This window comes from Nicotiana tabacum, chromosome 13 (genome assembly GCF_000715075.1).
Source record: "Nicotiana tabacum cultivar K326 chromosome 13, ASM71507v2, whole genome shotgun sequence".
In the NCBI taxonomy this organism is placed as follows: domain Eukaryota; kingdom Viridiplantae; phylum Streptophyta; class Magnoliopsida; order Solanales; family Solanaceae; genus Nicotiana; species Nicotiana tabacum.
The window spans coordinates 100,992,275-101,064,363 of NC_134092.1; the positions used below are offsets into that span (position 1 = coordinate 100,992,275).

A 72,089-nucleotide genomic window follows, 5' to 3' on the forward strand; every position below is an offset into this window, starting at 1 on the left:
TTGCCCTTTTATTCTTTTTCCCGGCCGTGGAGGAGCGCCTTCTCTTTGTTTGTTTGTCCTCCAGCCGGGGACTCCGTAAAGAAATAGTTTCACCCAAAATAGGCCCGGAGATACCTGTTCGAGTAAGTGCTTCCTGAAGCAGCCTCGCTTCATCAACAGGATCAACTAGAACTTTCTCCTCGGGGATAGCAACAGAGCCCGTAGGTAGACCTAATTCCATGAACAAAGTCAGAAGGGTTCAACCAAGTTCTTCATATACAAAAATGGAAGTAAGGTAAATTAGAGTTACCATGATTTTTGGCCTTCCACCCGTATTTAAGGGCTAGTTCTTTCCACGAACGAGTTTCGGACATGATGATGTCCAAAATCTTTTGAACTCACCGGTTCAAATCTTCCACCACCGGTGGGAGACATCGAGTTGCTGAAATATGCGAAGGGTGAAGAGATGATATGACTATAGAAGAATATCTAGTAAGAGAAATATTATACAAAGAACTTACGAGTGCAGTTCCAAGCAACCAGAAATGATGAAGCCGTTGTCGGAAAGATGTCGTTGGTGGCAACTGCAACAAACCGCTCCATCCACCCACGGTCATTTTCATCATCCATGCTAGACAACAAAGCATGGTGGCCGCGCTTGCAAAGGTTTATCATTCCCCCACGAAAGAATTTGGGGGAATAGAGATTCATCACATGAGCTAAGGTTAGCTCCTCCCCAGTTTCTTGGCACAAGCATCGGAGGCAGGCGATCATTCTCCATACTAAAAGGACTTACCTGTGCCAAATATACCTGATAGCGAATGCAAAACTCCACAATCACGGAATCAAGCTCTCCGCTCAAAGAAAACGCACCCAAAGTAAAGGAAAAAGTATGTAAAACCTTCCTTGGGAAGGGTCACTCGCTCCGATAGATCGGGAGAGATAATTTCCAACTCATTGCAGTGGCAGTCCTCCTTCAAAACAGGAATACTGGAAGGACGAATGGAAGAGGGGTACCTACTAACAGGCCATGTACGAGGGTTAGCAGTCGGAAATTTCTCTTCAAAATCCTTCGAAGTACTAAGCCTTCTTGGGATGATGGAATCCACTGTTGGAGGAACGAAATCCTCGATTTTGTTCTTATTCTTTATAGAACCACCACGTTTGGAGGAAGAAGCCATTGGAAAGGAAGAAGGTAAAGAGTTTGTGTTTGAAGAAAATTAGAAAAGGGATGAAAAACAAGGATGCAAATTAGAAGCTCAAGCAATTGTGAAACGCAAAGGAAAAGAAAGTTGAACATAAGTAAAATTTTGGCGGCTAAATTCATGGCTATGATTACCTCGATAACCGGCTAAAGTTGTGCCGAATCATGGGATGACGCGTGTTCGGGACATTAAATATGGAGAGACGCACGTCTAATCAACTGTCAGAGACCTTCAAAGAGAATTATACTCATTTTCGCCAAAAAAGGTGTTTTTACCAACTTCCCGATAACACAAAGTTATGTCACCGGAAAGCAGGGGGGCTATCTGTATAGGGTAAAATATGATATGACGCGTGGCTGACTAAAAGGAGGGTACGTGGAATCCAAGATGGAGGGGCTAAGGACCGAACACAACCATTGCGCCTGTCACCGGAATGGATAACGTTCATAAAAGTGTATTAAATGCTCTGCGCCCGGTAGCATTTACTAAGGAATATTCTACAGCATTAAGAGCGGCGGTTCGTTACAAAGAATTTGGTATTTACGCTCAACGTTACATCTTCATCAATGACCCTCATAATTGACATTATAAGAGGGCACGATCCTATGACCTTCTTCCCTAGACATAACTATAAATAGTGAGCTCAGTTATCATTATAAGGGATACGAAATTTCTGGCAAGAATATATATTATATTCTATACAAGCTTTATACAATTTCACTCTCTTGCTTTTTTATCCCATCATTGTTGTGTTCGGAAATCGTACTCACGGAGTTGTTATCTTTGCTATTTCATCTACATTCCAAGGCTAAGTACTGCAAATTTCTTCAATTTTTATATTATTTCAGGATCAAATTAGTTCACTTGTCTAGAAATCACGTATAAATTCAACTGTACCGTTTTACGGGTAAACAATTATGTTTTGCATTATGTGAATGATCAAATCTTAAAGCTTGAATTATTTACGTGACACGAATTTTGTATTTATTTTATGTGTAACAATTTCTTTTACTTTTGAGTCTGATTATTGTATTTGTTGAATTAAACAATATGTACGACGTAATTAACAGTCAGGGAGATCACACCAGAAACACACAATTGCAAGATTCTGTCGAGAAATACACCGTGCTTTCATTTTGATTTGCATCGATAACATTAAAGTGCAAATTGACATCAATATTTTAAATAAATTTTCTAAAGTATTTTGTTTGGAATACTGTTGTCGTGCCATGTTCATTTTAGCAGTATTAGTTGTTAACATCGTCATTAAATCATTATTTGGGGATAAAAAGCAATGGTGTTGGACAAAAATTGAGAACGACTTCGGACAGATTAAGACCTTAATAATCTTATATGATTTATAAATAAAAAAAAAACCTTGTGTTCTAAATTAGTACGTATCTTTTTGTTTATCAAGTGTTCTGAGTTATCGTTCCTTAGCATTGTAAGCCGGTGCAAAAAAATATATTTATTCCTGTTAGTCTTCTTGAATTTGCCGTATGCGTTCTAACTGAGTGACTGACTGTCAGTTGATATATATATATATATATATATATATATATATATATATATATATATATATATATATATATATATATATATACATATATATATATATATATACATATATATATATATATGTGTGTGGATAATGCTCTATGCTTAAACTTTATACATGATACATCAGCTCGTTATAGTTTATGTGCATTGTTTATAAACAAATAATTTAATTTGTACAGTTTTAACATGATTACGTACGTATTTAATTTGGAGTAAATTTATATCTGTATTTTACTTTGATAATATACGTACGTAATGGATAACTTTTGTCTAATTTTTCAAAAGTGTCAATTTAATGAATTCACTCAATTATCAGTTGGATCAAAAGGTACGGAAGAGTCGAAGACGAAGAGATGAAGGAGGTGGAAATGAAAATTCACTGTTCCATTGAATAAAATGAAATTCAACTGTGCACAACTAACCGAACAACTACTATTTATACTAACTAACTTCTAAGTCAACCATAGTTACTATTATGTACCCTAGTTAACTAACTATGATTTAAATAACAAACTAACTACCACTAACTACTTTGCCCTGTATCACTACATTCCTCAATCCCCCCCCCCCCCAAGCTAGGTCTAAGGAAAATATTCTTTAGGCCTAACTTGGATAACAAATGATTATGTTAAAAACAACTCAGTAACTTGGTCAAGAGATCAGCAGGTTGATCCACAGAAGGCAAATACACAGTCTCTACCAGCCCATGTTGCACCTTCTCACGAATAAAATGACAATCGATAGCAATATGTTTAGTTCTTTCGTGAAAAACTGGGTTAGCAACAATTTGCGTAGCTGATTTACTGTCGCAATAAAGTGGGACTGACAGAGTGAGAGAGACCCCCAACTCACTGAACAGACTAACTAACCACACAATCTCTGCCACTGTTGATGCCAAACTTCTGTACTCAGCCTCAACTGAACTGCGAGAAATAGTGTTTTGCTTCATGGATTTCCAAGAAATGAGAGAATCACCAAGTGTAACCAGATAACCAGTTACAGACCTCCTGGTGTTTGGGCAAGAGGCCCAATCAGCATCACATTAGGCTTGCAACTTGGTAGAGCCTGTAGATGACATAAGGACCCCTAGACCAGGATTCTTCTTCAAGTACCTGATCACACTTAATACAGCTTCTAAGTGTGAGGTCTTGGGAGCATGCATGAACTGGCTCAAGCATTGCACTGCAAAAGAGATATCCGGCCTAGTAATAGTCAAGTAAAGCAACCTATCAATCAATCTTTGGTAGGCTGCAGGATCTGTGAGCAAAGAATCATTGTCAATACCAAATTGATGATCAAATTCAGTTGTGGTCAGCTTCTAATTCACCTAAGCAGGAGCCCCTGCCAAACCAACATCAGAGATAAGTTCAAGGGAATATTTCCTCTGATGCAACAAAATTTCTTCCTTACTCCTCGCAAACTCAATTCCCAAAAAATATTTTAGCTCCCCCAATTTTTTTATTTTGAAACTTTGATGAAATATGTCTTTAGTGTCTGATATAAGTACAGCATCATCTCCAGTAATGAGTAAGTCATCCACGTATACTAGAATGATGACTATTCTCCCATTAAGATGTTTGGTGAATAAAGAATAATCGAGGTAACTTTGTTTGAACCCTGACTGAAGAAGAGCAGTGGTTAACTTGATGTTCCATTGGCGTGAGGCCTATTTAAGCCCATAAAGGGACTTGTGCAGTCGACAAACTTATGCTTTACCTGCTGAAGGTGAGAATCCCTGAGGCAGATGCATATATACTTCTTCTTCCAAATCACCTTGCAAGAAAGCATTGTACACGCCCATTTTGTGCAAGATCCAACCTTTTGTAGCTGCAATAGCAATCACAGACCTAAATGTGACCATTTTTACTATAGGTGAAAATGTTTCCTGATAATCCAAGCCTTCCTTCTGGATATACTTTTTAGCCACCAATCGAGCCTTGAATCTTTCTATATCTCTAGAAGTTGTATACTTGATCTTATAGACCCATTTGCAACTAATTGCCTTTTTGTCATGAGGCAATGTCACAACTTCCCAAGTGTGATTGTCTTCTAAAGTTTGAATCTCTGCCTTCATGGCCTCAACCCATCTTACATCCTTAGCTGTTTCACAATAAAATGTAGGTTCAGTTTCTAAAGAAACCTTGGCAACATAAGCTTGATATTTGGCTGAAAGACCACCATAATGCATGACATCACTGATTAGGTATAGGCAATGATGTGCTGAACTGGACCCCTTTGAGGTCTAATGTAATCCTTGAGCCAAATGGGAGGTCTGATGGTCCTGCCAGACTTCCTCAAATCACAAGCAAGAGGTATCTCATTTTGTATCAAAGCATGATTGTCAACAAGTGGTGTTTGTGTCTCTGGAGAAGGAAGGGAAACATCCTCTACACTGCTAAGAATAGAAAATGTAGGATCAGATGATTTGTTATGCATCTCATATATATGTGTACTGTCTTCTTTATTAACAGGATCAATCCCAAGAGAACTATCACCCTTGCTACTAACAGGCGACAACATGCAATCAGTGTTGGCTATAGAAGTTGTCTGAGGGAATGCTCTGAAATCTTTAGTAACCTATTGAAAAGGATATACATCTTCATAGAAAATTTGTATCCCTTCTCACAAAGATGGACCTTTGCTTAATGTTGTATAATTTGTATCCTTTTTGTGTAGGAGCATATCTCAGAAATACTGATCTTATTGCTTGAGGACCAAATTTATCTCCCTTCACTAGATTAGTGATAAAAAACAAACATCCTAGAACTCTCATGTGAGATATAGAAGCTTGTCTGCCAAACAATACTTCAAATGGTGACTTGTTGTTTAGAACAGTGGAGGGTATCCTGTTGATGATGTATACTACTGCGTCCACACATTCCCCCCATAATCGAATAGGCAAGTGACCCTGAAACCTTATGGCCCTTTCTGTCTCCAAGATATACTTATGCCTTCTTTCCACCACCCAATTCTGTTATGGAGTATATGGACAAGAACTTTGATGCATAATTCCATGTGCTGAAAATAGTTCATTGTAATTCTGATTAAAAAATTCCGTGCCATTATCAGACCTGAAGCATTTTATCATTTTGCCAAACTGTGTTCTTACCATAGTGATGAAGTGCTTGAGCACTATAATTATATCAGATTTAAGATGCAATAGAAAAACCCAAGTCCATCTAAAACAATCATCTACAATTGTGAAAAAAAATTTCTTTCCATTATGAGTTAAAACTTTGTAAGGCCCCCATACATCCATATGTAATAAATCAAAACAGTCTAGTGCTCTACAAGTACTTATAGGAAATGGGATTCTAGCTTGCCTTTCCAATGGACAAAAATCACAATGGCTTGTTCCAATATTATTACTACAATTAAAACTAGGCAATATTTTAATGACTGAGACTGGAACATGCCCCAACCTCCTATGCCACAACTCAGTTTCATCTCTTACTACTATAAATGACTTAACTTGATCCGTTAGTCTTCCCTGTGTACGAAGCGCATAAAGTCCCTATTCCTTCTTACCAATCTCCTTTACCTTCCCAGTGAAGAGATCCTATAAAATGCAGAAATCAAGATAAAAGGTAGCACAATATTTAAGAGCCTTTGTCAGTTGAGACACAGACAATAGGTTAAACTTGAATGATGGCACACATAAAACACCTGTAATAGTTTCTCCTCCATTCAGTTGACAACTTCCAACATGAGATACCTTAGCTGAATTACTTGTAGGAAGATGTACACTGCCTGCATTTCCTGTTGTCACTTTATCATATAAAGTATTTTGGTTACCAACCATGTGATTAGTGGCCCAAGTATCTACAATTAATTTTTTATTAGATTGTTAAACATATGAAACATTACCTGCCATATGTGCACTACCAGGAGCTTCTGAGACATGTATTTTGTTCAGCATAGTAAGGATCTGGTGATACTGCTCAAGTGTAAACACAGGTGTAGGGGCATATTGTTGTTGCCCTAACTGTTGTTGTCCTTGTCCAAGGCCTTGTTGACTATAATTCTATGGTTTATATGAATTTCCATCGGATGAAATGTGATCATTCTCGCTTGAAAAACTACTAGTCATGTTTACTTTTCTCTTTGACTTAAAATCTGCAGGGTAGCCATTCAACTTGTAACAATTCGCCTTTAGGTGCCCTTTCATATTGTAATATTCATACCTCATCAACTTGTAGCAACCATCCTTTGTGTGCCCTTTCATGTTACAATAATCACACTCCAAATTGTAATTTTCTTCATCTTTTGTCTCATCTTTGATGTATACAAGGCTGTGGGATCTGAAGAATCAGAGACATATGAACTATTACCAGCTATAATTTTCTGACTCTCATCTTGTAGAATCATTGTGTAAGCTTGATTAACAATGAAAATTTTAGACTTCATGAGAATTTGAATGCGTGCTTGGCTGTAGCCTCATTAGACATTGCCACAATCGCTGATACTGTTGATGATCAACAAATTTTTTAGACTTATCATAACAAGTAGGAGGTGACATTATTGAATCGTACTCATCCCAAAGATCCTTCAGTTTAGAGTAATACGCAGACACAGTAGACGTTCCTTGAGTCAATGTAAAAATTTCTCTGTGAAGATAATACATGCGTGAGGCATTTACCTTGTCAAAGCGCTCACGCAGGTCAACCCAGATTGCACATGCATTTGAGCAAAACAGAACACCGCTTAATAGATCGCGGCTAACATTATGCATAATCCAGGATTTTACTATAACATTACAGCGATCCCATAGGTTAGCATACTTATCTCCATAGGTGTCACGTGTAATAGCTCTATCAATAAATCCCAGCTTATTGCGAGTCAACAACGAAACCTCCATAGCTTGACTCCACAATGTGTAATTTTCCATTCCAATCAACTGGGAACCCAATGACAATGCTCCAGTGTGTGTCAAATGGATGCAAATATAGAGGATAATTGTGATCAATCACAATCGAGCTTTGATCAGTGACTTCATCAACCGCCATTGGAGAAAATTAGGATTTTGAGAAAAAAATACAGGTTCGATGAATTTCTCGTTCTTCAACAAATTCACAGTGAAGAACCCTAGATTCAATCGATTATTTGCTATGATACCATATCAATTTGATGAATTCAATCAATTATCAATTGAGTCAAAAGGTACTGAAGAGTCGAAGACGAAAAGAAGGAGCTGGAAATGAAAATTCCCGAATAAAATGAAATCCAGCTGTGCACAACTAACCGACCAATTACTATTTATACTAACTGACTTCTAACTCAACCATAGTTACTACTAACTACCACTAACTACTTTGCCCTGTATCAGTACATGCCTCAACAAAAAGAAACCAAATAAGAAGTACTAAACATATTATCGGAGAAGGAAAAGCTCTACATCATAAAACGTAACATTCATAACTGTAGAAGTAGTTCTCGCTATGTAAAAAATAAAAGAAATTAACGGAAAAAAGAACCCAAGATTGTTTCTACAGACTATTGTGTTGTTACATTCTTGCATTCACACCGATAAACAAATAATTGAGGAGCCATTATTGGAATAAAAGAACATGCATGGTTTTAAAATTGCACAAGAATTTCTTCAGCCAATAGACATTAAACTCGGAGAAATAATTATTAGGAGTAAAAAAGCTATTTTCCTACAAATAATCGTAGGTTATATTCCTTTAGTAATTAGTAGTCCCCTTAATTTTGGCAAACTCGTACTTGAAAATTTTCTATCAACAAATAATAATATTTTAGAACTAGTTTATAGTGGTTTCTGAAATGTAATATAGTTGCCGTAATAGTTAAGGAACAGTCCAACTGGCAACTACTAAACAACTCATCTATATATACGACTTTCAGAGTCTAAATTTGGTTTTCTTTTTAGCTAAGCATGTCAGGAGATAAAAGATCACGAGATTTACATTAGTAAGTAAAACTATACTATGGAACAAAAAATACTTCATTTAAAATAAATTCTCTAAAATTACAAAAAGTAAAGCAGAAACTGCAAAAAACAGAAGGTGTAGTAGCAGAATGAATTGCAGAGGTTTCACTTCAGCACAAAAAAGAGAATGTTTTATGTGCAAACAAACGCGAGGCTACACCATTGCGTCATACTCTGATTTCTCTTTTTCAGAACCCCATCACCTCTGCTCAGAATTTTCGTTAAGGTATATCAAAATACGTTAAGGTATATCAAAATATATAAAAATAAACTTACCAAAAAATTAAGAGAAATTAATATATAGTATATATATATATATATATATATATATATATATAATTTATTTTTATCCATATGTTACTATGTATATTAAATAATAAAAATTCCTTCCACACTTACACTTTCACTTCAAGTACTGGACCAGTAATAAGTATAATATATATTGCTCTATCTTATGGTTTATTTCCAAGAAAATTCTCAAGAAACTATGCATACAGCATACACATATTATATTAGAGTGTATATACTCTTTATACCCTTTAGAAAATTTTCAAGAAAATTCTAACACAAATACTAAAACCCAAAATTTTCCTCCCGTTTACTAAATTTGAACATTTGTTCTCTCTCTCTCTCTCTCTCTCTCTCTCTCTCTCTCCTCTCTCTCTTTCTCAATCTTCCTGTTTTCTTCCATTTGGGTTTTTCACAACCGACTCTTTTTCTGTGTATTGTACACTTTGTATTGTATCCATTAATATAAAGGAAAATAATTCCTTTCTTTCCCCTTTCACCTCAAGATCCATACATATACATACATCACATCTGTGTGTATACATATTACATATACATAATACAAATATCTTTTTTGTTGTTGGTATATATAGAAGGATAAAGATTGGATTTTGGAAAGTGGGTGTGTTGTATTTTAATGTTTTGGCAATTCTTGAAAATGGATCTGAGGAGAAAAGGGTGTTTGATATTGCTTTTGGTTTTGGTTTTGGTGGTGAATATAGTAAAGGGAGATAATAATGTAGTGTTTAATGTGAAGCATAAATATGGTGGGCGTGGAGGTTCAGTCTTGAATGAACTCAAAGCACATGATAGTCGCCGTCATGGCAGAATGCTTGCCGCCGTTGACTTCCAATTGGGTGGCAATGGCCAACCCACTGATGCTGCGTTAGTTCCCTCTCTTTCTTGTTGTTTAATTCTACTTGTTTGTAATGATGTTTTTTCTTACATTATGGGAAAAAAATTGTTACCTGTGCATTGTAACTGGGATATTGTTATTTTTTGTTTCATAATTATTGCTACAAAGATTGATTAAAGTGCATGTATAAGTGAATGAAATGGGTTGACTTGTGTGTTTAGATCAAATTTATCTGCTTTATATGCTAAGTTGAATGAGGAGCAGGGGTTAATTTTCCTTTTAGGAATGAGATTTTGTCTTAGTGGTTAATTTTGTGTCTGGTTATTTCCTTGAAGAGGGAAAATGAATGGAGTTGTTAGCTTTTTACTTGTTAATGTTTCTGCTCTGGGGATATATTTCGGCGAGATGGAGGAATGTTATGGTCTTATGGAACAACATATCGGATTATTCTTTCTGATTCTAAATTGTATTTTGATATAGATGAATTAGTTCCTTTGGATATCTTCTGTTATATAGCTATTGAGATACAGCTAGTTATTGCTTCAGCATTTGTTTCCCTAAGAAGAAATATCTAATGTTTAGCTACAGGAAAGGTTTAATTGCTCCAGTTGATACTAGCATGTTTCTTGTATCTGTTATTCTTCTTTAAAGACGGGCATCAAGTGTTAGTATTTTAAGAAAGCACGAAGCGTTGTGGTTTGATCTTTATTGCTGTTATGGCTTCTTTGTTTTGCTGAGCGAGTTCTATTATAACAAATTAGTAGTTCTTATTATACAAAATTGTGCCCCTCATCCAACCAATAGAAAACAAATAGTGCTCCTCATATGCAGGAAATGAGTTAAGGCAATTGTGGTGGAGGGTGGGAAGCATTGGATAATTCATGTATGCACATTCTTTCTGGTGCAATTGTGGTCATGTTTTCTTCATAAATATATTATGCAGGCTCTATTACACTAAACTTACAATCGGGACTCCTCCAAAAGACTATCATGTCCAAGTAGATACTGGAAGTGACATCTTATGGGTGAATTGTGCTGGCTGTAGGAGATGTCCTTCAAAAAGCAGTCTTGGGGTATGATCATTCTTCTATTTTACATGTTCTCGTGCTTTCCCTGCTCAAAGAGAATAGATATTCAATTTGTTGACTTTCTCTTCTTGATCCATCCAAGTAGTTTCTCATCTATGTTGTTATACCACAGATAGACTTGACGCTGTATGACTTGAAAGCCTCAGCATCTGGGAAAACCGTTAGTTGCGACCAAGACTTTTGCACTGATATGTTTAATGCTCCCTACTCAGATTGCAGAGTGGGGGCACCTTGTGAATATCAGGTTACTTACGGAGACGGCAGCTCAACTTCTGGATACTTTGTAAAGGATTTCATTCATTTTGATCAAGTGTCTGGAAATCTTAAAACCACAGCAATGAATGGGTCAATAGCATTTGGGTAGTTTTCTCTTTATGATTTACATCTATTTATGCTAATTGTTGCCAAATGAATTCATGATTGACTTGGATGACTACTATAGGGGAATCTGTTGTCCAATAGATTTTCTTTGGTAGCCACTGTTTTACTTCATCTAGTTCTACTACCCTATCTCATTTTCTTTGTTGTCCAAACAATATTCGAAATCTGCTTGTGTTTACGTAGATTCTGTTGCAGTTACTTGGTAAGAGAAACAAATAACAAATTTGTTTCTTACACCTGAAAAAAGATATATTTGTTGTAGTAGCATCTGGCACCGCTGCTTCAAGTATAAATGAAACATATGCAAGTATTGCATATCTGTAATGTTGATATTTAAATTGATAGATGAATTGCAATGGTTAATTAAAAACTTTTCTCTTGAGCTGGAGAATTTGGGAAGGAGATTTTTAAAATAATTGATAGGAATTATTTAATGTCTCAGTCTCAGCTATATCATCGTAAATAACTTCCCTACTGAGGAAACATGAAAAGTAGTTAGATGTACACATTTGATTATATAAGTCTTAAAGCTCTCTGAAACAGAGATATCACTGGAGTGGTAAAGCACTATAAAGCACTATATGTAGCGCTGTATCATGGATAATTTTGTCAGTGTACAGTGTAAAAAAGCAAGGTCTAGAAAAAAAGGGAAAACTCTTCCTAACTCAACTTTCATGTATATTGTTTCCCAATCCTATTTTCGTTAAGTGAATGGAATATTGTATGGGTTTGTGGAACAATTTCAGTAGTACAGTCTCTTAGGCTATATCACCTGTTTCACCCATCACTGGTAAATTCAATACATTGAAGGTTATGATGGCATGTAATATGTGTTTCTGCAATTCTGTATCCTGAGCACAATAAAGTTGTACTTCCAGATTAGATTGTTATACTGTCATGTTTAGCTGCTTTGCTACCTCCTTCCTTCATTTTCTCAACGGGAAAGCAGTACCGACAGCAGAAAATGGGTTGCACTTTTCATTAATATATCCAATGAAGTAACTTCTTCCTAGCTGATATGTTTCAATGGTTTTGATCTTTAATTCCTCCTCCTATAAATTTTAGTTCTGTTTTTTCACCATAACTTGTGTGTGGTTTCTTGGATGTAAATAATGCTACTCAAGGGTGTGATATTGTATACTCTTTTCAGTAAGTAATTTATTTCTTGATGACATATATGTAGCTTACATGTTTTTTATCGAAGATAGGTGCTCATCTAGTCAATCAGGAGAGCTAGGTTCATCTACTCAAGCAGTTGATGGAATAATTGGTTTTGGACAAGCAAACTCATCCCTTATTTCGCAGCTAGCTGTATCCGGAAAGGTGAAAAAAGTATTTGCACATTGCCTGGACGGCAGTAATGGTGGTGGCATATTTGCCATTGGACAAGTAGTTCAGCCGAAAGTAAAGTCAACACCACTAGTCCCAAATGAGTAAGTATATGTATTGTCTTCTCTTCTTCCCTGCTCCCACCCCAAATAAAGAAAAGAAGAAAAGGAAAAAGGAGAGATCGAAATATAATATTTGGCATCGTTTTATTTGAAGTTGTATAAAATTTCTTCTTATTCTTCTAGCTTGTAAGTTTTGTATTCCATTTTTTCCAGGTTTGCATAACATTCGATTGGTAGGTCTATCCATTCATATCCGCTTGAGCTCAATCCATATGCATGCATGCAAGATTTGGTGATAGAAGATCCATACCTAGTTTTAAGAGATATTTTAGAAATCAAATAGTCCCTCCGTTTCAATTTAGATGATGTAGTTTGACTTGGCACAAAGTTTAAGAAAAAAAAAAGAAAACGTTTGAAACATGTGGTGTCAAAAGGTTTTGGGGCAAAAACTTAGTGGGTCCATGATATTTGTGTGGCTATAAAAGCTTCTCATTAAGGGTAAAATGGGTATAATGAAAAGTTTAAAGTTAAATTGTTTCTAAATATAGAAATATGTCATTCTTTTTGGAACGGACTAATAAGGAAAGTATGTCATCTAAATTGAAACAAAGGGAGTAATTCTTTTGGAAATATGAACTATAGGGAAAAGAAATTTTTATTGTCTTCTAAGAGTTTAGTAACAGTCAACCTAGCTTTCACGTGTCAGTTCTTCAGGATAACCGCCTATCAATTTGAATTTTCCTCCTCAACCATAAGTGAGCCTACCTCAGATCAAGGAAAGAGTAGACCCACAACCTATACCTTTCTTTTAAGAGTAGCTGCTTTGGTGTTATTGCTTCAATCAGGTGTAGCTAGGGCTGGGAGTTTATTAGCCCGAGTTATGATAGAAATAGTGGTAGTTGAATTTGAAGTAGCCGTTGATTTGACCCAGTGTTGGATGCTGAATTATTGGTTTAGGACTCAGTTGACCATCTTTAATTTAAAGCTGAGGATTTATTTTTATGTCAAATCTTGATCCTGATCTTCAAACTATGAAATGAAAAACACGACCATAAACTCAAAGGAGACTGGATAAGCAGACGACTAATATACAGCAGCCTCGTGAGCTAAAGTGACATCGATTTAGTGCTGAATAGGGTAGAGCTATTGCTTTAGATGGATTTCATGATGCATATGCGGTATGCCTGACAGTTGATTTAAAGAAAAAAGACATGGAGAAAAATTGAAAACACAGAATATTTTCAGGATATGTGCTTAGGTTTTAAAAAAAAGAAGGAATATCCCTAATTATCGGGATTGTGATTTTTTGCATTGTTATTCTTGTCATTCACTTCTCTTACTTTTTCTTTTTATTTCATTATACCATCATCGTTTTGACTGTTAAACATCCGTCTTAACATCACATTGGCTCCTTCCTCCTTTATTTCTTGACTTTTACTATATATGTTTTCCGATTCAGGCCACATTACAATGTTGTCATGAAGGGAATTGAGGTTAATGGTAAAGCTCTTGACATCCCTACGACTATCTTTGACGCGGGATCCAATAGAGGAACAATAATTGACAGTGGTACAACCTTAGCATATCTTCCTAACAAGGTCTATAGTGCTCTTATGTCCAAGGTAGGTTTAGACATTTCAAACCTGCATGTATGCATTGGATATGTCTTTTCCTCCTGCCTGATTCTTCACTTTGCCTGTTACTATAGTTGATGGTTAAGCAACCAGATTTGCCGACTCATCTTGTTGAGGGGAGCTTCCACTGCTTTTACTACAGTGGAAAGTAAGGTTCTTTTTGCCCTCTCCACATGAATATCGTAATTCTTTCTGTTAAGATTTAGTTTGTGAGATCTTTTCATTTCCTCTGAGTATGTACACTATAACATAGTAGGGCAGGTAAGATAAAGTATTTTTGTGTCCTACATTTCAGCATCTGCTGTGACCTTTGGAAAATGTGTATGACTACGAAGCGAGTTATTGTCTGTGATGAAAATGGAACTGTTCATTTGCAGAAGTCAGGAGTGTTTGTGATGCTTTGTTATACGGCTAACTGCAAGATAAAATTGTCAAATTTGTTGCTTGAAATTTTACATATATTTCGGAAGGTGGGGTTGAGGGTGGAGGGTAAAGTACGCTATTGAAAACTGATTTTTCCTATAATTCAGAATGGCAAATACTAGTTGAGTGGGTTTGGAGGTGCTTATTATTTCTTTAAGGATCTCTGGTACCTAACGGCTCTATACTGCGGATGCATATAACAGTGTGCTTTAAAGTATGATGACTCATTAAGCATGTTTCATCCTTCTCCGGCTTTGAATCTTAATTCTGTGTAAAGTGTGTAGACTGACGCACTTTGCGCCCAAAATAAAAGGCGAGTAGACCGACGCATAAGTCATTCTGCAGGTTATTCGAATAGATGTCGTGCATCTCATTTGACCTTATAATTCTGACTTCTTGTGATTAGCCACTTCTCTATTAGCTTTCTTGTATTCCAAGCTCCATTTATGATGGATGCGTGGATGCATTAATATATGTAATTCAGTGGTGGTTAGATTATTAATAGTAATAATGCTCCATAACCCAGTCTTCATTTCAGAATGACATAATCTGGATTTCCAGAGATTAATCGGTGTAATTCAGATAATTGCTGTTAATAACTTGCTCTTTTAACTTTTCTTTTCCTCTGGTGGTGCAGGGTTGATGATGGTTTCCCAGTTGTAACCTTTCAGTTTGCTGATTCTCTGTCTTTGACAGTTTATCCGCACGATTATCTTTTCCAAGTTAATGTAAGTAATCTAGCTTTGCTGTTCTCCAACTCTTTCTTTACTTAATCAGATCAAATTTGCTAGCTGGCCCAAAAAAGCTTTGTTTGCCCTGTTAGTATTTGAATATTCGATCCTTTGATCGTTTATGCCAGTTACTTAGTTTTTCAAGCCCAGTGTTATTAAAAGACATCCCTTTGTCGCTTAAAACGATGATGCAAGGTGAAGCGAGTGGTTATTGCTTCATGGATGAAGTCATGCGCTTCAAACAATGACGCGCAAAGTGATCCAAATGAGAAGTGGTCGTTTTTTTGAATCTTAACTTTAAGGAATTGGATTAACATCGGCAATCATTGTATATTGGGTGTTGAACTTAGTCAGTCTAATTGCAATTTGGTTATCATATTATTAAATTGATGTGTGTGGTGTTTTTATTTTTCTATAAACTGTGCGCAACTGCGCATCACTTCAAAAAAGCCTGAGCATCACTTTTTGATTTTCAAGCCTCATGGACCATGTCACTTCTTTGCGCTTTTCCCTTTCTAAACCACTGCTCAAGCCATTATCTGGATGGAATTCACTAATCAGTATAGGCCTAGGCCTGTTGATTTGTCATCAACGAATTTCCAGTCAGCACAGTGATAAGCGGCTGGTCTTATATGTTTTCATATCTTAGAGCCTAGCATTCGTGGGAAGTTGTTTCGCCGTCTTTTCCATTGGGTCTCACTTGCATAGGTAATTATTTGTACAATATTGTCGGTGTTGTAAATGTCGGTATAGAAGAGTCCAATGCAAACAATAGGGTACTAAAATAAAGGGTCCTGGAGATACAATATATGCATGGAAGGGAAAGCAACTGGATACATTTTGTAGTTTGGATAACATGACTTACAAACACTACAATATATGCATGGAAGGGAAAGCAACTGGATACATTTTGTAGTTTGGATAACATGACTTACAAACACCTTTCGTTATGAATATCTTCACTATGTTTAATTTTGCAGGACAACGAATGGTGTATTGGTTGGCAGGACAGTGGAATGCAGACAAAGGATGGAAAGGAAATCACTCTGTTAGGAGGTATCATTTAACCACTTATAGCGCATAAAAGTAAATCAGTTTGATGGTGAACTGCATTTAGAATTTTAACTAATTTCATGAAACTAATCTTGCCCAAATAGAGTCAATAGTTTGTTCAATGATATTTTTGCAAGTATGATTATAAGACAGTTGAACAACATGGGATAAATAGCTATTGTTGGTCAAGCTAGCTGCCACCCGGAGATACTAGAGATAACGTAAATAAGTTGTGTCCCAAACACGTTTAACTTCACGTCATAATTGATGAGTACAATAGAATAATTGAAATTGTGGTCAACCTGTTATGGTAGAGTTTGAAAAAAAAGTTTTAGAGAAGTTGGTAGAAGAGCATGATCTGGTCCTCATGCAAGTAGTCATAGATCATACACAGATGTCCGGGAAAATGCATGTAAAGAAGCCGGCATATAAATAAAGAATATTTACTATATGTCATTAGTTGTTGATTCCAATTCTCTGTTGATGGTGTCCAATGTCTTTCCGAGGATAGACAAGTTAGCCTCCAACTTCTTTTCTGTGTTTCTGAAGGTTCTATCTAAACCTGTATTGTCCTCCACATACCCACATGAAGGGAAAAGATAAAAAACAAAAAACAAAGAAGTGTTTGAGATGTAAAGACTGACATAGAAGAGTTTTGCAGATTCTTTGTCAATCCATTCTTAAGCTAGGGAAAATTTCTTTCATTGATGAAACCCTTTAAGGGTAATATTAGATAATTGTTGTCGACCTGGAAATTGGAATCAAACAATAAGTTGACATGCTGATGGCTCATTTAATTAATATTCTTGCGAGCAAAATTACTCCTTACGTCCAGCTTTTTAAACACACTTTCCAATTTATGTAATCTTAAGATATTTGTCATAACTTCATAACAATTTCAATCAATGAATGAACTATATCTCAATACCGAACAAGTTCGGTTGGTGACAGAAATCCTCTATGTACTCAGCTCCATTCGTTGAGTCTGCTAGAGGAAGATGCTCGGGGATAAAGATAAGACTAACGAAAAGTTGGGACCAATTTCATTACGAGCATGACCTAACACATGCATTGCTAAGAGGACTTGATTTGACTTATCGCAATCGCCATCAACTTATCGCAATCACCCTCCTTTATCCGAACTTGAGACCAACCATTTTTTACTAAATGTATGAAAAAAACTCAAATTAATCTTTACAATTCAAGACTTTCCAACTATTACTTAAGTTTTTGTTTCGTCTTTTACCAGTAATATGTACATGTCAAATTCGTATTATGAAACTCGTCCATTCATGCTACTTTATATCCGGGGAGTGTTATTTATTCGTAATTTCAATAATAAAAGTTAACCACCATATTGGCATCAACAAAAAGATCTAACCATTTATAGGCTTTCATAATTAAGGTTTTTACTGAAGGTCATATTTCTATGTTAATTTCGTCTAAGCAAAGAAAATATTAGTTCAAAAGGAGGAGGGATAGTAAGATTTTGAATAATTAGTTCGCCACAATAAATTTCTTGGCGTTTTCGCTTAAATCAAGTTTAATATCTGCTTTATCTTTTTAGCTGGTCAGAAGCTTACATCTTAAACTACACCTTGAGCACTTCAAAATTTGATTATGTTATAAGTAATATGCACATCACTTTTATTTCTCTATAATAATTAATACTCCAAAGTGATATTCTTCAAAGCTTACATTTTCTTAGTTATTGTAACACTAATTTTATAGTTGAAACGGAGCTGTTTCCCTAGTATTTATTATGTATTAATAAAATACTAGTCACTGGAGAGTCGACTTGTCATTCTGCATCATCACTTGCATCTCATTTCCATTTCTTCAGTCTTTTCAAATGCTTGATATAATAACAGCTCACAGAAAAAATTACATGATGAACGTGCACCTTCCCAGAATTGAGCCTAAGCTGATACAATCATTGATAGATTTGGAGAATCTAGTTTTAATATGGCTTAAAAGACAAATTATATAGTATTGGGATGAAATGACTTGTATATAGCAAAATGGATGCAGAGGGTTCATGTAGTTGACTCCACTAGTTCATGATTGAGATATAATTGATTGATTGATTTATTGATAATCTGATGCAGATCTTGTGCTATCCAACAAGCTTGTTCTGTATGATCTTGAAAACCAGAGTATTGGCTGGACTGAATATAACTGTGAGTATTATATAGCTTTACCATTTAATTCAAGGATTTAATACTTGATTAACTTATTTCTACTTCATTGTGTATAATTTATTTTCCGAAATAGTACCAATTGTTTCCTTCTTCAGATCTTTTTTTCAGCACAATGTCGTCAATAGTTTTATTGGAAGAGTTCCCTTTGAGGACTTTTTCTTAAAAGTATCTGTTGGTTTATTTCAGGCTCTTCGAGCATCAAAGTCAGAGATGAAACTTCTGGAAAAGATTATACCATAGGTGCTCACAATATTTCATCAGCTTCGACTGTCAATTCAAGAATGCTTTCTATGTTCATATTGATGATCTCCATCCTATGCAATTTGTTGAAGTGAGATATACCAGAAACAACTGTACAGGGAGTCATTGTTGTGCCATAACATTCAGCGATTTGATGATTCATTGGAATTACAAGTCCTCTTCTTATACCTTCAACATGATTCTTTGACATTATACGAATACGGACAACACTGGTTTGATGAAACTGACATTCTGCAGTTCCACTTCTGTTCTAACACATAGGGATCATCCTCTTAGATGGTGGCCTAAATAGTTTTTTTCTCATTCTGTTTCATTTTATTTTATTTCACTGCCTTTTCTCTTGGGACATGTGATGGAAAATACAAACAGTGAATAGATGCAAGCAAATGCTTGGATAGGATAGATAGTCTCCTTTTTCTTTCTTTCTTTTGATGTTATTCATTAGTTTGTTTCAATGTTAAGGTAAAATAATTCCAGCTTTTGTGAGAATGTCATGTTAGTGTTTGCTTCTTTTTGATTTTTGGTGTTTTTCCTAATTAACGAGTGTCAGATAAGAATTGTTGTACTTGTAGCTTTTCTGACAATGTTCATGTTAATGTTATTTATATAATGGTTTTTGTTGCCTTCAAAGATAGAGTTTCACTTCATTTATAGCATATAATATTTTGCTGCCTCGGGAGATGAATTATTCAATATAATGTTCAGATCAAGGATATAATTGTGCAAGGGAACTCTTGTGGAAAGTATACTTGCACCAAGAATTTTAAACAACTTTTCTTATCATTATTGTGAAGCTTTTATAGTTAGACAAATGTTATGAATATGTTTAGACCACAAGTTTTAAAGTCTTATAGCCACACAAATGATATGACAATGTGTAAGACTATCATTTTCAAAAAAAATCATTTCTTTCTTAAACTTTGTGTGTATTTAAACTTTTGTCACATAAAGAAAACGAGGGAGTAATGAAAAATATGAAAGCCACAACCTTTATCTTGCTAGTTGTATGATACTATGATAATTGTCTTAGAGAAGACGTAGTAGAAGAAAGAGAGTTTAACCTGTTAAAGCTAAGAAACAGAAATGTAAAAAAAAAATGGCGTGCATATCTTTTCCTTGAAATTAATCAGCGGATAAATATAGAATGAAATATATAATTCTTTTGATTCAGCTGCATTAACTAAAAAGTAAATATCCTAAAACCCGCCTAAACTATCACCTTTTTGTCGGTTCCCTACTTAAACTATAGCCTGTCCCCAAAAACCCCCTGAACTATATCTTCCTTCGTATTAAAACCCCTTCGCTGCTTATATGGCGTATTGTGTGTAACAACTCGTGAAAGAGCACGTGAAGGCTAGAGAAATCCATCAAAATGGCTCACATGACAGTGTCTAACGGTTAATTAGCCCTTGATTTTTTCTAAAATTTTGTATTTTTTGTTTTTTCCGCATTTTCTTTGTATTTCACTTTTCTTCTTCATTCTTTCACCTTTCTTCTCCATTTTTTCATCTTTCTCCTCCATTTTTCCATTTGGTTTAATCTGAAATTCTCCCTCTCTTGTTATTGAATTTCTCTTCAAGCTTCTAAAAAATATTTGCAGAAGAATAAGATATGTGAGAACAATGGAGTTTTCAGAATGCAAGGGAGATAACCTGTTGAAATTGTCAAAAGTCCCACATCGGTGGATGACAATTCTGAATGGGAATTTCACCCTATAAAAGGAGGCCTAATGTTTAGGATTAAACAACACTTCTCATTTGTAAGGTTCGGCCAATTTTGCCTACTTCCTCGGACACAATCAATATTTTATACACAAAGAAAACTTCTGCAAGTAAATTATGGAAAGCACTGGAGGATAAATTTTTGAAGAAAAACAGTCAAAATTAATTATACATGAAGAAGATTGGAAATTATCAATCGTGTTGCTTGCGGTACCATTCGATCCTACCTTGCTAGAGAGCAGAAATATCCATACAGAAAAGGAGAAAAGTTGAAGGGCGGAGAAGGAGAAATTTTTGACGGGTCAGGACATTTTGGGATGTGGCAAGGCGAGGTTCTAGATGTTCTTTTTCAACAAGGGCTAGATCTTGCCATTGAAGAAAAGAAGCCAGATGTTATTGGAGAAGAAGATGTGAAATTTTGCCAAGGTGGGGATTTGTTGAAATTGTCAAAAGTCCCACATCGGTGGATGACAATTTTGAATGGAAATTTTACCCTATAAAAAAGGCAAATCCTAAACATTAGGCCTCCTTTAATAGGGTAAAATTCTCATTCAAAATTGTCATCCACCGATGTGGGACTTTTGACAATTTCAACAAATCTCCACCTTGGCAAAATTTCACATCTTCAATTTTCTCTAAATAATAAATTTTGGTTGTGTCTTCATCTTCAATCTTTAGTGTTCAACAATGTTGATCAAATCCAAACAATGTTGAAACTTGACCGCAATCACCACTTTTGTCAGCATATCAGCAGGGTTCTCCGTAATATAAATTTTCTTCACCGTGACTCCACCTTCTTCTATGATTTCTCGTACGAAATGATACCGAACATCAATGTGCTTCGTCCTTGCATGATAAACTTGGTTCTTCGCTAATTGAATAGCACTTTGACTATCACAAAAAATTGTAATATTTTTTTTGTTCAATACCAAGCTCCTTTAGCAACCCCAGAAGCCAAATTGCCTCCTTCACAGCCTCTGTAATAGCCATGTACTCTGCCTCTGTTGTAGACAAAGCAACTGTTGACTGCAAAGTAGACTTCCAACTAACTGGTGCCTTTGCAAAAGTAAACACATAACCAGTAGTTGACCTTCTTTTGTCCAGATCACCCGCAAAATCTGAGTCACAATATCCAACTACAGACCGATTGCCTTCCTGCTCAAAAACTAACCCAACATCTATAGTACTATGAATATACCGTAGAATCCATTTCACAGCTTTCCACTGCTCCTTTCCTGGATTATGCATATATCTGCTAATAACTCCAACGGCTTGTGAAATGTCAGGTCTCATGCAAACCATTGCATACATCAAGCTACCAACAACATTTGCGTATGGTACCCTTGACATATACTCCTGTTCAGTTTCATCCTTTGGCGACATAGTAGTACTTAGCTTAAAATGGGGAGCAAGTGGCATACTAATTGGCTTAGTCTTCTTATCTATGCCAAAACGCTGTAGTACTCTCTTCAAATATTCTTTCTGAGATAAATAGAGTTTCTTTGAACGTCTATCTCTTATTATCTCTATGCCAAGAATTTGTTTTGCCTCACCCAGATCCTTCATCTCGAACTCCTCCTTTAGTTGAATCTTCAACTTATCAATTTCTTCCGAATTCTTGGAAGTTATCAATATATCATCAATATATAGGAGAAGATATACAAAGGAACCATCATTAAGTTTGCGCAAATACACACAATGATCGTATTTGCTTCTCTTGTACCCTTGCCGCAACATAAACTTGTCAAATCGCTTGTACCATTGTCTAGAAGATTGTTTCAATCCATACAACGATTTTTTAAGTTTGCATACCATATTTTATTTTCTAGCAACTTTGAATCCTTCTGGCTGAGTCATGTAGATTTCCTCCTCCAAGTTTCCATATAAAAATGCAGTTTTTACATCCATCTGAACTAGTTCCAAATCCAACTGTGCTACCAAAGCCAACATAATTCTAATGGAGGAATGTTTTACAACTGGAGAAAATACTTCATTGTAATCAATTCCCTCCTTTTGAGCATATCCTTTGGCCACAATCTTGCTTTGTAGCGTACATCTTCTTGGTTAGGAAATCCTTCTTTCTTTGCAAATACCCATTTGTACCCAATTGCTTTCTTTCCTTCGGGAGATTGGCCAATTTCCATGTATGATTCTGATGAAGGGACTGCATTTCTTCATTCATGGCAATCCTCCACTTATCTTCTTCTGAACTTTGGATTGCGTCTTTATAAGTGGTAGGAACACCATCAGCTACAATTGAGGTTGCACAAGCAACCGTCTCTATGAGACGAACAGGTTTCGTTATTGTCCTTTTTGGCCTGTTGGTTGCTATTGATTCAAGTTGTTGTCGAGGTTCCTGAGTTGGAATCTCCCTCTCTACTGGCTCTTCTTCCAGAGGGTAATCTTCATTTGTTTCCTCCTCTGCTTCTTGCGTAGGAAAAATAAATTTTTCCTCAAACTCCACCTGCTTTGATGAACCACCAGTTTGTTTGACATCTTCAACTGTCGCCTTATCTGTTATGGTAGATTCATCAAAGGTAATATCTCTGCTGAATATAATATTCCTTGTCTCTAGACACCATAAGCGGTATCCTTTGACTCCAGAAGTAATCCCCATAAATATAGCCTTTTTTGCTCTCGGATCCAATTTTGACTCTTTCACATGATAGTATGCAATTGAGCCAAACACGTGCAAAGAGTCATAATCTACAGCAGGTTTTCCATACCATTTTTCAAATGGTGTCTTGCCATCAATGGCAGCAGATGGTAGACGATTAATGAGGTGGCATGCATATGTAATTGCTTCAGCCCAAAATTCTTTGCCCAAGCCAGATTGGACAACATACACCGTACCTTCTCCAGTAAAGTCCGGTTCATACGTTCTGCCACTCCATTCTGTTGTGGTGTATGTCTGACAGTAAAGTGTCGGACGATGCCATCATTTTCACAGACCTTATTGAAATGATCATTTTTGTATTTACCTCCATTGTCTGTGCGAATACACTTGATCCTCCTGCCTGTTTGATTCTCCACCATCGTCTTCCTTTTGAGAAAAATTCCCAACACTTCATCTTTCCTCTTCATTGTATACACCCACACTCTTCGGGAAAAATCATCAACAAAGGTTACAAAATAGTGCTTCCCACCCAATGAAGGTGTTTTGGAAGAACCCCAAACATAAGAGTGTACATTATCCAAAATGCCTTTAGTATTATGGATCGCTGTACCAAATTTAACCCTTGTCTGTTTCCCTTTGACACAATGCTTGCAAAACTCCAAGTTGCAAGTCTTTACGCCTTTTAACAATCCTTGATTAGATAGAGCTTTCAAGGATTTCCCTCCAGCATGTCCCAAGCGCATGTGCCATAGCCTGGTTGCTTCTGCCTCTTTGTCATCACTGGATGTCACTGTCGCTGTCCCAATAACGGTACTACCATGATAGCGGTACATGTTATTGTTCTTCCGATTGGCCTTCATTACCACTAGTGCACCGGAGCATATTCTTATCACTCCATTTTCAGCAATGATTTTGAACCCTTTTGATTCTAGGACTCCCACAGAGATGAGATTCTTCTTCAAACCCGGTACATATCGAACATCTGTTAATGTTCTGATCATTCCATCATGGCTCCTTAATCTTATTGAACCAATGCCATATGAGGTAAGAGGGCTGTTATCCGCTGTGTGGATGACTCCATATTCTCCTTCTTGAAAATTCACGAACCAGTCCTTGTTGGGACACATATGATAGCTACAAGCCGAGTCCATCAACCATATGTCTGATGATGTTGATAACTCTGTTGTAACTAATGAGAAGTCTGAATCATCACAATCAGCTACATTTGAATCCATAATGGCCTTTCCATTGTTATGTCTGGCCTTATTCTTTAACTTCGGACAGTCTTTCTTCCAGTGTCCCTTTTCTCGACAAAAGGCACATTCATCTTTGTTGGGTCTAGATCTCGACTTAGATCTTCCCTTCTTATTCCTCGTTTGATTTTGAGGACGACCCCTCACAATTAGTGCTTCTCCTTCTCCGCCCTTCTGCTTTTCTCCCTTTCTTTATTCATAGCTGTACAAAGCCGAACAAACTTCTCTGAGAGAAATTTCGTCATTTCCATGGAGTAGAGTAGTTTCAAGGTGCTCGTACTCATTAGGAAGTGACCCCAACAACATCAAGGCCAAGTCACCGTCATCAAAAGTTGCATCCATATTTTGCAAATCTGTGACCAACTTATTGAAACTGGTGATATGTTCATTCATTGTGGTACCAGGAACATAGGTGAAGCGAAACAGTCTCTTCTTCATGTACAATTTATTTTGACTGTTTTTCTTCAAAAATTTATCCTCCAGTGCTTTCCATAATTTACTTGCAGAAGTTTCCTTTGTGTATGGATATTTCTGCTCTCTAGCAAGGTAGGATCGAATGGTACCGCAAGCAACACGATTGATAATTTTCCAATCTTCTTCTCCAATAACATCTGGCTTCTTTTCTTCAATGGCAAGATCTAGCCCTTGTTGAAAAAGAACATCTAGAACCTCGCCTTGCCACATCCCAAAATGTCCTGACCCGTCAAAAATTTCTACCGCAAATTTCGCATTTGACACAATTCTTGTCATAAGCGAAGATGCCAACGATGACGTATAATTGACACTTGATGTAGATTCTTCTTGTTTATCGTCTCCCATTTTGACACAAATATTATTTAGTGGCTGACGACACAAATCAAGATTATTTCCTTTCTGGTGTGGAAGATCAGACAAAGCTGCAACCACAGAGCATACTCAGACAGAACCTTGACTCAGTTACCAAGATAGATCTTTTCTGATGTGGAAGATCAGACTATGCTGCAACCACAGAGCATACTTAGACAGTACCTTGGCTCTGATACCAATAGTTGCGGAAGCCAAATGTATATAGTGTGAATGAGTCATAACTACTATACCAAAAATTGTGATAACCACTAAATAATAAACAAGACAATAAGACAACAATAAAAGAACACCAGAATTTACGAGGTTCGGCCAATTTTGCCTCCTTCCTCGGACACAATCAATATTTTATTGTTCGGAAATGCGGCAATGCTATGACTTTGGGAATGTAGTACTCACCAAAGGTCGTCCCAAGTGCTGGCCGAATGCCAAGTGGGACGACAGAGCTAAGATGTATCCTCCACATTAAGTGTGGGAGGATCCCGCCTATGCAAGAGGCATAAGGGCAAAGTCGTGGGTCTGGAAGCGAACACATCTTCAAGGTAGTGAAGGCAAAGAAAGCTACGAGAGCGGAATGCTACGTGAGCTATGCCAAGAGGGCATCTTAATGCTACGGGAGCGAAAGGCTATGGGAGACGTGCCAAAGAGGGCATCTTAAGGCTACGGGAGCGACGTCAAAAGAGCACATTGACGTGCTAACCTGTGAAGGAAAGCTTCAGACGGACATGAAGGCTGTGAGGGTCATGGTGTGATTTGACTAGTGTGGGTCAATCACAAAGTTAGACACCATAGGGTGCAAGTGCGGAGGCACTTTCCAAGTGAACACCGAATGGAGGTAAAGTGCCGAGGAACGCTTGGAAGATACTTGGGGGAGAAGTGCATGGGGCACGACTCCTTTTGAGAAAGGACTTCGAGGAAGTCCAACCCACAGGACAAAGGGAGCTTGAATGGGCATACCTGAGGGGGCAGACTCCGGGATGTCTTAAGCCATGATGTGTCATCGGGGACGATGACATTATGAGTGTGGGAGGATGTCACAACTCGCATTTTGGAGTTGTGATTTCGGCCAAGAACTGGTGAGAAAAGGTCCTTCTGATGGTCTGACGTAGAGCAGTCTACTCGGGCAACTTGGGCTTTTTAATTTTAAGCATATATAAGGGGGTATAGGTGATGAAAGCTCCGACCTGCCTCCCCCATACGTGCTGCCACCGAGCCGTATAGAACGAGCTGCCTTGGGGGCGAACCCCAAGGGCCTGCCTAGATGTCTCAAAGGAGTGTCAAAGGTATCCACACGAGTTTGGGAACTCGTATGGGCGGCGCAACGCCTTCGGGCCTGCGTTGGGCATCAAAGTGGCGCTGGAGGCTCGAAGTGGGGAACGGCCAACCCCACGGGCTGTCGAATGTTGGAACGAGACATCCGTGCCGATTGGATACTTGACGCACCTGTCATAGGGGCATCATGTGTCAACTTGTGAGCATGGCTTTGGTTCAACCATGCAAGCAAGGGTCCGTTGGCCTAAAGGCGTAGGTGTGGGCGACACTGCACTACTTCGGAATGGAAGCATGCTGCAAGAGGGCTATGTATGGGCATGGCACGAAAGAGGCGCATGACACTGGCCAAGGGCTAAAGGTTGCCTTACTCGGGCGAGGCACGAGCTAGTCGCGGATGCACTAGGCGAGTGTCAAGCTTGAGGATTGGGATGTGCATGCGGGAGCGATGCTCAGTCTTGGGCTAAGGACAAGGCATGTCCTAAGCCAACCCCCCAGGGCGCGCATGGATTGTGATCCTAAGATGGAGCACCACGACATGCCTAGGGCCAAGGGCCTAGGCATCTTATGGGCGACACAAGTTTGGGCGAGCCTACGGGCGAGTCCCACCGATAGGCACAAAATCGTGCTTGAGAAATCCTGGGACAGGAAGAAGGCTGGCCCGCGGCGAAGGGGAGTTGCGGGCGCCGCACGGGCGAGCAGGTGCCGCTACCCAATGTAAGGATTTGAAAAGGCACAAGTTAGTTGGAAGTCTACTTTGCATTCAACAGTTGCTTTGTCTACAACAGAGGCAGAGTACATGGCTATTACGAACCAGTCCTTGCTTTGTCTACTTTGCATTCACGAACTAGTCCTTGTTGGGACACATATGATAACTACAAGCCGAGTCCATCAACCATATGTCTGATGATGTTGATAACTCTGTTGTAACTAATGAGAAGTCTGAATCATCACAATCAGCTACATTTGAATCCATAATGGCCTTTCCATTGTTATGTCTGGCCTTATTCTTTAACTTCGGACAGTCTTTCTTCCAGTGTCCCTTTTCTCGACAAAAGGCACATTCATCTTTGCTGGGTCTAGATCTCGACTTGGATCTTCCCTTCTTAGTCCTCGTTTGATTTTGAGGACGACCCCTCACAATTAGTGCTTCTCCTTCTTCGCCCTTCTGCTTTTCTCCCTTTATTTGTTCATAGCTGTACAAAGCCGAACAAACTTCTCTGAGAGAAATTTCGTCATTTCCATGGAGTAGAGTAGTTTCAAGGTGCTCGTACTCATTAGGAAGTGACCCCATCAACATCAAGGCCAAGTCACCATCATCAAAAGTTGCATCCATATTTTGCAAATCTGTGACCAACTTATAGAAACTGGTGATATGTTCATTCATTGTGGTACCAGGAACATAGGTGAAGCAAAACAGTCTCTCTTCATGTACAATTTATTTTGATTGTTTTTCTTCAAAAATTTATCCTCCAGTGCTTTCCATAATTTACTTGCAGAAGTTTCCTTTGTGTATGGATATTTCTGCTCTCTAGCAAGATAGGATCGAATGGTACCGCAAGCAACACGATTGATAATTTTCCAATCTTCTTCTCCAATAACATCTGGCTTCTTTTCTTCAATGGCAAGATCTAGCCCTTGTTGAAAAAGAACATTTAGAACCTCGCCTTGTCTCATCACAAAATGTCCTGACCCGTCAAAAATTTCTACCGCAAATTTCGCATTTGACACAATTCTTGTCATAAGCGAAGATGCCAAAGATGACGTATTATTGACACTTGATGTAGATTCTTCTTGTTTATCGTCTCCCATTTTGACACAAATATTATTTAGTAGCTGACGACACAAATCAAGATTATTTCCTTTCTGGTGTGGAAGATCAGACTAAGCTGCAACCACAGAGCATACTCAGACAGAACCTTGACTCAGTTACCAAGATAGATCTTTTCTGATGTGGAAGATCAGACTATGCTGCAACCACAGAGCATACTTAGACAGTACCTTGGCTCTGATACCAATTGTTGCGGAAGCCAAATGCATATAGTGTGAATGAGTCACAACTACTATACCAAAAATTATGACAACCACTAAATAATAAACAAGACAATAAGACAACAATAAAAGAATACCAGAATTTACGAGGTTCGGCCAATTTTGCCTACTTCCTCGGACACAATCAATATTTTATTCCACTCCAAAATTACAAGTGAAATAATACTAAAGAGAGAAGATACAAATGCCTTAAGAAGATAAAAAAAGCAAATGAGAGGTGTAGTTTAATCCTAAACATTAGGCCTCCTTTTATAGGGTGAAATTTCCATTCAAAATTATCATCCACCGATGTGGGACTTTTGACAATTTCAACAAATCTCCACCTCTCAAAAACTAACCCAACATCTACTGTACTATGAATATACCGTAGAATCCATTTCACAGCTTGCCAATGCTCCTTTCCTGGATTATGCATATATCTGCTAATAACCAACGGCTTGTGAAATGTCAGGTCTCGTACAAACCATTGCATACATCAAGCTACCAACAACATTTGCGTATGGTACCCTTGACATATACTCCTGTTCAGTTTCATCCTTTGGCGACATAGTAGTACTTAGCTTAAAATGGGAGGCAAGTGGCGTACTAATTGGCTTAGACTTCTTATCTATGCCAAAACGCTGTAGTACTCTCTACAAATATTCTTTCTGAGATAAACAGAGTTTCTTTGAACGTCTATCTCTTATTATGGTTGATGGACTCGGCTTGTAGGTATCATATGTGTCCCAACAAGGACTGGTTCGTGAATTTTCAAGAAGGAGAATATGGATTCATCCACACAGCGGATAACAGCCCTCTTACCTCATATGGCATTGGTTCAATAAGATTAAGGAGCCATGATGGAATAATCAGAACATTAACAGATGTTCGATATGTACCGGGTTTGAAGAAGAATCTCATCTCTGTGGGAGCCCTAGAATCAAAAGGGTTCAAAATCATTGCTGAAAATGGAGTGATGAGAATATGCTCCGGTGCACTAGTGGTAATGAAGGCCAATCGGAAGAACAATAACATGTACCGCTATCATGGTAGTACCGTTATTGGGACAGCGACAGTGACATCCAGTGATGACAAAGAGGCAGAAGCAACCAGGCTATGGCACATGCGCTTGGGACATGCTGGAGGGAAATCCTTGAAAGCTCTATCTAATCAAGGATTGTTAAAAGGCGTAAAGACTTGCAACTTGGAGTTTTGCAAGCATTGTGTCAAAGGGAAACAGACAAGGGTTAAATTTGGTACAACGATCCATAATACTAAAGGCATTTTGGATTATGTACACTCTGATGTTTGGGGTTCTTCCAAAACACCTTCATTGGGTAGGAAGCACTATTTTGTAACCTTTGTTGATGATTTTTCCCGAAGAGTGTGGGTGCATACAATGAAGAGGAAAGATGAAGTGTTGGGAATTTTTCTCAAACGGAAGACGATGGTGGAGAATCAAACAGGCAGGAGGATCAAGTGTATTCGCACAGACAATGGAGGTGAATACAAAAATGATCATTTCAATAAGGTCCGTGAAAATGATGGCATCGTCCGACACTTCATTGTCAGACACACACCACAATAGAATGGAGTGGCAGAACGTATGAACCGGACTTTACTGGAGAAGGTACGGTGTATGTTGTCCAATTCTGGCTTGGGCAAAGAATTTTGGGCTGAGGCAATTACATATGCATGCCACCTCATTAATCGTCTACCATCTGCTGCCATTGATGGCAAGACACTATTTGAAAAATGGTATGGAAAACCTGTTGTAGATTATGACTCTTTGCACGTGTTTGGCTCAGTTGCATACTATCATGTGAAAGAGTCAAAATTGGATCCGAGAGCAAAGAAGGCTATATTTATGGGGATTACTTCTGGAGTTAAAGGATACCGCTTATGGTGTTCAGAGACAAGGAATATTATATTCAGCAGAGATGTTACCTTTGATGAATCTGCCATAACAGATAAGGCGACAGTTGAAGATGTCAAACAAACTGGTGGTTCATCAAAGCAGGTGGAGTTTGAGGGAAAATTTATTTTTCCTACGCAAGAAGCAGAGGAGGAAACAAATGAAGATTACCCTCTGGAAGAAGAGCCAGTAGAGAGGGAGATTCTAACTCAGGAACCTTGACAACAACTTGAATCAATAGCAACCAACAGGCCAAAAAGGACAATAACGAAACCTGTTCGTCTCATAGAGACGGTTGCTTGTGCAACCTCAATTGTAGCTGATGGTGTTCCTACCACTTATAAAGACACAATCCAAAGTTCAGAAGAAGATAAGTGGAGGATTGCCATGAATGAAGAAATGCAGTCCCTTCATCAGAATCATACATGGAAATTGGCCAATCTCCCGAAGGGAAAGAAAGCAATTGGGTGCAAATGGGTATTTGCAAAGAAAGAAGGATTTCCTAACCAAGAAGATGTACGCTACAAAGCAAGATTGTGGCCAAAGGATATGCTCAATAGGAGGGAATTGATTACAATGAAGTATTTTCTCTAGTTGTAAAACATTCCTCCATTAGAATTATGTTGGCTTTGGTAGCACAATTGGATTTGGAACTAGTTCAGATGGATGTAAAAACTGCGTTTTTACATGGAAACTTGGAGGAGGAAATCTACATGACTCAGCCAGAAGGATTCAAAGTTGCTGGAAAAGAAAATATGGTATGCAAACTTGAAAAATCGTTGTACGGATTGAAACAATCTTCTAGACAATAGTACAAGTGATTTGACAAGTTTATGTTGCGGCAAGGGTACCAGAGAAGCAAATACGATCATTGTGTGTATTTGCACAAATTTAATGATGGTTCCTTTGTATATCTTCTCCTATATGTTGATGATATGTTGATAACTTCCAAGAATTCGGAAGAAATTGATAAGTTAAAGATTCAACTGAAGGAGGAGTTCGAGATGAAGGATCTGGGTGAGGCAAAGAAATTTTTTGGCATGGAGATAATAAGAGATAGATGTTTTAAAAAACTCTGTTTATCTCAGAAAGAATATTTGAAGAGAGTACTACATCGTTTTGGCATAGATAAGAAGACTAAGCCAATTAGTACGCCACTTGCTCCCCATTTTAAGCTAAGTACTACTATGTCGCCAAAGGATGAAACTGAACTGGAGTATATGTCAAGGGTACCATACACAAATGTTGTTGGTAGCTTGATATATGCAATGGTTTGTACGAGACCTGACATTTCACAAGCCGTTGGAGTTATTAGCAGATATATGCATAATCCAGGAAAGGAGCATTGACAAGCTGTGAAATGGATTCTATGGTATATTCATAGTACTGTAGATGTTGGGTTAGTTTTTGAGCAGGAAGGTAATCGGTCTGTAGTTGGATATTGTTACTCAGATTTTCGGGTGATCTGGACAAACGAAGGTCAACTACTGGTTATGTGTTTACTTTTGCAAAGGCACCAGTTAGTTGGAAGTCTACTTTGCAGTCAACAGTTGCTTTGTCTACAACAGAGGCAGAGTACATGGCTATTACAGAGGTTGTGAAGGAAGCAATTTGGCTTCAGGGGTTGCTAAAAGAGCTTGGTATTGAACAAAAAAAATATTACAATTTTTTGTGATAGTCAAAGTGCTATTCAATTAGTGAAGAACCAAGTTTATCATGCAAGGACGAAGCACATTGATGTTCGGTATCATTTCGTACGAGAAATCACAGAAGAAGGTGGAGTCACGGTGAAGAAAATTCATACTACGGAGAACCCTGTTGATATGCTGACAAAAGTGGTGACTGCGGTCAAGTTTCAACATTGTTTGGATTTGATCAACATTGTTGAACACTAAAGCATGAAGATGAAGACACAACCAAAATTTGTTATTGAGAGAAAATTGAAGATGTGGAATTTTGCCAAGGTGGAGATTTGTTGAAATTGTCAAAAGTCCCACATCGGTGGATGACAATTTTGAATGGGAATTTCACCCTATAAAAGGAGGCCTAATGTTTAGGATTAAACAACACCTCTCATTTGCCTTTTTTTAATCTTCTTAAGGCATTTGTATCTTCTCTCTTTAGTATTATTTCACTTATAATTTTGGAGTGGAATAAAATATTGATTGTGTCCGAGGAAGTAAGCAAAATTGGCCGAACCTCGTAAATTCTGGTGTTCTTTTATTATTGTCTTATTGTCTTGTTTATTATTTAGTGGTTGTCATAATTTTTGATATAGTAGTTGTGACTCATTCACACTATATACATTTGGCTTCCGCAACATAACCCACATAAAAATCCTATTATATATTTAAAAAGTACACTCGCCTATTTCCTTCATGCAACTCTTTGTCATGGTTTGTGGGAGTCGTTAATTCAAGTTTAAGCAGAGTTCAATTATAAAAAGGCGGAAGGGCCTCTTTGCAAAACCCGAAAAAATTTAAGGGTCGAGATTAGAATAGCCGATATAGATCAACGGCTCAGATCATCTTCAGCAGTATCAAATAACGACTGAAAGAGAGAGAGAGAGAGAATCCAATGAACTTTTGGTATTAGATTTCTCCTCTCTCATCTAAATCTATTTCTTCTCTTCCCTTTGCATAATTGAGCTATCATCAATGGCGATTATCATTTAACTATTGTTGCTCATTCTATATTCTCATTTTAGATTGTAATATTTCAATTCAGTCAATAAAATCAAAAATTATCCCAAAAATTACTTGTTGTCTTAATTAGCTGTAATTGTGGATTTGAGTTGATTTGAGCTCAGATCTTGACAATTGGTATCAGAGCCTTATCGATTTCACACCAAAACAGAGGTGCTAATGGTTAAAGAAACTCGCATGAAAGTGATGGATGAGAAATTAAACCACCATGACGAGCTGTTGGCTGAGTTGAAGGATGGGCAACAAGCTTCGAAGGACACCCAAGCTGGTATTCAAGGTACCTTGGAACAACTGTTAGAGAGATTAAATAACATGGATCATAGGCCACCTAGGCCACCTGAGCAAATTCCCGGAGTTGGAATTGGACTACTACCATTACCTGCTGAAAATGGAGTAGCTAAGCCACAACAAGGGCATGTTCCTAATCCTAAATAGGAATTACCAAGTTTTGATGGTACTAACCCTAAGGTATGGATTCGAAAATGTGATAGATTCTTTAATTTATATAAGGTAGCTGAGGATCTTAAAGTAGAAGGGACTGCTTTATATATGAATGGCAATACTGAATTATGGTACAATTCACTAATACTAAGTAGAAGAGTGATTACCTGGGAAGAGCTGAAAGATGAGGTATGCAATAGGTTTGGGGAAGTGTTAATAAAAGATGTGGTGGAGGAATTTAACCGACTACAACAAAAAAGTAGTTTTGAAGATTATATGGTGAAGTTTGATGACCTTAAGGCTCAGATGATAGTGAGGAACCCTGCACTAAACGAGGCACATTTCCTTTCTAGTTTTGTAGGGGGCTTGAAGGATGAAATCAAATATTCAGTGAAGCTGTTTAAACCTAAGACTTTGAGTTGTGCCATTGAACAAGCTAGGATGCAGGAGAAGGCAATTGAAGCTGCCTTAAAGAAGAACCAGCCAGTAGCAAGGTTGCCCATTGCTGCTAAGGCTTTAATTCCCGCAGTAGTGCAGAGCCCAACTGCAGCTGTTCCATCCAAACCTAGTCCTTTGAGACTGACTCCAGAGGTGTATGAGTATAGAAAGGCCAATTAACTATGCTTCAGATGTGGGGAAAGGTTTGGTCCTGGTCACAGGTGCCAATTCAAACAACCGCAATGCTTGACTGGAGAAGTGGAGGAAGTGACTACTATACATAAAGAACTACCACTTGAGGTAGAGATTGAACTAGACATAGGACCAGAAATACATGAGGCTGTTTACTTTAATGCTTTGTTTGGTACTAATATGGGAGTCAATACTATACTAGTGAGAGGAGTGTTTAGAAAGAAAGAGCTAACTATATTGGTGGATTCAGGGAGCATACATAGCTTCATTAACGAGATTACTATCAATGAGACTGGCTACACACCAGTGTTTGCTAATAGACTAAGAGTAACAATGGCTGATAGTAATTACATGTATACTAACTCTATTTTTCCTAAGTTTAGCTGGAAGAGGGTGGAAAATTATTTGAAGAAAACTTGAGGATATTACAGTTATGATATTGTGACATAGTCCTTGACAACGATTGGATGAAGAAGTTCAATCCAACTAAGCTTGATTATGAAAAGAACTGTATTACCATTGGGAAAAAGGGCAATAAGGTGGTGTTGCAGGGCATCAACCAGCAAGGGCAATTGGGATTTACTAGTGAAAGTACTATAGAAAAGTTGATAAAGAAGGAGAAAACTCTCATGGCACACTTGTTTTTGGTACAAGCAGTGGCAGCAAAAGAAGCAGTGGCAGTAAAAGAGGAAGAGTCAACTGATTCCTCCATCCAGTCAGTGTTGATCACCTATCAAGATGTGTTTGCTGAGCCTAAATCCCTACCACCTATAAGGGCCCTAGATCATGGAATTCTACTCAAGTCAGGATTTGCACCTGTCATCCTGAGGCCTTACGGATATAATTTTTTTCAAAAGGAAGAGCTAGAGAAACAGGTGAGGGAAATGATTCTTAATGGGATCATTAGAGATAGTCAGTCACATTTTTCTTCACCAGCTTTACTAGTAAAGAAGAAAGATAGGACTTGGAGATTTTTTGTGGATTACAGGGGGCTTAATGAGATAACCATCAAAGATAAGTATCCAATTCCAATAGTGGATGACCTGCTAGATGAGTTATATAGGTAAGTAATTTTCTCTAAAATTGACCTAAGGGCTGGTTACCACCAAATTAAGATGAGGAGTGAAGACATTTACAAAACTGCATTTATGACTCGCTTAGGATATTATGAATTCAAGGTTATGCCATTTGGGCTAACCAATGCTCCATCAACATTTCAAGCACTGATGAACCAAGTTTTTCAGTCTATACTCAGAAAATTTATGTTGGTATTCTTTGATGACATCCTCATATATTGTAAATCCCTACATGAACACCTAGCACATTTAGAAACAGTGTTCCAAATCCTGAGAGCTTAGACCTTGTATGCAAAGAAGTCTAAGTGTTCCAAATCCTGAGAGCTCAGACCTTTGGAAGGAGTTTCTACTGATCCTGAGAAGGTCAAAGTTATGGTGGACTGGCCTACTCCTGCTACCTTGAGAGGGTTGAGAGGATTTTCGGGGATTAACAGGCTATTACTGGAAATATGTGCTCAATTATGGAGTCATTGCTAAACCACTGACTAATTTACTTAAGAAGGAAGCCTTCAAGTGGAATGAGGAAGCTACAATTGCCTTTGAAGCTCTGAAACAAGCCATGGTTAACACACCAATTTTGGCTTTACCTGATTATTCTCAAGATTTTGTACTTGAGACTGATGCTAGCCAGAATGGTATAGGTGCTGTGTTATTATAGAAGGGGAAACCCATTGCTTACCTGAGTAAGGTACTTACTCCTAGACACAGAGGAAGATCTATTTATGAAAAAGAATACATGGCTCTTTTAAATGCAGTAGAGAAATGGAGGCACTACTTGCAGTACAAATATTTTATAGTAAGAACTGATCATCACAGCCTCAAATTTCTTTTAGAACAAAGAGTAACCACTGTCATTCAACAGAAGGGGTTAACTAAGCTACTGAGGCTTGATTATGAAGTTCAGTATAAGTAAGGGGCAGAGAACAGAGTTGCTGATGTACTCTCAAGGCTGCTTAAAGATCAAGAAGGTGAAACCTTGCCTGGTGCAACTGAGTTCATGGCCATTAGTGTAATAATTCCTACTTGGATGCAAGAAGTCAGTAATAGCTATAAAGGAGATATACATGCAGCTGCCATAATCTCTGAGGTAACAATGACTACTCAAGGGCCTCATATATATCATTACACAACTGAGGTTTTTAGAAAGAAAGGCAAAATTTACATAGGGGATCATGGTTCACTCATGCAGCAACTATTGACAACCTTTCATGACTCACCAATTGGAGGGCATTCAGGACAACTTGGCATTCTCAAAAGGCTTTCACAATTGTTCTATTGGCCTGGTATGAAACAAACGGTTATAGACCATGTGTCTGCTTGTGATGTTTGCCAAAGAAACAAAGGAGAAAATATTCCTTATCCGGGCCTACTGCAACCTCTACCCATTCCAGATTAGGTTTGGAAATATATCACCATGGATTTCATTGAAGGACTACCAAAATCTAAGGGCAGGGAAGTGATATTTGTGATAGTTGATAGGAGGTCAAAATTTGCTCACTTTATGACACTTGCTCATCCTTACAGTGCAGTGAATGTGGCTAACAAGTTCTTCAAGAAAGTGCATACCCTGCATGGGTTACCTGATTCTATAGTTTCTAATCGAGATAAGGTGTTCTTAAGCAACATCTGGTAGGCACTATTCAGGCTGGTGGGCACTCAACTTCACTTCTCCACTGCCTATCACCCTCAAAGTGATGGCCAAAGTGAGGGTGAATAAATGTATTTGAGAATTATCTTAGGTGTGTGACTTCTCATAGGCCAGTACAATGGAAGCAATGGTTATCGCTAGCTGAGTGGTGGTACAATACCAATTTCCATACCAGTTTAAGTTGTACTCCCTTTGAAGCCTTGTATGGTTTTACTCTACCACAGTTATCAGTTGGGTCACTGTTAGATACTACTGTCCAGGCTGCTGGTGATGCTGTTATGAGGAGGTAACAAGTTCAACAATTGTTGCAGGATAACTTGATTAAAGCTCAAGAGAGGATGGAGTTATATGCATATCAAAGAAGAACTGAAAGGGAATTTCAGGTGGGTGACATGGTGTTTCTCAAGCACCAGCCTTATAGACAAACATCCTTAGCTCACAGAAGAAACCTCAAACTCATTTTCAAGTTCTATGGGCCATACAAAGTAATTGCCAAGGTGGGGCAAGTTGCTTACAAACTGGAATTACCTCCTACCTCCAAAGTACATCATGTATTTCATGTTTCTCTATTGAAGAAGAAGGTGGGGTCTAAGATCACTACTCAGACTGCACTGCCCCAGACTGGGAATGATGGCCAGTTTTTGGTTGCTCCAGTTGCCATCTTACAAAGGCAAATGGTTAAGAAGGGAAATGCTGATGCCGTTAAGGTCTTAGTGCAATGGTCGAATTTAGCTCCTAAAGATGCCACTTGGGAAGATTATGCAGATTTGAAAGCCAAATTCCCTCATTTTGATCCTTGAGGACGAGGATAATTTTAAGGAGGAAGGGTATGTCATGGTCTGTGGGAGTCGTTTATTCAAGTTTAAGCAGAGTTCAATTATAAAAAGGCGGAAGGGCCTCATTACAAAACAAGGAAAAGTTTAAGGGCCGAGATTAGAATAGCCGGTATAGATCAATGACTCAGATCACCTTCAGTAGTATCAAATAATGACTGAGAGAGAGAGAATCCAACGAACTTCTGGTATTAGATGTCTCCTCTCTCATCTGACTCTTCTCCCTTCAATCCAAATTCTTCTCTCATCTAAATCTACTTTTTCTCTTCACTTTGCAGAATCGAGCTGTCATCAATGACGATTATCATTTAACTGTTGATGCTCATTCCATTTTCTCATTTTAGTTTGTAGTATTTTCATTCAGTCAATAAAATCAAAAATTGTCCCAAAAATTACTTGTTGTCTTAATTAATTGTAATTGTAGATTTGAGTTGATTTGTGCTCAGATCTTGACACTCTTTCTTCTGTCCTCAGGTGGAAAGGAGTGGGACTGTAATTTATTTTGGTAGGATGTGGAAGACTTGAAAATGACCGGGAATACCAATAATAAGAGAGATCGAATGACAAACAATACTGGCCCGATTTTATACTAAACAACCCAAATTGAATACTTTGCAAAAAGAAGACAATCATTGTCTTAACGGAAATAACCCAAACAGAGGGTTATTAGAAAAAAATGAAAGTGAGAACAAAGCTTAATGGAGAAAATTGCTAGTGAGAGAAAGAGAAACCATTATCGGAAGATTGGAGAGAGAAGGGGATTTTAGTACTTAATGTGTTTTGCCCTAGACCTCTTATATGTTTTAGTCGGGAGAATAATTGAGATTAATATTTAAAATAAGTAATTAAGTTATTTTTTTATTAGGCTAATTAATATCCATGTGGAGTGCGATATGGCACATTTCTTACAAATTACGAAAGTGTATCACACATACCATTAAAAATGCGATAGGGGTGTTTAAATATGAAAGAGGATATAGTTCAGGGGGATTTTGGGGACAAACGATAATTTAGGTAGGAAACTGACAAAAAAGTGATAGTTTAGACGGGTTTTAGGGTATTTACTCTTAACTAAAGGAACAAAAGGTATTTAGCACACGAAATATATTTTGATATGAAATCTTCCTCAAGTATGTATTTAGATACAAACATCAATTAATAATTACAATTATACAATCTTATAGCAATTTGGGAAAATGTCTCATAAAGTTGTTTTCAAGAACTGTACGACAAAATATATAACTGCTAGGAGCAATGCAATTTGGTAGAAATCCCTTTGGAAGCTGTCATCCCTTTGAAAGAACTACATCATACAAGTACACAATTTTCATCAGATTACACTAAAATAATTTCATGAATAGAATTCAAGATTTGAGACTTAAATTTTGAAAAAGAAATACCTTTGCTGGATCACCATAAGGATCAGGATAGACATCCATGTTTTTATTATCTGAAGTAGACTTAGAATTCAAGTCGTTCACAAAATCAGCAACATCTTTCCCAGCTTCAACTGTGGCAAAGAGACGTCGCGATGCCCAGAAATAAGCTTGAGCGACGATGGATGATCCAGATAAATCCCAGAGCTCTTCATGCTCAACTACTTGCCCACTAATTTGGTTCAAAGTGAATTTTGAGTTCACTTTGATGATCAGATCCCCTCCTATGGCAGCAAGTATAGACTTTGGCTTTCCTTTAATTGTCCACTTAATATTCAACACACTCGTTGATAACATCACCATTTCTTGCACACTCTGCATAGCAATATGATTGAAAATGAAAAACTGTCTAGTATATGTCGTCGACGACTAAAGGAGTGAGTATTCTCATGCAAGGAAGGGGGTTCAACACAGAGGTAGATCAATGTATACCTATAATAATATTATACTCATTCTGAATTGACTGACTCGAGATTCTGAATTTGCTCCTACTCCTACTACCACCTAGATTCAGCTATTAAGCCAAGTATCTTGCATATGTCCTCTTTTATATGTTGTTAGAGGCTATAGAATAGGTAATATCATGATACTGGGAGGAGGTGCAACGGAAGACACTTCTGCACTCGATGTTTACACTACACCAAATAATTTAATCTCAAGAGTAACAAGTTAAAGTGAGAGTACACTTGAGTGATAAAAGTATATGGAAAAAATGTCTTGCATTCATTCGTTTGATGCAAACACTGGATACAACTAGACTTTATCCTGTGCGACGACAAAGGCTCATCTCATCTATTAGCACAAGTATTTTGCCTGTCCTCTTTTACATTAAAAGCTTGCAAGTCCAAAAGTTGAAGTATTAGAAAACCTATAACCTTATAGAAGTCAAACAAACATCAAAAAGCTCCTTAATATGTTACCGTTCTAGCATTCTGCAGTGCGTCAGTTATCCATAGTGGTCTCTTGTACTTCTCTCGCCCCGTGAAACTTCTGACTGGATCCTGCATTTGATTGTTTGGAAATAGATTGAGATACTGAAGGATGAATACAATCCAGTATATTAGTCCATATATATATCTAAGTACTTCCAAATATTGGTGAAGTAAAAGCAAATCCCCAAATAGGGCATGGGTTCTTTTATACTCTTATCACTCGAGATTAATACTACGGAAGCAACTTGCACTTTGTACATGAAGTAAAAAGAAGATACACCAGCACTGAACTAGTATAGGCATAGTTGACGCAACATAAGTTGCAGACATGAATCATAATTCTATAATAAGTGAAATTCGACACAAGTGATTATTTGCAGAAGTTGTTTGATTGATTTGGCAATTTGGCAATGTCTCATCAAATTAGTTTGAGAACACCTAAAAATGGTGGCAAGGGATTTCAGGAAATACAAAAAATGCTACACTTAGAATTCAGACCCGCAACTTAAAGCAATTTTTGAGCTAACTTTGTTGTTACACTAGAAACTTTCCTTATATTAAGGAGATTCAACATTGTATATACAAAAATATCTGAATAATTTTTCGGTGAAGAAGATTCAATTGAACCGTTGCCGGACCATTAGCTACGCCCCTAAATCTTTTAACACTAATATGCTAAAACCATCCAATTATCCAAAGAAGTAACCAAAACCAAATTCAACATTCGAATACAAGATATTAGAAAATGTACTAATAGAGCAAGTGAATAGTAGATGAACAAGCGATGGCCAACCTTGTATTTGACAGAAACAGCAAAGGTCCCAAGGGCACGATTGCCTTCACGAAGCTCAAGAATATCTCGAACAAGTTGCCTAGCTGTAGCTTCAACAGAAGGGCTGCTAATACATTCAAATTCATCGCAAAGTTCCCCAAAATCCATTCCATCTACAAGCTTATCGCCATCCGATTTTTCCAAAGTTGCATCAGTCGATAACTCTGTCCTATTGGAGTCATTAACAACTGCATACATTCAAAAAAAAAATCATCAGATATTAATACACATTCAGTTTTTTTTTTCTTTTTGTATGACAATCAGCTATCTATCTGGTCCCATTGGTCCGACTAATTCAGACTCGTGCAACGTAGCATCCATTTTAGAGGGAAGCATTTTAAGAGACAAGCACTCTGTACTAGGGATTTCTCTATTCCCAGAACTCGAATTTCAGACCCTTAGTTAAGGATGGAGGGAGTCAACATCCTACTACACTACTTGGTCGTTACATATTCTAGTGGCGGAACTAGGATTTTCACTGATGAGATTCAAAATATAAAGAAGTAGACACGAAGAAGCCGAGGGAATTCAACATGCGCTATGTATACATTAAAAATATGACCTATCTACGTAATGTAATTTTTTCGACAAAGGAGTATCAATTGACTCCCCTCGCACAAAGGTAGCTCCGCCCCTGACATATTCAGTTCATATACAATAAAAAAAAGAGGGACATGCACCTCGCAAGGAGAATCTACGAATGGAATAAAACTTTGAGGAGACGCCATTGATGTTGTGGAAGGAGAAAAGCTTATTGTGATTGGTGGGAAGAGAAATGGTAGTAGAAGAAGAAGAAGGAAGAAGAACAGTAGAAAGGCTCATTTCGTTTGTATCCCCATGATTACTAGCTAGCCGATGGGGATGAGATGGAACCTCTCTTACTTTGATTCTCTATATTTGGATAAGGTACGATTTTGTCTATGTGGTTCTTGATTTTTAGTCCTTCATCTTTTTTTAGCTGTAATAGTTCATGAGTATTTTGGTAGGGACAGCTTATTATCTGGGAAAATTCTTGGTTATTATAATTTGCAGTATTTTCTACAACTTTGTGTGAGGGAGAAGTTACTAATTTTCTGAAAGATTACTAGTACACTTTATTAACTCTTACTTCCTTGTTACTGTTGATTTTTATATATTTTTACTTTAGTTCTATCTTAGTAATACATGTATTTGCTTTTTTACTTTTATCCATATTTTTTACGTCGTACCTAAAAGGATCTTTTGTTACTTTATTTAAAAAAGAATGATATCTATTGGAAAATATTTTTTATTTTAAATCTCCCATACTATTATACTTTTATACTTACGGAAATATCATGCTATATTTAACTCACAAAAAAATATTTTTTTTCCTTCTAAAATTTGTGCACAATCAAACACTACTAAATAAATTGAGACGAAATGAGTAATCAAGTTGACTGATATAAACTTTTTTCATGAAAAATCTAACAGAGGAAAATGCAGCCAGTCAATCTATAAGAACCTATAAAATTAGAAAATACTACTAAAAGAAAATGCTCAATAAGTTACTCAAGGTGTTTACCAAATTAGTAACTTGTGCTTCTTTTAACTCTTTAGAATTGGATTAGTAACTTGTGCTTCTTTTAACTCTTAAGAATTGGATAAGCACGAATTTTCAACTATTTAACTCCTACTTATCTCTTGGCAATAGCATATGGAAACCTCTCCTCGGGCTTAAAAAGTTCAAAAGAAATGAAGAATTCTGGGCAGTTTGCAATTTTGTCGTCTATGTACAATGATTTAGGAAAGTCTTTCAAGAAAATAAATAAATATTTTACTCAAATGAATTTTTGTGATGTAAACTTTCCAAGAGGAACAATCTTTTCGTCTTATACACTACTAGAAAACTGTCAAAAAACGTCCAAAAAACCCGACCGAAATCGGTCGGAATCGAATAAAAATCGAACGACTTCAATTCGTCGAAAAAGCAATAGTCGCTAATGCGAGGTGATCGCTGACAGTCGAGATTTCCGACCAAAGTCGGTCGGTAATATTCAACGCACTTTGACCAAATAATCTGACACAAATTAAATTTACCGACCAAATTCGGTCGGTATTCTTGAAAATAATTTTTAATTATTTTTAAAATAGCGACCGATATCGGTCGAAATCTTAATTATTCATTTTTTTGAAAATTGTTCATTTCCAACCGAAATCGATCGGTAAAATTAAAATATTTAAAATAAAAAATAAAAAATTCCGACCGAAGTCGGTCGGTATTATTAAAATATTTAAAATAAAAAATTCCGACTGAAGTCGGTTGGTAAATTTAAATTTCTGGGAAATTCAATTGAACATTTCTGAACGTCTTCGGTCGTTAGACGGTTGGTTTTCTTGGTAAGTTTTTGGCAGAATACAACTGTTTTACAGCAGCACCACCTGCCAACAACCAATCAACTCTAATGACAGCATTACATTGTTGACATTCAACCAATAACAATAACAACTATCAAAATTATATTAACAATATTTATAGAGTTTCAAAATATCCAACAACAAAACGTTTCACAAGTTAAAAGTTCAAACATCATTCAATGAGTATTTTGTACTACATTATCTCCATCTCCACTACTAGAAGCTTCATCGTCAGCATGGTTCGAAGAATCACGACGAGAAGTAGCATCTGGGGAAGACTCACGAGACCGGGGAATCGGGAAAGCACCACTAGCAAGGAGATTGACCAGGTGACCTTGAAGGACATTAAATTATTCGTCCCTCTTTTCTAGTTGACTTTGAAGGGTATCAAATTGTTTATCTCTCTTTTCTTCTCTAGCCTTTGCTTCTTCAAGCTCTGCTGATAGCTTTGCGATCTTCTTCTCCATAGCCGAGAGAGTCGACCTATCAAGTAGCTCGCCTTGGGCGGAAGTCCCTATACCTTGCAATCCAACCTTGTAGCGCCGAAATGATCTCTCTGGAAAGCCGTATGCTATCCCCTTTTTAGGACTACCGACAACATCCAACCATATCTTCTGCGCTTCTTCATCTAAAATGGAAGGTCGCTTGCCTTGCTCATTCGGTGACAAGCTCTGAGTGTACTCCTCCACAGTAGTCTTGTACCGACCCTTTAGTTAGAAGATAGAAAATTATTAACTATATAATATTATAAATATTAATTTCAAGTTATAATAGTTATGAAACTTACATATGTAGTTTTCGCCCAATCCTCGAGCCATCTAGTTGGATGTCGGTGCCTTCTTCTTCTGGATTTGAGTCTCCACGAAGAACTCATCATGAGTCATCTTTCTCCTATGTTTTTTCCTACAAATATAATAAAACATGTTAACTAAATTAAATATATAAATATAGTTCGATAAAAATAGAATTAAATAATTATTAGTATTCTCCTAGTCTCCTCGCAGTCCCCATGCTCTTTGCACCCACACAGTGCAAGGAGCCACCATTCTCAGATGCTCAGGCCTTCTTTCCCTGTTCATTCTTCTTCTCGAATTTCTCAGTGGCCCACTGCCTCAACAGATACTCCCATAAATGCAGTAGAATCCATGAAGGTTTCTTGCTCTTCTTCCGAGCATAACATAAGGAATCAGATAGTCTCTTATGACATTTGAACTCAAAATTTACAAGAATGGCACTGTTATGCCGGTCCTCCCATGCACACTTAGTCTGCAAATGAAGTGTGTAACATTAGATAAAAATATTATAATATAATGCTTAAATAGATAAGAGTTGTATTAAAACCTTAAATTGATTGAAAATTTTCTCGACGAGCTCCGGTGGGAATTCACTCCAAGTCGCATATGGTGCATTATACAACCAGCCAAGAGTTTCAGTGATTATTTTTATTGTCTGATGACTAGGTATAAACCTGCAATATAGCAATTACATTAAATAAACAAGACTAGCTATTATAATTCAGCAAAAATAAAGAAGTAATAAATAAATCTTACTGATTGCTCTCAGGCCTGATTATCATCCTATGATAACGATCATACCGCATTTCCTCTGGATCATCATCCTCCGGTGAATCTGAAGCATGCGTAGAAGCGGAGGCATCTGGCTCAGCGCTACTATCTTGAAGGCGAAGTCTAGAAATGCTAGGAGACGAACTCCGTGGAGAGGGAGACGGGGTCGTTGATGAAGATGGATGTGATATAGACCCCAGCTGTGATCCAAACCACTGCTGCGATCCGGGTGGCTGAAATTTAGATGGATGTAATCCAGCTAGTGGTGAAGCAAATGGAGCAGATGACGGGCATATAACCACATGGCCCTGTGACTGCTGACTCGGTGTACCCATGTAACTATATACATGATTATTTAGAGGAAGCAGGGTATAGCCCTATGGTGGAAAATGGTAAGAATACTACTGGGAGGACGAATGGTAGGTAGTCTGATGATTAGATGGATGTGGTGGAAAAGATGTGTGCCTAGAAGATTGCTGCCGGCCATCAGCAGTGGAGGGATGCAAGTATGGAGTGGAAGGAAGGGAGGGTGTAGCACTATCCTTATGATAAATAGGCCTCTTATCCTTCCTAGACCTACCTCGACTCCTACCGGTCATTTGCATAAATTAAAGAAAATATTAGAATTGAAAATATAAATCTATATAATTTGAGAGCGGTTGAAAACACTAACATGCTAGTCGTCTTCGAAATATCCTTCCTCGTCCGAAAATTCTTCCTCTTCACTTATTTTATTTTTATCATGTGATTCTTCGTCCTCATTTTCTATGATTGTTATTTCCTCCATATCAACTTCTTCTAATATGCGTTGAGGATGCTCCAATTCATTTTCTAACTGATCATCCACCATTTAGTTAACACTTGAGGTATTATTTTGGTAAGCAACATCTAGCACATTCTCAACTTCCACCCTACTAGCAGGCTTAGTTTTGATTACAACCAACAAATCAGTCTTATCCCTCTGCAATGGATATGGAGCATAATACACTTGTCTGATATTTTTTGCAATTATAAAAGGATCATAGCGATCATACTCCCTCTTTTTATTAACCTCAATTATGGTGTAATGTGAGTGTATATTTGTACCTCTTCTAGGCATTGGGTCAAACCACTTGTATCGGAAAGGTATGATCTTCTTATTTGGCCAACCTGAATATGATAATTTTAGAATCTCTTTGATAATACCGTAATAATTATTTTTCTCATCTTGGTTGCCTTCACCACATTTAACACATACACCACTGTTATTGCTGCTTTTATACTTGGAGCATTCCCCGGTGTGAAATTTGTAACCATTAATAAAATACTTAGACATAGTTATAACCGTAGGTGCAGGTCCCCAAGATCTATCTTTCAAAAATTGATTAACACCGTTGTTTGGATTATTGACCTACATGTAGTGTTAAAAAATTCACAAGTGAGCAAGTATATTCACAAGTGACCAAGTATGTATATTCACATGTGAGAAAGTATGTAAGCTGTACTTACACACTCTTTAAACCATGCCTCAAATGGTAGAATATACATCATCATGGCCAAATTGACTCACGAAGTTACTGAGCGACACATTAAAAATTTTGTTAGTTGCATCATCCTAATTAAATAATAGTCCATGTAAATTAATTTTACGTCAACACTTACTTAAGAAATGGTTGAACTTCCAGACAATTTAGCAACACATGATTTGAAGCTGATTTATACTCCATACTACTTAGGCCCCCTTTTAATCAATCTTTAGAACCTCGTCCTAGTTGATTGAATATGGACATTGATGGATATAATGGATCGTTCTCAATCACAACATTGTGTCGATTGGGCCTATTTCTAGCATATGGCACATGACTGTCGAAGTAGTAAGAACAAAAATGGACAGTTTCCTTTGCAAGATAGGCTTCGCATATGGATCCTTCAATCCTATTCCTCTATTTAACAAATCGTTTACACTTGCCGATAGTCTTGCACATTATCATATTAGACGATAACATTGATGTCACGTCCCGAACCTGGGAGTCAGACCGGCACCCGGTGCCTCACCTAACCTAGCGTACCAAATTGCGACAAAGGGACTCTGAATATATAATGTCATAATTTGACCATGGGGCCACCTTGCAAGACAATTTGTGAAGCAAAATATAAAACTGAATGGAAACTAGCACTGACTAAACATCAATATAAAGTTGGGCCGACAAGGCCGTCATAACTACTACAACTGACAAACCACCAAAATATACATACCAGGCCTGCAAGCCCAACATAGTGCACTAACTGACAGGATATGTCTACAAGCCTCTACTGATGGATATATTGTGATCAGAACAGGGGCCCGACCTACCCATAACATATATACATACATACAAAAGATGTACACGAAAACCTAGACCCGATAACTCCAAAGGACGTGGAGCTTACCGATCAGGCTGAACTCTGGAAACACCTACTAAGGAGGTCTACCCGTTTATCTATCTGAACCTGCACGCATGAAATACAGCATCCCCAGAAAAGGGACGTCAGTACAAAATAATGTACCGAGTATATAAGGCAATAACATAACTGAAAGTTGAAACTGAACTGATAATATAATAACTCAAAGTAACTGAGAGTCAAAGATGATCTAGAGATATACTTACCTGCTGATACTGACTTAACTCCTTCAATATAGTAAGTAAAATAATTATCCGGCCTTATAAGGCTCGGTATATATAACTGCTCTGCCGTAGTAGGCTCACTCATAGGCGCTCGGCCATACTAGGCTATGTATCTCGACCATGCTGGGCTCGCTCATAGGCACTCGGCCACAGTAGGCTCGGTATATAACTTACCATCTGATCAGAGGTTGCCAAATAAGGGCTTGCCCATCGATTATAGCTCGATGGTAATAAAAATACTGTAATACTGTATATATAGGCTCTCTGCTCTCTTGACTGGAAGAAGATAATACTCAATTGAATATGAAGTCCCGATAAGGAGAATACTGTAATTCATGAGACTAGGATAATGTATATAAATTCGGGAGTATGAACTTCTCTTTATGCCTCGTTATCAAACATATATAATTACGAGATCATGCCAACATGAAGGAAGGGCTTAGCCTTAACATACCTTATCACAATCTTTCCAATCACCAAGTTGAACTCGCTTCTTCTCACCTTAATCTACAATAATTTAAGTTACGAAAGGTACAACTATCGCACAACGAACGACAAGCTTATTTTGTATAAAAACGGACAACATCTCCCCTATAATCCTTACTTCCTCCAAATTCAAGATAACACCAACAATACCAAAAACAACAACAATAACATATATACATTATTTTCCAACCTTATGTACACCACACAATACTACAAAACAACCCAATACGCCTCAATCTCTTCATACACAAAACGACCATCGTAGTAGTGTCAACAACCCGAAAATATTACGATGATTGACCAGCCCAACATCCTGCATTTATGTGGTGTTTCTCCATACCCTTCCTCCTCCAAAACTCCACAAAACAATAGTAAATCACGCAGCCCAACAACAACACCAAACAGTCCATAAAATAGTCCACTACAAGTGAATAACTCGAACTCACGGCTTCCGATCACCGTCCCATGAGTTCTTACAAATATAGAACAACTTACTATGCATCTACAACAGAAAAGAATGGATGAAAGAGAGCAGTAAACTTACCTTATTTATTAGATAACTCAGCTCCTATCTTGGTTGTAACGACCCGGCTGGTCGTTTCGGGAGTTATAACCCTGTTTCCCCCATTTCTATTTCCTTTATGCTCTTAAGCTATATTATGATATACCGGGTTAGTTGGTTCGGGTCCGGAGTAGTTTCAGAGTGGAATGAGACACTTAGTCTCTTATTTAGAACCTTAAGTTGGAAAAGTCAACTGGATGTTGACTTGTATGTAAACAATCTCGGAATTTAATTCTGACGATTCCGTTAGCTCCGTAAGGTGATTTTGGACTTAGGAGCACATCCAGAATAAAATTTGGAGGTTCGTGGTAGAAGTAGGCTTGAATTGGCGAAATTGAAAATTTGGCGATTTTTGGTCGGCAGTGAAAAATTTGATATCGGGGTCGGAATGGAATTCCGAAAATTGGAGTAGGTTCGTAGTGTCATGTTTGAAGTGTGTGCAAAATTTGAGGTCATTTGGATGTGGTTTGGTTGGTTTCAGCATCGGTTGCCGAATTTAGAAATTTAGAAGTTCTTAGGCTTGAATCCGAGGGTAATTTGGTGTTTGGATGTTGTTTTGAGTGATTCGAAGGTTCGACTAAGCTTGTATGTTGATATATGACTTGTTTGTATTTTTGGTTGAGGTCCCGAGGGCCTCGTGGTGATTCCGGGTGGTTAACGGATTTGTCAAAGTTGGAAAATGCAGCTGAAGCTGCTGCTTCTGCTATTTCCGTACCTGCGGAAGGAAGAGTCGCGGGTGCGAGGCCGCTGGTGCGCATGGGAAGTTCATAGGAGTGGGAAATGCTGGGCTAGGCAGGATGCAAGTGCGAGTTGGAGGTCGTATCTGCGAGCCCGCAAGTGCGAAATCTGGGGTGCGGATGCGGAAAGGGGGACGCTGGGCAGGCTTCGCAGAAACGGAGGAAACGCACAGGTGCACCTTCGCAGACGCAGGGTTTTGGGCTACAGATGTGGAACCTGGGCTCCTAAGTGAGTTCTGCACATGTGATGGATTTTTCCGCAGGTGCGATGGCGCAGAAGCGTGAAATTTTCCGCAGGTGCGAAAAACCTTGGTAGAAACCATAAATAGAACCCTTCGTGAATTTGGTTTATTTCCACCATTTTCAAGTCGGTTTTTGGAGCTTTTGGAGTGATTTTTGAAGGGTGATTCAAGGGCTATCAGTGAGGTAAGTTTCTTGAGCCCTAATACTCGTATATATATATATATGGTGATTTTCCGTTGTTTAATCATGTAATTAGTGGAAGGTTAGGGCTTGGGATTTTTGGAGAAGTAATTTAAGGATTTGAAGGACCAAATGATGTCGGATTTTGATGAATTAGGTATGGTTAGACTCGTGAGTGAATGGGCTTTCTAGTTTTGTAAATTTTGTCGGATTTTGAGACGTGGGCTCGGGGGCCGGGTTTGAGCCAATTTCGGGTTTTGGTCTAATTTTGTAGTTTTTCTTGTGGAATTCATTCCATTAGTGTGTATTGATGGTATTGTACTGATTGTGAATAGATTAAGAGCATTTAGAGGCCTAGTCGAGAGGCAAGAGCATCGCAGAGTAGGGATTTGATCAGTTTGAGGTAAGTAACGATTGTAAATCTAGTCCTAAGGGTTTGAAACCCTGGATTTTTGAATCATTCTACTATTTTGAGGTGACGCACAAGCTAGGTGACGGGCGTGTGGGCGTGCACTATTGGGGATTGTGACTTGGTCTGTCCCATATCAACTCTAAAGTTGCATATTTTGTGAAAATTATATGATACTTATATGTTTTAGAAAGAGTTTCTGTAAATTGGGCTGAATGCCATGTTTGGGCCTTGTGCCAATGCTGTTTGGACCCTTAGGGGCCTTTTCTTACTATCCTCTCACTGTTTTCGATTGAAAATCTATACTTAGTCATGGTTATACTTGTTTACTTCATAACTCAGTTTTATGACTCTATTTTGATGCATATAAATGCTGTTTTGGGCCGAATGCCCTATTTTTACTGAAATGCCCGAGTGGTTTGAGAGGTTTATGACTGAGTGAGGTCGAGGGCCTAATTTGTGAGGATATTTATGGGATCGGGCTGCACGCCGCAGTATGTTTGATATAGGCCGAGGGCCTGAGTAATTTATGCCATGATTTGGCTTGATATAGCGCTTGGGCTGAAGGAGCCCCTCCAGAGTCTGTACACACCCCCAGTAAGCGCATGTACCTACTGAGTGCGAGTGCTGAGTGCTGAGTGACTGCGATGCATGAGTGATTGTGAGTTATGCCCGAGAGGCAAGAGTGATTGTGAGGTATGCCCGAGTGGCACGAGTGACTGTGAGGTTTGCCCGAGGGGCTGTATATGAGTGATGCTTTGCCCGAGGGGCTGTTTATGATTTCATCAATTTTGCTCATCTTTTCATTGAGCCTTTGTTTGAAAAACTGTTGAAAAATATCTTTAAATGATTTTTTTTTACTGAAACCGGGTTTAAACGAGATGATTTGATTCAAACACTGATTTTTAAAGCATGTTGTACTTTACTGAATTTTTGTGATATGAACTTGATATGCTTTATTGCTCGTCACTATTGCTCAGTCTTTATTTATTGTTGTTACTTACTGAGTTGGTGTACTCACATTACTCCATGCACCTTGTGTGCAGATCCAGGTGTAGCTGGGCACGGTAGTGGTTGTTGATTATTCTTGTTGTAGATTTTCTCGGGGATAGCAAGGTAGCTGCTTGGCGATCGCAGCCCCTGCTCTTCTCCCTCTTATCTTCCTTTAGTTGTATTTAGCTATTTTCCAAGCTGAGTTATCCTTGATATTATTAGACAGATCATAGTAGATACTCATGACTAGTGACACCCCGATGTCGGGCTTTTCTTTTCCACACTTTTGTTTTGATTTGAACTCCTTTATGAAGGTTTTTACGCTAAATAGCCTTGAAATTATCCTTGAAATGAATATATCGGTTGGTTTTGGAATGAGTCGGCTTTCCTAGTACCACGATAGGCGCCATCACGACAAGTTAGGTATTTGGGTCGTGACAGTGGTTCTTCAAACTCTAGGCTCTACCTCCAATTAGAACTTGAAAGGGAGAGAAAATCAATTGGGGTTTGCGGGAAATGTTTGGGAGAATTTTTGCAGAGATTAAGTTTGGTTATTTTGCCCTATTATCAGCCTAATATATGAAGGGGATAGGCATTTAAAAAGGCCTCTTTTAATGACCCGAACTGGCCCATTGTTGGATGACCTGAACTGGCCCAATTTTGGATTCTCGTTTAAGCAAGTAGGTGACAGTCTGCGCGGCCTCGCAAAAATATCCATATCTCTCTTCTCCGATATCGTATTGACAAAAGGTTTTATGAGTTGGAAAATAGACTCATAGATCTTTAATTTGATGAGTGTAACACCCCATAACTCTAAGTATATTGGGATAAAATTGTAGTTACATTTGACCCAAAGTTTTAGTAAAACTTATGAACGTAACTTGTGATGACTTTCATCGACTTTTGTTCCACCACTCGCTTGACTTTAAAACATAACACACGACTATCATACTAATAACATAACTCATAACATAACCTACTTATCATGTTAAACACCCTGGTCTCACCCCAAAAGTACATGCTATAACATTCCCAACTTGTCGATTTTCGACGAAACATTATTTTCTTCAATTCTTTTAGCTTCTGAACCTTCCAACCCTCTTTGTAATTGTTGTTCATGATCTTCAATATTTGTAACTTCAGAGGTAACATGATTAACTTGCTTTATATATTTTCAAATATGATCTCATTTTTGGGTCCTACATTAGTTTGCTCACGACGCAGTTGTACGTACGAAAATATAGGGTGTAACATCATTCCCCCCTTGGGAACATTCATCCTCGAATGTTTACTTTTAGAGACTTTGGAAAAATTTTGCCAGAGTTTCCTCCGTACACTAGACTATAACCAACCTGCATGCAGCCAGAAAACATACTATGCATGCCACACGTGGCCAATGTCTATAAATAACAACACTTTGCCTCACACAGTCGTACATCATAAATACTGAAAGTCAGGAAATAAGAGCTTACCTGATGACCTACTAGCCTGAATAGAGTTGTGTTGTAGCATCCCATCTTGAGCCATATCTTTAGTTTGAAATAGTTGGGGGTATTTATACTTCATTTCTTCTTCCGCTTCCCATGTCATCTCTTCCACATTCTTGCTTCTCCATAAAACTTTCACGGAGGCTACCTCCTTATTTCGTAGCTTGCGGATTTGTCGGTCTAGGATGATAACTGGAATTTCCTCGTATGACAAGTCCTCCTTAATCTGTACATCATCCGTGGGCACCACTATGGTAGTATCACCAATGCACTTCCGTAACATAGATATGTGAAAAGCCGGTTGGACTAACTCCAGTTCTGAGGGCAATTCTAACGCATAAGCTACTTGGCCCACTCTCCGAATGATCTTATAAGGCTCAATATACCGTGGGCTAAGCTTGCCTTTCTTTCCAAACCTCATCATGCCCTTCATTGGGGATACCTTTAAGAATACCCAGTTATTAACCTCGAACTCTAAGTCTCATCGCCGCACGTCAGAATATGACTTATGACGACTCTGAGCTGTCAACAGTCGTTCTCGGATAAGCTTTACTTTCTCTATGGCCTGCTGAACTAGGTCTGGCCCATGTAACCCAGATTCTCCAACATCAAACCACCCTATCAGAGATTTGCACTTACACCTATACAAAGCCTCGTACGGAGCCATCTGGATACTGGAGTGGTAACTATTATTATATGCAAACTCGACAAGAGGTAGATGTTCATCCCAACTTCTTTTAAAATCCAACACACATGCTCGTAACATATCCTCGAGCGTCTGAATTGTGCGCTCGGCTTGCCCATCAGTCTGTGGATGAAAAGCTGTGCTGAGATTCACCTGAGTCCCTAGACCTCTCTGAAATGACCTCTAAAACTGTGATGTGAACTGGGCCCCACAGTCAGATATAATAGATACTGGTACTCCGTGTAGCCGAACTATCTCCTTAATATATAACTTTGCATAATCTTATGCTGTATATGTAGATCTGACCGGTAGGAAATGAGCTGATTTTGTGAGCTTATCGACTATCACCTATATAGAATCAAACTTACGATGAGAACGAGGTAAACCCGTGACAAAGTCCATGTTTACCACCTCCCATTTCCACGTCGGAATCTCTATAGTCTGCATTAGCCCTCCGGGCTTCTGATGCTCTGCCTTCACCTATGGCAACTAGGACACTGGGCGATAAACTCAGCGATGTTCATCTTCATATCATTCCACCAGTATACATCCTTAATGTCATGATACATCTTCGTCGACCCAGGATGAATGGAGTACCACGAATAATGTGCCTCTGACATAATCCTATCTCGTAGCCCAGCTACATCTGGAACACATAGACGACCCCTGTATCTGAGAACCCCATCTCCCTTGAGCTCTAACAACAGATTCTTATGCTGCGAAACTCGCACTCTCAACTCGACCAACTCTGGGTCCTTGTACTGACTTTCCTTGACTTTAGCTATGAGAGATGATTTTGCAGTGTTTTGGAGTACAACTCCACCATCATCGGAATCTACTAACCGAACCCCCAAACAAAGCCAATTGATGAATCTCTCTAGTTAATTGTATTTTCTCGGCCTTTACATGTGCTAAGCTACCCATAGATCGGCAACTTAAAGCGTTTGCTACAACATTAGCTTTCCCTGGATGGTAGAGAATGTTAACATCGTAATCTTTCAATAACTCAAGCCATCGTCTCTATCGCAAATTCAACTCTTTTTGCTTGAATATATATTGCAGACTTTTATGATCTGTAAATACATCAATATGAACACTATATAAATAATGCCGCCATATCTTAAGTGCATAGACAACCACAGCTAACTCGATGTCGTGGGTTGGATAATTCTTCTCCTGCTTCTTTAACTTCCTTGATACATACGCAATTACCTTCCCATGTTGCATCAGGACACATCCTAACCCGACACTTGAGGCATCACAATACACGGCATAACCCTCTGGACCCTCTGGAAGTGTTAGAACTGGCGCTGAGGTCAACCTGTTCTTAAGCTCTTGGAAACTCCGCTCGCAAGCCTCCGTCCACTGAAACTTAGTTGCTTTCTGTGTCAACTTCGTCAATGGTGTCGAAAGGGAATAAAAACCCTATACAAACCTCTAGTAGTATCCTGCTAAGCCTAGAAAGCTACGAACCTCTGTCGGAGTGGTAGGTCTAGGCCAAGATTTCACGGCCTCAATCTTCTGAGTGTCTAGCTTTATACCTTCATCGGATACAATATGCCCCAAGAATGCTACAGACTTTAACCAGAACTCACATTTAGAAAACTTAGCATACAACTTACGATCACAGAGGGTTTGGAGTACCGCTCGCAGGTGGTCCACATGCTCATCTTCTGAACTTGAATAGACCAGAATATCATCAATAAATACTATCACGAACAGATCTAAAAATGGCCAAAATAGGCTATTCATCAAGTCCATAAATACGACGGGTTCATTCGTCAACCCGAAGGACATGACAAGGAACTCGAAGTGGCCATATCGGGTCCTGAAGGCTATCTTCAGAATATCTTTCTTCCGAACTCTGACCTGGTGGTATCCCGATCTCAAATCTATCTTTGAAAAGAATCTAGCCCCCTACAACTAATCAAACAAGTCATCGATACTTGGAAGTGGATACTTATTCTTAATAGTTACCTTGTTTAGCTGCCTATAATCGATACACATCCTCAACGAGCCGTCTTTCTTCCGCACAAAGAGTACTGGTGCACCCCAAGGTGAGGTACTAGACCTGATGAAACCTTTCTCCAGAAAATCTTTTAACTGCTCCTTCAACTCTTTTAATTCGGCAGGTGCCATTCTATACGGGGGGATGGATATTGGTTAAGTTCCTGGAAGCAAATCGAAGCTAAAATCAATCTCTCGCTCTGGAGAAATACCTGGAAGCTCATCTGGAAACACATCTGCATAGTCTTTGACTACGAGAATAGACTGAAGTATAGGTATCTCAGCATCTGCATCTCTAACTCGCATAATATGATAAATGCACCCTTTTGCAATCATTTTCCTCGCCTTCAGATAGGAAATAAACCTACCTTTGGGTGTCGCTGTATTACCTACCCATTCAAGAACTGCCTCACCCGGAAAATGAAATATTGCTCAGCAATCAACTGTGGCATAGCAAGCTGCCAATCAGTCCATGCCCATGATAGCATCAAAATCCAACATCTCTAGCTCAACTAGGTAGGCTGAGGTCTGACGACTACAAACTGTCAACGTACAAGCTCGGTAAACTCGTCTAGCAATAATCGATTCTCCAACTGGTGTAGATACCGCAAAAGGATCACTTAGTATTTCAGGTACTATAACAAACTTCCCCGCGATAAATGGGGTAATATATGATAACGTAGATCCTGGGTCTATCAAGGCATAAGCATCGTGAGAGAAAATGGTCAATATATATGTCACAACGTCTGGTGAAGTCTCTTGGTCATGTCGACCCGCTAAACCATATATACGGTTATGATTAACACCTGAACTGGAACCTCTACCTCTGTCTTGACCTCTACCAGCCGAAAACTGAGACTCGTGCCTTGAAGTATGCACAGACATAGATGATCCTATTGCTGAACTTGCTGGTTGTGCCATACCCCTAGAATCTCTATTTGGGCAATCTCGAATCATATGCCCTGGTCGCTCAGATGTATAACAAGCATCAGAACCTGCTCGGCATTGGCCCAAGTGTCCTCTACCACAGATGTCATACCGCGGCGGAAATGACTATGTCTGCCTTGAACCTCATTGTCGTTGCAAACCCGATGCCCATAATCTCTCACCTGGTTGTGACTCAGTATAGTGGTCATACCTGTAACCCTGTAACTGAGGTGGCGGAGGCCTAGGTGGCCGTCTGAAGTACTGGGGCCTATAACTACCCTGAGACTGCTCCTGAGACCTGGGAAATGTCATCCTCTTATGTTGCCCTTGCTCAATCTTCTCTGTACCCTATTGTCGACGCCTACCCCTTTCTATATTCTGAGCGAATGCCTGAATCCGGGAGATATCCATACTATCATGCAATGCAGCGGTGGCACATGCCTCGGTCAACTTTGGGGCTAACCCTGGTATAAACCTGTGGATCCTGTCACGCATAGTAGCAACTATGGATGGTTCATATCTGGCTAGTGAGTCAAAACGAAGACTATACTCTTGGACACTCATATTGCCCTGCTTGAGGGGTAAAAACCGATCAACCCAAGCCTGTCGGATCTCCTGCGGTAAGTACTGGTCAAGGAAGGCATCTGAAAAATTCTCCCAACTAGCTGGAGGTGCATCACGTGCCCTGGACCTCTCCCATCCCTCGTACCAAAGGATGGCTATATCTCGGAGTCGAAAAGCTGCTAGCTCAACTGCCTCCTTCTCGGTGGCATGCATAACCCGAAAGATCCTGTGAAGTTGATCTATGAAATCCTACGGGTCCTCCCTCTGATCTGTCCCTGTGAACGCTGGGGGACTCAAAGCAATAAACTCTCGGACCTTTGAACTCCCAGACCCCTCAGAAGATCCTGCACTAGCTGATGCCCTAGCTTGTTGTTGGGTAGCTACCAATTGTGTCAACAAATTCACCACACTCCTCAAGTCCTGATCTGATGGAAGTGGAAGGGGAACTGGATGTGCGGTATCCCTAGGAATCTCTTCAGGTAGTGGAGGAGCCGGTAATGGCTGAGTAGGGGTCTCGCCTTGGGCCTCAAACTGGGACCCATCTACTGGGGGTACCCTGCTGGTCCCCTCACCTGTTGTTGTATCTCCCCTCTAGCTAGCCGTAGTCTTCCTAGTCACCGTCATCTGTGTATGCAAACACCAACACGTAAGTTTAACTCAAATTTCCTATAACTGAGTTCTACAACACGATTTAGATTTGAAAGAAGAGTAACCAACTCTTAAATGCCCTGTAGCTCCCTACTTATATAATGTGGTGCACAACACATCTATAAACAATATCCTACTAGACTCGGCTTGTAGACTCCCTAGGACAAAACTGCTCTGATACCAAGTTTGTCACACCCCGAACCTGAGAGCGAGACCATTACCCAGTGCCTCACCTAATCTAGCATACCAAATTGCGACTAAGGGACTCTGAACATATAATATTATAATCTGGCCATGGGGCCACCTTGCAAGACAATTTGTGAAGCAAAATATAAAACTGAATGGAAACTAGCGCTGACTAAACATCAATATAAAGTTGGGCCGACAAGGCCGTCATAACTACTACAACTGACAAACCACTAAAATATACATACTAGGCCTACAAGCCCAACATAGTGCACTAACTGACAGGATATGTCTACAAGCCTATACTGATGGATATATTGTGATCGGAACAGGGCCCCGACCTACCCATAACATATATACATACATACAAAAGATGTACACGAAAACCTAGACCCGATAACTCCGAAGGACGTGGAGCTTACCGATCAGGCTGAACTTTGGAAACACCTAATAAGGAGGTCTACCCATCTGTCTATCTGAACCTGCACGCATGAAATGCAACGTCCCCAGAAAAGGGACGTTAGTACAAAATAATGTACCAAGTATATAAGGCAATAACATAACTGAAAGTTGAAACTGAACTGATAATATAATAACTGAAAGTAACTGGGAGTCAAAGATGATCTGGAGATATACTTACCTGCTGATATTGACTCAACTCCTTCAACTCGCTCATAGGCGCTCGGTCATACTAGGCCATGTATCTCGGCCATGATGGGCTTGCTCATAGATGCTCGGCCATAGTAGGCTCGGTATATAACTTACCATTTGATCAGAGGTTTACCAATAGGGGCCTGCCCATCGATTATAGCTCGATGGTAATGAAAATACTGTAATACTGTATATATAGGCTCTCTGCTCTCTTGACTGGAAAGAAGATAATACTCAATTGAATATGAAGTCCCGATAAGGAGAATACTGTAATTCATGAGACTAGGATAATGTATATAAATTCGGGAGTATGAACTTCTCTTTATGCCTCGTTATCAAACATATATAATTACGAGATCATGCCAACATGAAGGAAGGGCTTAGCCTTAACATACCTTATCACAATCTTTCCAATCACCAAGTTGAACTCGCTTCTTCTCACCTTAATCTACAATAATTTAATAATACTATCATTAAGTTACGAAATGTAAAACTATCGCACAACGAACGACAAGCTTATTTTGTATTAAAACGGACAACATCTCCCCTATAATCCTTACTTCCTCCAAATTCAAGATAATACCAACAATACCAAAAGCAACAATAACAACATATATACATTATTTTCCAACCTTATGCATACCACACAATACTACAAAATAGCCCAACACGCCCCAATCTCTTCATACACAAAACGACCATCGTAGTAGTGTCAACAACCCGAAAATGTTACAACGAACGACCAGCCCAACATCCTGCATTTATGTGGTGTTTCTCCATACCTTTCCTCCTCCAAAACTCCACAAAACAATAGTAAATCATGCAGCCCAACAATAACACCAAACAATCCACAAAACAATCCACAAAACAGTCCGCTACAAGTGAATAACCCGAACTCATGGCTTCCGATCACCGTCCTGTGAGTTCTTACAAATATAGAACAACTTACTATGCATCTACAACAGAAAAGAATGGATGAAAGAGAGCACTAAACTTACCTTATTTGTTGGATAACTCAGCTCCTATCTTGGTTCTTCAAACTCTAGGCTTTACCTCCAATTAGAACTTGAAAGGGAGAGAAAATCAATTGGGGTTTGTAGGAAATGTTTGGGAGGCTTTTTGCAGAGATTAAGTCTAGTTATTTTGCCCTATTATCAGTCTAATATATGAAGGGTATAGGCATTTAAAAAGGCCTCTTTGAACGACCCGAACTGGCCTATTGTTGGATAACCTGAACTGGCCCAGTTTTGGATTCTCGTTTAAGCAAGTAGGTGACAGTCTGCGCAGTCTTGCAAAAATGCCCATATCTCTCTACTCCAATATCGTATTGACAAAAGGTTTAATGAGTTGGAAAATAGACTCATAGATCTTTAATTTGATGGGTGGAAAACCCCATAACTCTAAGTATATTGGGATAAAATTGTAGTTATATTTGACCCAAAGTTTTAGTAAAACTTATGAACGTAACTTGTGATGACTTTCATCGACTTTTGTTCCACCACTCGCTTGACTTTAAAACATAACACACGACTATCATACTAATAAATAACTCATAACATAACCTACTTATCGTGTTAAACACCCTGGTCTCACCCGAAAAGTACATGCTATAATATTCCCAACTTGTCGACTTTCGACGAAATATTATTTTCTTCAATTTCTTTAGCTTCTGAACCTTCCAACCCTCTTTGTACTTGTTGTTCATGATCTTTAATATTTGTAACTTCCGAGGTAACATGATTAACTTGCTTTATATATTTTCAAAGATGATCTCATTTTTGGGTCCTATATTAGTTTGCTCATGACGCAGTTTTACGTACGAAAATATAGGGTGTAACAGTTAAAGAATGGATATATCCACCTGCATTGAACCGGCCCTCCAAGTCACGCCTCGTGTACAAGGTGAATTGGAAGGTGTTCTATCACATCAAAGAAACCACATGGAAAAATTCTTTCCATCTTATTACTGATTACATGAATGTTCCGATTCATTTGAAATATGTTTTCTTCCTTTAATGTGGTAGAACATAAGTCTTTGAAGAACAAACTTATCTCTGTGATGGGTTTCCAGATATTTTCAGGAAAATCACAAAATGCAATAGGGATTAAAGTTTTCATGAAGATATGACAATCATGACTTTTCATATGAGTCAGCTTTCCTTCAACCATATCAACACATTTTTTCAGGTTCGAAGAACAGCCCTCAGGCATCTTTAGATTTGTAACCCACTCACAAATCTTTCGTCTTTGTTCCAAAGTAAATGTGTAGCTGGTCTTGGGTTTGAACACCTTACCATTGTTCGCAGACTGCAAATATAATTCAGGTCGCCTGCAATATTCTTGTAAGTCTAGTCTAGCTTTCGGGTTATCTTTTGTCTTATTCTTATCATCCATCACTGTGTTAAACAAATTGTCAAAATAGTTCCTCTCAATATGCATGACATCAAGATTGTGTCGGAGAACATTATCCTTCCAATATGGCAACTCCCAAAATATACTCTGTTTTGTCCAGTTATGAGTAACACCATATCCAGAAAATCTAGAAGGTGGGGCATCGGTAACTTTAGTAAAGTTCTGAACCCTCTCCCAAATTTCCTCATCGGACAAATTTGGAGGTGGCAAATCATGGTCAACTGTATTCTTTTGGAATGCATTCTTTATCCTTCTGAACTCATGATCAACTGACAAGAACTGACGATGACAATCAAACCATGACTGCTTTCGGTTTAAAGTGAATGCTTTACCATTTTCCATGCAGTAAGGACATGCTAACTTTCCAGCAGTCATCCACCCAGACAACATTCCATACGCAAGAAAATTATTAATGGTCCACATTAAATTTGCATGCAAATTGAAATTTTGCTTAGTTGATATGCCATATGTCTCAACTCCATCATACCACAACTGTTTTAGCTCATCAATTAGAGGTTGCAAATATACATTAATCAAACTCTTTGGATTGCGCGGACCGGAAATAACACAACTTAAGAAAATATATGAACTAGTCATACACATTTCAGGCAGAATATTATACGGCGTAATAAAGACTAGCCAGCATGAATATGGTGTTGCAGAAACAAAAACTGGCGTGAAACCATCAGCATACAAACCCAACCGAACATTCCTCGGTTCACTAGCATAATCTGAATACGTCCTATCAAAACGCTTCCAAGCTTCCCCATCTGAAGGATGACACATAACACCAGGCGACCTTCTATTTTCATAGTGCCATCTCATATGAGGAGCGGAACTCATCGATGCGTACAACCTCTTTAATCTAGGAATAAGAGGTAAATAATGCATCGACTTCATAACAACCTTCTTCCTGCTGGAAACCCGCTTAAAACGAGGTTTCTCACAAAATTTATAACTTTCTAAATCTGCATCACCCTTATAATACAACATGCAACTATCTTCACAACAATCGATTCTCATAGATGAGAGTCCTAACTTATAAGCCAGTCTTTTAACCTTATAGAAATCTTCAAGTATGTTGAAAGTTGGGTCAACTAAATCACTCATAATGCCAATGAAAGAATCCATTCCCGCTTGAGAAATATTGGTATTTGTTTTGATATTTAATAATCTAACCGCAACAAAAAACTGAGAGTACATACTCCCTTCACTTAGTGCACGACTACCGGCCTCTAACTGTTCATAAAAATATTTTGCCTCTTCGTTAGGAGTTTGTTCAACACTTTCATGGGGTTCAAATTCGAAGTGCATCCCAAAAGCATCTGCAACCATTTCATGGTACCTAGGATGTTGAACGTTATTCCCCACCGACCTACTACTTTGACCAACAACTATTTTATGAAATACACCATCAGTACCATCAACCTCTCCATGACTTGTCTACACAAAATAATTATTCATAAACCCCTTTCTATAAAGATGAGTCTTAACATCTTCCGATCCCAAAAAAATCCAAACATTTGCACATCACACAAAGACACCTAATCATCCCTCCAAACTGAATGGGTTCAAGTGACATTGCATGCCTAATAAATTCATTAACCCTTCTATAAATTCCTCCCTAGAAAATTGACGATTAAGATAATTCCTATTATACATCCAACTACGATATTTCATTTACACAAAGAAAAAATAAATTGCATGTTATATTAATTTGAAAGTTCACATATATTCCTAAATAAGTTCTTTTAAAATTCAATTAAACGAAGTAATTTGAAAGTTCACATATATCCGTAAATAAATTCTACTTTTAAAGGATTTATAATCTAATTATCTTTGTCTTAAGTCATGCATATAACTTTGTTCTTAAAATAAAAATTTAAATATTTAACGAAATATATCATAAGTTGTAACCCTAGCATAATCTTAATCTTCTAACATAGAAATTCTAGTATAAACATAATCAATAAAAGTAAATCCTAAATTTAATTAAACATTAACTAAACCCAAATTTATACAATTAAAATAATTTAAAAAATACTTAAATTTAAAAATGTAGATAACTAACCTTGAAATGCTAGGAGAGGAGGTTTGATTTTGGGTGGTAGAGGATGACCAGTGTGCTATGGGTGCCGGCGGAGCAGTGGTGGCGGTAGAGACAGTGGGTGCCGACAGAACAATGTCGGGGGAGGGGAGGAAGACTTCTAGGTGCTTTGTTTTTGGGTGAGGAGGGAGATAAGAGTTGACTTTGGGTGAGGATTTGGGGGAATCACGACTGTAGGGAGGAGAAGAAGAGATATGGAAGAGAGATAGAGAAAAGAGGAAAATGGGGAAGAACCCGTCTGTGGCAGATCTAATTTGGAAATTTCCGACATCGGTCGGAAATTTCGGTCGGTAAATTTAAGTGACCTTTGACCATTTGACCACGACTATTTCGACCGAAATCGCTCGGTAATATAATTTTAAATTTTAAAAAAATATTTAATTTAACAACCGACCGAGATCGGTCGATTTTAGCCAAGATACAAATTAATTATAGGTACTATATAATATATAATTAATTGTGTATGTATATATACACACACACACACACACACACACACACACACACACACACACACATATATATATATATATATATATATATATATATATATATATATATATATATATATATATATATATATATTCTCCAATATCATGTGATTTGACCGAGTATATATTGTTGTTGCTACAACTTAAGTTTTAATATAGCACTACATCTTATAGCACTATACATTTTGTTTTTAAACATGTTATAGTGTGTTGAATTCCGATACTTAGATTCGATTGCTCCAGCATTAAAACTCAATATATATTTAATTTACTAAGGCCGTCATTACGTCCGAAGTCGGTCGGTTTTAGCCAAGATCCAAATTATAAGTGCTATTTAATATTTAATTAATTTTACACACACACACACACACACACACACACATATATATATATTCTGAGATGGATCTTCCCTGGGCTGGATGGCCATACAACCTAAGTTTTAATATAGATCCAAATTATAGGTACTATTTAATGTTTAATTAATTTTGTATGTATATACATACATAAATACACACACACATATACTCGGTCAAATCACACAATTGGAGAATATATATTTAATTTACTAAGGCCGTCAGTACGCCCGAAGTTGGTCGGTTTTAGCCAAGATCCAAATTATAGGTACTATTTAATATTTAATTAATTTTGTATGTATACACACACATATATATATGTATGTTCTTTGTATATATATATATATACACACACACACACACACACACACATATATATATATATATATATATATATATATATATATATATATATACATACATATATACACACACATACATACATACATACATACATACATACATACATACATATATGTGTGTATATACATACAAAATTAATTAAATATTAAATAGGACCTATAATTTGGATCTTGGCTAAAACTGACCGACTTCGGGCGTACTGACGGCCTTAGTAAATTAAATATATATTCTCCAATCGTGAGATTTGATCGGGTATATATGTGTGTGTGTGTGTGTGTGTGTGTTTATGTATGTATATACATACAAAAATAATTAATTATTAAATAGTACCTATAATTTGGACACACACACATATACATACATACATACATACATACATACATACATACATACATACATACATACATACATACATACATACATACATACATATATATATGTGTGTGTATACATACAAAATTAATTAAATATTAAATAGTACCTATAATTTGGATCTTGGCTAAAACCGACCAACTTCGGGCGTACTGACGGCCTTAGTAAATTAAATATATATTCTCCAATTGTGTGATTTGACCGAGTATATGTGTGTGTGTATTTATGTATGTATATACATACAAAATTAATTAAACATTAAATAGTACCTATAATTTGGATCTTGGCTAAAACCGACAGACTTTGGGTGTATTGATAGTCTTAGTAAATTAAATATATATTGAGTTTTAATGTTGGAGCGATCGAGTCTAAGTATCGGCATCCAACACGCTATAACACATTTAAAAATAAAATGTATAGTGTTATAAGATGTAGTGCTATATTAAAACTTAAGTTGTAGCAACAACAACATATACTCGGTCAAATCACACGATTGGAGAATATATATATATATATATATATATATATATATATATATATATATATATATATATATATTAGGATTATTATATATATGTAGATTGTAAATAACAATAATCTATAAGTGTTACCAACCGATTTCGGTCGGTAACTTTATAATTATATTAAAAATAATTTTTTAATATTGAAAAAAACAATTGATCCTGGGTGAAAAAATATAAAATTGGATTTTCGACTGACATCGGTTGGTATTCTATAAATATTTTAATTAAACTTTATAATTATATTAAAAATATTTTTTTATTATCAAAAAAAACAATTGATCTTGGGCGGGAAAAAATAAATTAGAATTTCCGACCTACATCAGTCGGTATTCTATAAATATTTTAATTAATCTTTTCTTTGGTAGATAGTATGCAAGTCTGACGAGGCTTTGGTCAAAGATTGACCATTTTTCGACAGCAGTCGGTCAGAATTTTTAACTGTGTGAGATAAAGTAAATTTTCTTTGCTGTGAGACCACATTTTTCGACTGACTGCGGTTGGTATATTTATGTACAATTTGTTAATTAAATATTTTGACCAATTTCCTTTGTTTTCGACCGGCACCAGTCAGTTTTTTATTCCGATCAATTTCGGTCGGTATGCTCTCGAAGGATTTTGACGGTTTTCTAGTAGTGATATACTCCATCTTTTCATGCTATGTATCATGAGACGGAGTACAAAATCAAATTTACTTAATTTCCGGTATGAATTTGGATATATAAGCTTTAAATTTGTTAATTTTTTTTTTATATATTTAGAAATTATATAAAATGTATTATAAGTCATACGTAATAGTTAACTATTCAAAATATTAGTATAATATTTGAAAAAAAACACGATAATTTGTTTTTTGTGTCACATAAAGTGAACAAATGGTGTTATTTATTTCAAAATGACGTTCCCGAGCAATTTTCAGTCGATAATGTATACTACTTACATCTAAATCTCAAGCAAATTAAGGTTAAACGTATGAATTCTCACTATTCAATCGCTTCATTTAAATTCGTCAGTATAATGCATGCATGATATTTGTGTGCGAGAACATGATTTGCCCTCTTCATTTTTGGAACATTTGCACTTGGTTTTGAGGGATGAGATTTGTTAAGCAAACCAGGTAAATATTTTGGAAAATCCCAAAATATTTGTGTGCGAGAACATTTGCCCTCGGCCATTTATCAAATACTTTCGCAAATCCCAAATGGAGATGGAGAGCTGGTTTATGGTTGAATTAGACACAAAAAATCATGAAACTTCTGCGTAAAGTAAATTTATTGAAGTAAAATCTTGGACTCAAAGGCTGCATTTCTTGGGAACGAATTTTTGAAAAGATCATTTCTCAGCTCCTGTTGCTCCATACATGTAAAGTTATCCATTTCGACATCCTTTAGCTTATTCTTCCAACATTTTAAAGGTAGAGATGCACAACATGTTATCTCATCTTCATCTGATACATCTTCATATATAAACTTCAGGGTACACTTCAAGCGTAGACTACGTCGAACAAAACATAGGGTGTCCAGCCGAGGACAGATCCAAAGCAAACTATCAAGAACGTCCTAAACTGAGTAATTCTCTGCAGCACTTCTAAATTCTATATACAAACAATCAGTATCAGAGAGTGGAGGAACCAAGTTTTTTCTCGTGTTCTTTGGTATAACTATCGCCTTTTCACTGTCGCACCCTAACACAATACCCTTTGATTGCTTGAAGCATCCAAGAAATCTCATGAGCTCGGAGTACCAATGACTATCAAGTGTCTCTCCCCGGTACAAGAATAGTTGCACTTTTAGAAAGGCTGAAGCTTTCAATTTGAGTGTAGGCAGCTGATTAATACAATAAGCATAAGAGAAGCTTGTTAAGTTAAGAGTATCCAGTTCAATATCAATCAGATTAGAGCAAAATGATACATCAAGATTCTCAAGCCGGTCACTTGAAATCTTGATTGTCTTCAATTCACTGCAACTGAGTAAGCACAAGTCTTCAAGATTGGGTAGATCACTTGAAAATATGTCCTGTAACACTTCATCGGTGACACCCACATGATGAAGGTACAATCTTTTCAATGATTTGCAAGCAGTTATTCCAATTACTTCCAACATCCAATCAATGTGAAGATTTTCAAGATTGGATGCTACAATATCAACCATCTGTAAATCATAAAGACAATCCAACCAAACACTCCTCAGTTTGGATAAAGTTCCTCCAATTTGTAAACTGGCTAGTCCGCGACATTCATTTATCTTTAAATCCTCTAAGTCACTGCAACTTTCACATACAGCTCGAATAAAGTGGTCGCTCAAAAGTGTCTTAGAGAGGTGTAACACTCTCAAAGACGAAAACTTTATGCCATTGTGGGGCAATTCAAGCTTAAATCCCTGTAAATTAAGAACATTTAGTTCTTTTGCAACAAAGATTGCTTCAGGCAAAGTGTTGTAACCATCGTCAGGTGTATCAATACTTAAAGTCAACTCTTTGATGTTAAGAGATACAAGTGTATTAATCCAACCATGGATATAACTGTTGAGGTTTTTTGTTATTTAAGATGAAATAGTCTTAAAATGAGGGTGAATGGGAAATGGAGGAAAAATAAAATTTTTGAGTAAAATTTTAAGTTTCCCCCTCTTGACAATGAGACATTGTCCCATATTGGAAGAGGAAAAGATTTTTGGTGGGTATATATATATAATTGCTCTTCTTGTAGCTCTTAAAGAGTTAAGAAGAAAGCAAGCCTCGGCTTCGGCTTCGGATTTGGTCAAATGATCGATTGATTGATTAATTTTTTGGACCAAATTTATTTGTTAATAGTAAATATTAACGTAAGATTATCCGCATTTGTAACGGATATGTTCCAATCCGTGTATTGACCACCAGCTGCAATAGCAGCCGCCTAATGCTCTTCCCACCATGGCCAAGTGCTTGCTCCACAAACAAGCTAGTGCATGCTCCACAATGGAGGGTGGAGGGTCGTTCATCTTCAAAGCTGACTGCTATAAATATGTGCAGCAGCTGTTGAAGAAAGACACACAACACAAAAACTGAAAACGCTCAACTTTGGCTATACATTGTACTCCTTCCTCTCAGCATTTCCATACGATTTTCTGAGTTTCTACTCCTTTGTTCTGCATTGTTTTAACTTCAAATAAAGCAACTGTAAGTGTGATTTGCTATCGAACTTTGTGTTCGCTGAAATACTGGGGTTTGAAGTACCGTTAAACCAGTGTGTGATTCGTTCTATCCTGGGAGGAAATAATCCATAACCTTGGGTACTAGGAGGGGATTAAATTCCTTAAGGAAACACTGTGAATCCAGTGGGCTCGAATTAATTACTGTTTCATTACGATAACTTATATTTTACAGAATTATTATTTACAAATACATCAATATTGGCGGGACTAACAATCTTAAGGAATTTAATATTTATTTCTGTATTTGTGTTATTCTTATTATTCTGCAAACTAAAACCTTTGTGGTTTTGTGTACTCTCGTTTTGGAGAGTAAAGCCTTCGTGGCGTTTTGTTGGAGATTAAAATCTACATGATTTTTACTCCAGTTTGAAAACGTTTATTAAACGTTTGTTTGTGTCATTCTTTTACAGAAAAAATGACGACTGAAAGCGAAAACCAAGCTGTTCCGATGGTGACTGCAATGCATCGACAAGCCGAACACCGGCGTTGGCACCGACAGAAAAACCCGAAAAATTTTTCGGGATTGATTTCAAGCGCTGGCAGCAGAAGATGTTCTTCTACTTAACTACGTTATGTCTACAGAAGTTCATCAAGGAAGATGTTCCTGATCTGCCAGATAAAACTCCAGAGAATGAAAGTTTTATCGTGATTAAAGCGTGGAAGCATTCTGATTTTTTATGCAAGAATTATATTCTTAGCGGACTGGATGATAATCTGTATAATATATACAGTAGCGTGGAGACCTCAAAAGAATTGTGGAATGCGCTTGAAAAGAAATATAAAATTAAAGATGCCGGGATGAAGAAATTCGTTGCCGCAAAATTTTTGGACTACAAAATGGTAGATAGCAAGTCTGTTATTACCCAAGTTCAGGAATTGCAAGTGATTATTCATGATCTACTTGCTGAAGGTCTTGTCATCAATGAAGCATTCCAAGTAGCAGCAATGATTGAGAAGTTGCCTCCGTTGTGGAAGGACTTCAAAAATTATTTGAAACACAAACGAAAGGAAATGTCCCTTGAAGATCTCATTGTTCGGTTGAGAATCTAAGAGAACAATAAAGCTGCTGAAAGGAGAGGCCGTGGAAATTCAACAATAATGGGAGCAAATATTGTTGAAGATAACAAAAAGAGGAAGAAGGCTTCTGGTCCGAAATACAACCCAAGCAAGAAGCAGTTCAGTGGAAACTGCTACAACTGTGGGAAAATCGAACACAAATCTACGGAGTGTCGTGCTCCGAAGAAAGACAAGAAAAGGGGTCAAGCAAACATGGTAGTAAAGCATGATGATGTTGATAACTTGTGTGCCATGCTTTCTGAATGTAACTTGGTGGGAAATCCTAAACTGTGGTGGTTTGATTCAGGAGCCACTCGCCATGTTTGTGCAGTTAGAGAAGCTTTTGCTACTTATGCTCCTGCTGGACCCGGAGAGACAGTTTATATGGGAAATGCTTCAACAGCAAAAGTTGAAGGATATGGGAAGATATTTCTGAAAATGACTTCTGGCAAGGTCATGACTTTGAACAATGTCCTTCATGTTCCCGAAATGAGAAAGAATTTAGTCTCTACTGGACTTCTTGTTAAGCACGGTTTTAAGTGCGTTTTTGTGTCCAACAAGGTTGTCATAAGTAAGAATGAAATATTTGTAGGAAAAGGTTACCTCACCGAGGACCTTTTCAATCTAAATGTAATGGTTGTGAAAAACAATAATAATATTTCAGCTTCTTCTTACTTACTTGAGTCAAATAATTTATGGCATGTACGTTTGGGTCATGTCAATTATAAAACCTTGCGGAAAATGATTAACTTGGAAGTACTGCCTAAGTTTGAATGCAAAAAATCAAAATGTCAAACATGTGTGGAATCTAAGTATGTTAAACATCCTTATAAGTCAGTTAAAAGGAATTCAAATCCTTTAGACTTAATTCACACAGATATTTGTGACATGAAGTCAATACCTTCTCGCGGTGGAAAGAAGTATTTCATAACTTTTATTGACGATGGTACTCGATATTGCTATGTTTACTTACTGAATAGTAAAGATGAAGCAATAGACGCATTCAGGCAATACAAAAATGAAGTTGAAACGCAACTTAACAAGAAAGTAAAAATGATAAGAAGTGATAGGGGTGGTGAATATGAATCTCCTTTTGAAGAAATATGTTTAGAATATGGAATTATTGATCAAACAACAGCCCCTTACAGGCCCCAATCTAATGGGATTGCGGAAAGAAAGAATCGCACATTAAAGGAGATGATAAACGCGTTATTGATAAGTTCTGGTTTGCTACAGAACTTGTGGGGGGAAGCCATTCTTACGGCTAATCGAATATTAAATCGAGTGCCCTATAGCAAAACACAATCCATTCCATATGAAAAATGGAAAGGAAGGAAGCCCAACTTGAATTATTTTAAAGTGTGGGGGTGTTTGGCAAAAGTGCAAGTTCCTAAACCCAAAAGGGTAAAGATAGGACCAAAAACCGTTGATTGTGTTTTCATAGGATATGCGATAAATAGTAAAGCATATCGATTTCTGGTTCATAAATCAGAAAATTCTAACATTCATAATAATACGGTTATAGAATCAGATAATGCTGAGTTCTTTGAAAATATATATCCGTATAAAAAGGAATGTGAGTCTTTGGTGAAGGATCTAAATGACCTCGGGAAGAAACAAAAGAATGTACATGTAATCAGAAGGATCCAAGACGTAGTAAACGTCAAAGAACTTCTACTTCATTTGGACCAGATTTTGTGACTTTCTTATTGGAGATTGAGCCTCAAACATTTAAAGAAGCTATGACTTCTTCCAAATCATTATTTTGGAAAGAGGCAGTCAATAGTGATATAGAATCCATATTGAACAACCATACATGAGAATTGGTTGATCTTCCTCCTGGAAATAAACCTTTGGGTTCTAAATGGATTTTTAAGAAAAAAATCAAAGATGATGGCACTATTGATAAATTCAAGGCAAGGCTCGTAGTCAAAGGGTATAGACAACGAGAAGGTCTAGACTACTTTGATACATACTCTCCAGTTACAAGAATTACGTCCATACGGATGTTAGTAGCATTAGCTGCAGTGTATGATCTTGAAATTCATCAAATGGATGTTAAGACGGCCTTCTTAAATGGAGAGTTGGAGGAAGAAATTTACATGGAACAACCTGAAGGGTTTGTGGTTCCAGGTAAAGAAAATAAGGTATGTAGACTTGTTAAGTCTCTTTACGGACTAAAACAAGTATCCAAACAATGGCATGCGAAATTTGACCAAATAATGTTGTCAAATGGTTTTAAGATAAATGAATGTGATAAATGTGTGTACATTAAAAATGTTCCAAATCACATAGTCATTGTTTGCCTATATGTGAATGATATGCTGATAATGAGTAATGACATTGCCAACATAAATGCTACTAAGCGTATGCTCAATAGCAAGTTTGATATGAAAGACTTGGGAGTTGCTGATTTAATTCTGGGAATTAAGATCCATAAGACTCCTCAAGGTCTAGCATTATCACAATCTCATTATATTAAGACAGTACTTGAAAAATTCAAGCACTTGAGCTTTAAAGTTGCAAAGACTCCAATTGACGTGAATCTTGCATTAGCAAAGAATAAAGGCCAAAGCATATCACAATTGGATTATGCTCGTGTGTTGGGATGCTTAATGTATATCATGAATTGTACACGACCAGATATAGCTTGTGCTATAAGTAAACTGAGTCGATATACGAGCAATCCAGG

At 37.7% G+C, this 72,089-nt stretch overlaps 4 protein-coding genes across 4 annotated transcripts; 2 read left to right on the plus strand and 2 right to left on the minus strand.

Moving 5' to 3' along the window:
* Positions 1-4,943: 4,943 nt before the first annotated feature.
* On the minus strand, positions 4,944-7,602 carry LOC142168270 (uncharacterized). The gene is made up of 8 exons (XM_075228929.1): positions 7,211-7,602; positions 6,929-7,045; positions 6,612-6,760; positions 6,411-6,566; positions 6,273-6,303; positions 5,816-5,876; positions 5,440-5,715; positions 4,944-5,321 (listed from the first exon to the last, which is right to left on the minus strand). Exons 1-8 carry the CDS (start codon positions 7,600-7,602, stop codon positions 4,944-4,946), a joined length of 1,560 nt encoding a protein of 519 aa, XP_075085030.1.
* Positions 7,603-9,297: 1,695 nt separating this feature from the next.
* Positions 9,298-19,631, plus strand: LOC107832135 (aspartic proteinase 36). The gene is made up of 10 exons (XM_016659941.2): positions 9,298-9,867; positions 10,782-10,911; positions 11,039-11,286; positions 12,516-12,740; positions 14,158-14,320; positions 14,407-14,480; positions 15,393-15,483; positions 16,467-16,542; positions 18,648-18,719; positions 18,927-19,631. The coding sequence occupies exons 1-10, from the start codon at positions 9,620-9,622 to the stop codon at positions 19,073-19,075; spliced, it is 1,476 nt and encodes a 491-aa protein (XP_016515427.2). The 5' UTR covers positions 9,298-9,619; the 3' UTR covers positions 19,076-19,631.
* A 17,857-nt stretch (positions 19,632-37,488) lies between these two features.
* On the plus strand, positions 37,489-37,950 carry LOC142168271 (uncharacterized). The gene has a single exon (XM_075228930.1). It carries the CDS (start codon positions 37,489-37,491, stop codon positions 37,948-37,950), a length of 462 nt encoding a protein of 153 aa, XP_075085031.1.
* A 1,122-nt stretch (positions 37,951-39,072) lies between these two features.
* On the minus strand, positions 39,073-42,102 carry LOC107832134 (uncharacterized). The gene is made up of 5 exons (XM_016659940.2): positions 41,864-42,102; positions 41,145-41,371; positions 40,340-40,420; positions 39,384-39,734; positions 39,073-39,286 (listed from the first exon to the last, which is right to left on the minus strand). The coding sequence occupies exons 1-5, from the start codon at positions 42,003-42,005 to the stop codon at positions 39,185-39,187; spliced, it is 903 nt and encodes a 300-aa protein (XP_016515426.1). The 5' UTR covers positions 42,006-42,102; the 3' UTR covers positions 39,073-39,184.
* Between the last annotated feature and the right edge of the window lie 29,987 nt (positions 42,103-72,089).

Excerpts from the sequence above, each read along its gene's own strand:
- LOC142168271 (XM_075228930.1), top strand. The coding sequence starts at position 37,489 with ATGGAGTTATATGCATATCAAAGAAGAACTGAAAGGGAATTTCAGGTG.
- LOC107832135 (XM_016659941.2), top strand. The coding sequence starts at position 9,620 with ATGTTTTGGCAATTCTTGAAAATGGATCTGAGGAGAAAAGGGTGTTTG. Across the intron at positions 10,912-11,038 it reads CTTCAAAAAGCAGTCTTGGG|ATAGACTTGACGCTGTATGA; the intron begins GTATGATCATTC and ends GTTATACCACAG. Across the intron at positions 15,484-16,466 it reads ATTATCTTTTCCAAGTTAAT|GACAACGAATGGTGTATTGG; the intron begins GTAAGTAATCTA and ends TTAATTTTGCAG.
- LOC107832134 (XM_016659940.2), bottom strand. The coding sequence starts at position 42,005 with ATGAGCCTTTCTACTGTTCTTCTTCCTTCTTCTTCTTCTACTACCATT. Across the intron at positions 41,372-41,863 it reads TCGTAGATTCTCCTTGCGAG|TTGTTAATGACTCCAATAGG; the intron begins GTGCATGTCCCT and ends GAATGTATGCAG. Across the intron at positions 39,287-39,383 it reads CTTATGGTGATCCAGCAAAG|TTCTTTCAAAGGGATGACAG; the intron begins GTATTTCTTTTT and ends TGTATGATGTAG.
- LOC142168270 (XM_075228929.1), bottom strand. The coding sequence starts at position 7,602 with ATGGAGGTTTCGTTGTTGACTCGCAATAAGCTGGGATTTATTGATAGA. Across the intron at positions 5,716-5,815 it reads AAAATGATAAAATGCTTCAG|AATTGGGTGGTGGAAAGAAG; the intron begins GTCTGATAATGG and ends ACTCCATAACAG. Across the intron at positions 5,322-5,439 it reads GTCCTCAAGCAATAAGATCA|GTTACTAAAGATTTCAGAGC; the intron begins GTATTTCTGAGA and ends CCTTTTCAATAG.